General features: G+C 36.9%; 1 protein-coding gene and 1 long non-coding RNA gene across 2 annotated transcripts; one reads left to right on the top strand and one right to left on the bottom strand.

Moving 5' to 3' along the window:
- Positions 1-17,362: 17,362 nt before the first annotated feature.
- Positions 17,363-38,318, bottom strand: LOC307191197. The gene is made up of 3 exons (XR_013829633.1): positions 37,466-38,318; positions 34,305-34,345; positions 17,363-17,451 (listed from the first exon to the last, which is right to left on the bottom strand). It is a non-coding gene; the product is annotated as an uncharacterized lncRNA (long non-coding RNA).
- Positions 38,319-41,937: 3,619 nt separating this feature from the next.
- On the top strand, positions 41,938-43,371 carry LOC307191769 (uncharacterized protein; the record flags this gene model as incomplete). Its single annotated transcript, XM_079931961.1, has 3 exons — positions 41,938-41,970; positions 42,290-42,865; positions 42,985-43,371. The coding sequence occupies 3 exons, from the start codon at positions 41,938-41,940 to the stop codon at positions 43,369-43,371; spliced, it is 996 nt and encodes a 331-aa protein (XP_079788087.1).
- Positions 43,372-72,089: the final 28,718 nt, after the last annotated feature.

Below are 72,089 nucleotides of genomic sequence, written 5' to 3' on the forward strand. Positions count from 1 at the left end.
TAAACATCTTAATTTGCCTTTTCTCAGAAGCCTGACTCTGTGAAGACTAGAAGAAATGGTCCCTAATTTGAAGGAAGATTACGATGACGATACGAATTAGAAGAGACCAAATAAAAAAATGAATGGTATAGAAAGTAAGAATTATTGGGATTTAGAGGAAAGAATGAGGCCTCAGGGTGTTCTCTGACTTAAGCTGAACCTCAATGAAAGGGTGAACCTGGTTCAATGGTTATCAAGCTGTGAGGCAACACTTCTGGGCTTTCTTGACATGTTTTGGTCAATAAGTCAACTTGTCTTTGCAATAATTAGAGAGATATATGGTTGTAATCTGGAGGGCAAAAGAAAACAATTGAACAGATAGGAGCAAATCGTGTAACAAAGGAGAGAAGAAAACACATATCACCGCCCGTGGAGGGAGAAGGCCCAGTCTTCACTTGTTAAGAGAAGGTTACAAATATTTGTCTTCACAAGAAGAAAATAGCAGTTAATTCCCAGGATTCCTCCAAAAAGGGATATTCCGGTAAGGCTGTTTGGAATAAGGCTTTTTCTCAGGACTGAGTGAGCACTAAAGGCAGTGAACGGCCCTCCTCCCACTGCATCATGGAGCACCCCAACAAGTGCAGGATTACAGATCTCTGAACAAGATCTTACACTTTTTAGAAGATCAAGGAGTCAGGAGGTAAAAGAGAGATCCTAATCGATTATAAATGTAAATAATTATGATTATAAATACCCTATATGTCAGTTAAGTTACGAGAAACTCCTCAGCCAAAGATAATGGATCAGATCCTTATTTCACAAGAAGATCTTAACAAATAATAAAAGATTATGAATTTTTTTTTTCTTTTTTTCGGTACGCGGGCCTCTCACTGTTGTGACCTCTCCCATTGCGGAGCACAGGCTCCGGACGCGCAGGCTCAGCGGCCATGGCTCACGGGCCCAGCCCCTCCGCGGCATGTGGGATCTTCCCGGATCAGGGCACGAACCCGCGTCCCCTGTATCGGCAGGTGGACTCTCAACCACTGCGCCACCAGGGAAGCCCATGAATGTTTATTTTTAAGTTGTGTGTTTGATCTATATACAAGGACTATAATAGAACTTTTTTGCCTCACAAGGATAAAGTAAGCACGAAGATCTAGACCTCTAGTCCCAAAAGGTGTAATTGTAGCAAAAGCAAGGTGATGACAAATAGGGACGGCTGATATCAGTGGATTTTAACCCATCCTAAGAAAACAGTGGGGAGGTTGGAGGCAGCAGGGAGAAAATTTGAAAGTAAGCTGAAGATCTTAGATATACAAAACCAGAGCCAAAGAGAGCATATCATTGATGTTCTGACTGCAATAACTATATATGTATATTACCTGGACAGTAAGGGGTGGTATTAATAAATCCACCCGTGCATTCTGGATTTCTTGGAAGCCCCCGAATCTTTTCATCTTTTTCCTTTTCTCTGACAACCAGCTGATTCTTACATTCCAGACAAGAGAGGATGAAGTTTTGCCTGACAATGGTCATGGTGGATAGTAAAATACAAAAACTTTACCTGGGAATCTGGGAGTGTTTGCCTGGTCCCCCTCTTCTCACTAATCCACCATATCCTAGTAAATTTTTTGTGTGTGCGGTACGCGGGCCTCTCACTGTTGTGGCCTCTCCCGCTGTGGAGCACAGGCTCTGGACGCGCAGGCTCAGCGGCCATGGCTCACGGGCCCAGCCCCTCCGCGGCACGTGGGATCTTCCCGGATCAGGGCACGAACCCGCGTCCCCTGTATCGGCAGGTGGACTCTCAACCACTGTGCCACCAGGGAAGCCCATCCTAGTTAATTTGTTTGTATTATCTGTTACAGTTGCAGTTACATTTGGGACAGCTATTTGACTAATGTCTTTTTATCATTTCAATCTATATGATACTTGAGTGTAGGAAACATGATGATTTTGTTTACCACCACACATAAAACCCAACACAGTACAAGGTATATAGTATATACTCAATACATATTTTTGAACAAAAACGAATGAGGAACTGAAATTCCATGAGAAGTGTTTGCGTTTGGTTTGTGAAAACTGTGTGAACTTTTCAAATGATAAAGTCATTCATAAAACTAGACATATAAACTCACAATCAGGATGGAAGTTGAGAGTATGGTCAGAGATGTCTGATATGCAGATTACTATTATCTTATTTTAAAAGTGTGTTTTTGAAATGTGGTTTTAGCCTTATTTCAATAAAAGTGATATTTCAAATCATGGATATGGTTTCAAAATAAAATACTTACCATACATGTAGGACTCTCAAAATACGAATGTAGAATGAGAAAAGAAAAAGGTTAAGAACATAATTTGAAAAGTGAATATACCGATTTAGGGTAACGGAGAAGGAAGAGGACATTAGCAAAGGAGATGGGAAAGAAGTATTCATACAGCTGAGATAAGAGCAAGGAAAATGGGCAACATTACTGATCAGAGAGGAAAACTCTGAGATCTGATTAACTTCACAGAAAGGCAAATAATACAAGTGTTTTCTGAGCCCGTTACATGTTGAGCACTTTCTTAGCACTTTCTGTATACCTATGTCTCATGACCCACACAAGAACACTAAACTCTATCACCATTTTGATTTTCATCACATGAGGAAACCACTTCCCAGAAAATATAAATAATGCCTTCTGCTGTAAAGCAAGTAGACTGTGAAATTTAAAGTCAAATCCAGGTTCAACTGGAACTTAATATCATGTTCATTGCACTATATCTCTTTTTAAAGATTTTACAGTTTGATAAATTTTCAAAATTTTTGATAAAATTCATATCAACTCCTATAAGAACAGTATTTCCAAAAAATGGTATAATGCTGCTATCTATATGGGAATTCACAGAAAAATGGATACATCAACATACGGAAATTAACTGTGTGGGAACATAAAAAGGAAAAGGCCTAAGACTAGTTTCTTTCCTATTGGGAGAGTTCAGGGAAATGAACAGCCTCACCCAGATCTCCTTGTAAATATGCTGAGTCTCCTTGACTCAGTCTCCCTTATGAAGCCCCCATCTCTTAAATGGTTATATCAGGATATAACTAAACCATATAGATTGCAATATTGTCAATTTACCTGGCATTGTTGACTTATGCTGCAGGGCTGCCTAGAGAATTAGGGTTAGTAAGTTATATAATTAACAGTGTATACAAAAGAGATTTCCCCCCCAAATTAAAGTCAGTCTCTTTGTGAATAAAGATGTCCTAAGAAAGAAGAAAGAGAACACTTTTGGATGTTGTCTGATGGTTTCAGCCTCTTTCTGGGAAAGACTGTTTTATCTGTACTTGCTGTTTGCTGGTATCTGAATCATTAGTAAAGATTGGTGCCAGGTAAATAGCTTGATTCCTGTGAATCTGCTCTGACAATTTAATCTATTGTGCTATCATAGAAATCAGGAGGAACGTGGATAGAGAATATTGGCAAGAGAGGTAACGGCAGGAGAAATATCCTAGCAGTCCTGCTTTCCCATCATCACCTAGGTACATAAAAGAGAAGCTCTCATGAAACATTTAATGTATTTAAAGAAAATTAATTTGGCTGACCTTTATGTAATTTAGGACATCGGGCATGTACTACTTGGCAGTATTAACCTCCGTCTATAAGTATAAGCCTCTTAAATTGGACTAATTCACTTGATTGACAATGAAGTCATTATCTTAAAATTAATTGTTGAATGTGCTTCTGATGACTTCCAGAAATAACTCATTATCAATCTGTAATTCTGGCACTGAAAATGATTTTTAGAGATAATATCTTCACATAAGTCAGATCATCCTAATATGTCCTTGAAAGTACAACTTTTAGAAACTTCAGGGTCAATTCCACTTCTGGGTATGTATCTGAAGAAAATAAAAACAATAACTCAAAAAGATATATGCACCTCAATGCTCATAGCAGCATTATTCACAATAGCCATGATATGGAAGCAACCTAAATGTCCATCCACAGATGAATGGGTAAAGAAGATGTGGTAGATAGATAGATAGATAGATAGATAGATAGATAGATAGATAATGGAATATTACTCAGCCATAAAAAAATGGAAATTTGCCATTTCCAACAATATGGATGCAAATGGAGAGCGATATGCTTAGTGAAGTAAGTCAGACAGAGAAAGAAAAATACTATATGTTTTCACTTATGTGTGGAATCTAAAAAATAAAACGAATGAATACAACAAAACAGAAACAGACTCATAGATACAGAGAACAAACTAGTGGTTACCAGTGGGAAGAGGGTGAGGGAAGGGCAAGATAGGGGAAGGAAATTAAGAGGTACAAACTATTAGGTATAAAATAAATAAGATACAAGGATGTAATGTACAGCACAGGAAATATAACCAATATTTCGTAATAACTTTAATGGAGTACAATCTATAAAAATATCAAATCACTATGTTGTATACTTGAAACTAACATAATTTTGTAAATCAACTATATTTCAATTAAAAATATATCTTTAAAAGTTTTCCCCAATGATTAAAGAACTAACCTTTCTATGAGAACAAAATTGCATTCCAGCAGTGTAAAACAGATGTACTTCCAAATATCCTACAGAGTAAACAAGCATACAAATGGGCCAATTCCGGCCACAGCAATATAATCCTTGACTTTTAAATGGTTTATAGAAAAGTGAACTCCATTTACTCTCTACTAAATAACCTCATCATCATTGTTTAGAATCATTAACCAATTTTAAATGTAAAAATCCCTATATGGCTATTCCTCATCTCCCTACTACTCCTAGCTGTGCCGGATGCATAAATGTTGTCATCGAAAAACACCTCAATGGCAAAACACTGTTCACAATTCAGAGCATCTGCCTTTGTGGTGTATTATTTGGGGTTACTATTTAAAACAACAGTTATGGGCTTCCCTGGTGGCGCAGTGGTTGAGAGTCCGCCTGCCCATGCAGGGGACGCGGGTTGTGCCCCGGTCCGGGAAAATCCCACATGCCGCGGAGCGGCTGGGCCCGTGAGCCATGGCCACTGAGCCTGCACGTCCAGAGCCTGTGCTCCGCAGAGGGAGAGGCCACAACGGTGAGAGGCCCGCGAACCGCAAAAAAAAATAAATAAATAAATAAAATAATAAAACAACAGTTATTTTGTATAGTACCTTAACACACAAATATCTCTCCTGATGGGCAGCTAAATGGACAATGTTCTGTTTCTCTACTTTAACTGCTGCAGAGGCTGACTCCAGGGTCCCCAGAAGTGAACTTAGCACATGGCACAGAGCCTGTATTTCACAGGAGATTATTTTCAATGGCCTCTCTACATTCAGTGAAAAATCCACCCGGAAAATTTGTATGGTAACAATAATAAACAGAAAGAAATATTTGATGTATATCTGACATATACAAATATTTGTATATATCTGATGTATATCCATTGGTACTTTAAACTATTTATTATGGCTGATGATTTTATAGCATTTTAACTTCTAACTACAAAAGGTCTAAAAAATATATATCTTTGCTATTAAGTTTTAAAATAAGATTAAAGTGCAGATAGATAAACACACTCTTTATAATGAAGATCACTTGTCAGATGGATTCATACTAGTTCAGAACATCTTTCCTGGCAAACATACATCATGAGGTTTAACGCATTCCAATTTGTGTTTTTATAGGAAATGTAAGAGACTTTGGTCTGTGATAGCTTATCCTCGGGTCAGTTGTCATTTTTAGCTCAGAGTATAGTTCACCCTATCAACTAGATCTTCATTACAAGGCAGCTAAAACTTTTATGAGCCTGAGATGGATTCTGCTTGTATAACATTTGTGATCACAGCAAACTGATTATAATGTCTTCACATATTCCTGGACTCATTACTCTCAGAATTTGAGAGATTTGAGGGACTAGAGTCTAACCTCGCATCTATGGCAAGAATTCTTTTTGTAATAACCCAAACAAATGTCACTCACCTTCTAATTTAACTTTTATATCAAAAAAAACCACTTAGTCCCAAGGAAAGGTATTATTTTGTGGCACAATTCTAACTAGTAAAGAGCACTGGCTCTCGTTAGTGTTAAGGAATTTGTACACTAGTAATTTTGTAGTTTGAATAGTTCTTTGTTATTGAATAACAGCACCTGAATCTAACTTCCTCATTCCTGACAGACCCAGTGTATCCCAATTGCCTTTCTCTCTCTCCCTTTCTCCCCCTCCCCCCGCCTTCCCTCCCTCTTTGCCTCCCTCCCTTACTCTTTCCCTCTGTTACTTCTAACCATTAAAACATTTAATACAGTTAAATGCTCTCAGTGCTCACAGCAGACCCAATTCACAGGCTCCAAAAACCACAACTAAACTGACTCCTAAGTTTGTAAATGATGCTTTAAAAACCGGCCGTTGATGGCTACACATATCTTTACAAAGCCATGCATTTCAATCTTGCTTGTGTTTTTACTTTAACAATAAAATATGTTGATTAAATATTTATATTATTATTTTAGTAAAGGGTATTGCGACTTCAGAACAAAAAGCTTATGGGTGGCTCAATGTCCTGGATGATTTGATGCTCTGACAATCACAGTTGGGGTATTTGTGATAAGTCTATTGTTCTATGAATAAGCAAATATTATTTGTGAAAGTATTAAACTCTTAATAGTTAACAAATTATTTATTGAGTACCCACTATATTTCAGGCATTTTTTTTAGGTGGCGGGGATAGAAAAGTGCTCAAGAAAGCCTATGGTCCAGCAGGGGTAGTTAAAATTGAACAAGCGATTAAAATTGAACATTACAGCATATAAATGAGAAGTGAGAGGTGAGAGGTACTAGAGGAAGATGTGGCAGGGCCATTCAACCAGAGTTTATGGAAGATAGTGGACCCTTCCAAGAGAAATATTTAGTCAAGGAAACATAAAGGAAGGATGTATTGACAAATTGAATTGAAAGAGAAAATGTTTTTGGCAGGAGAAAAAAAAACCTATGTGAAGACTGATGATAATATATCTTCTTAGGTAAAAGCAACAAAGGTCATTGTGGCTGGTGCATAGCAGAGAATGCTGGAAACACACTGATGGGACAGGAAGGGTCCAGGTCAGAGAGACTTATGAACCAAGCTAAAGAATGCAGACTTCATGGTTTATGATAATATACTCCATGCTCTTAACGTATTAGGGATTGTTAAACATTTAATCTTTACCAATTTCACATGTAAAATAAAAAATCTATCCCCTTTAATTTAAATATAATTAAATAGTGAACAGAATAACATTAAGTGATAGCATCACTGATCATTATATGTCTTGGCTGTGTTCATGTTTTTGTCCATTCAGCTATTGCATTGTTTATCTTGTTCTCATTGATTTTTAATAGCATCATTGATCATTATATGTCTTGGCTGTGTTCATGTTTTTGTCCAATTAGCTATTGCATTGTTTATCTTTTTCTCATTGATTTTTAAGAGAGAGATTAGGGGATATCAATTGTTCTTAAGAGGTTTTTTTCCCCAGGTATTTCTTTTTTAATTTTGTTAATTTTTTTTAAATGGTGACTAGAAATTTTGTAATTACTTAAATACATTGATGGCTTAATAAATTTTTATCATGCATATATCTTATTGTGTATGAGTAATAAAAATCTGTTAAGCCATCAACGTTAAGCCATCAACGTATTTATATAATTATACACATATAATTATACCATACATATATATAATCACTTTAGCTATCACGTGGAGAATTAAGTGGAGGAGAGCAAACTTTAGAGCAGGAAGACGTGTTGAGGGTTTGCTGTGGTTACGTGTACGTTGATGAAAGGGCTCGTCTATAATAGGAAGTGGAATCATTATTAAGGATGGTAGGTAAACTAAAACTAAGATCTCTGCTAAGTCGTGTTTTGGGGAGAAAGCACTTGAACAACAACTAGTACTCTGTTTTTCAATGGGTGTATTTATCAAAAGTCAGCAAAGGCAATAGCCTCATAAGAAAGGAGAAGAAAACAAAACTTTCCTGAGCCACTAGGTGACAAGAATTGTGTATCTTCATGCATTTACTTGGTACAACAAGCATGTGGGATTAGATTATGTACCATATTTTACCAATGAAGAAACTGAAGTTTACAAAGGCTAAATAACTTCTACAAAGCCACCAGAGGCCAGGACATAACAAAGGTGTACTCGGTTCCTATTCCAAAATTGATTCTAACACATAATGAGGGAAAAGAAAGAAAGAAAGAAAATGGAAGGAATTGGAAGTGTGAACGAAGTGGCTTGACAAAGTGCCTTGATCGCTTTGAATTATCATTGGTTGGGAAAATTAAGATTTAGACATTAAAGATGGAGAGCTCAACTGTCAAAACCATTATTTAAACATAAACTTTCAAGAAGACATTCTTAGGGGGTTAGGAAATCAAAGCACTAACAAGCAGTGCAGGGAATTGGTGCCTTGGGCTTTGTAATCCAGAAACCCAGCAGGATCAGAACCCTCAATGTCCCCCGCCTCTTGTTTGTAGAAAAGCTGTAGCCTCCTAGGCCTTCCCTGAGTTCCAAAGAGCAAACTTAATCAAGAAATGCAGAAACAAAGGAAAACTGTCAGACAAGATAATAATAGTTTAGCCATAAACAAAGTCAAGGACTTTTAGTTCCTCCTCGAGAGCTATAGATAATATTCTGAGTCATATTCTTGAGTTGTTTTGCAGACATTAAAACTCCCATCAGGTGGAAGAAGTTAACTGCATGCTGACCACAAGCACTTGGACCCCAGACCATTTGGAGCCAGAAAACTGATAATTGAAATTCCCAAAACATTGTCCTGTCACCTTAGCAACAACCAATCAGAAGAATGTCCGTGAGCTGATCAGGCACCCTGCAACCCTCCCTCCTAATGTTACCTTTAAAAACCCTTCCTGAAAGCCATAGGGGAGTTTGGTAATTTTGAGGATGAGCTGCCAATTCCCCTTGCTTGACCCCATGTTGGGTACCTTGCAACATACACTGTAATTTCTTTCACCACAACCCGGTGTGGTTTCATCTTTGTTTCATGTCGGGTGAGTAGACCCAAGTTTGGTTTGGTAACAATTCCTCTTAGGTGTAAATCAAAACAGGACAAAAGAACAATGACCATTTTTATAAATGAGAGCAATGGGACTCAGAGATGTAGAAATGAAACCATAAGCAAAAGGAGTGATATAAATCTACAATGATATAAGAAGACTTGATAATTTGAGAAATTAAAAATGTCTAGTTAAAGCCAACCAAAGAATCAAAAAGAGCAGCGCAGGTTCGATGCGATGTAAAATCTTTGATGGGCGTAAAAATGCTGACTCATCTAAAAGTACCCCACTTGTCAACTTAAAATCTTCTCTGCCAGAATCACTTCTTTGGGTTATAGCATGGCTAACTTGAAAATAAATCATCTTGGAGAAATAGTATATTAACCTACTCCTATCCACTGGCACAGTTTAGTTTGTCAAACTAGGAGGCAGTAACACAACCAGAACAAAGCTCTAAGGATTTGGATCTTAGGGTAGATGATGTGTAATTTGAGGAAGAAAAGAAAAGCATTTCCTGAGAGACACTTTCAAATTTATATGGGAAACGTCTTCAAGAAGAATGAGGACCAGAGACTGTCCTTAAGCCTATGTCCCAAGAACAGGTTCCTTGCATATAATCTTCAGCAATTCCTAGAGAATGTGTCAGTTATTTATAACACATGACAGTCAACTGAACAGGTCAGGGAATTTTCCCTGTATATATTTCCTTGTAATTAAGAGAGTGATTCTTCCTTAACAAAGATCCTGGCTCATATATAGTTCATTACATTTCATATTTCAAATTGTCTATTCACCGATAATTAACCGAATAACATTGTTGGGCTACAAAAACAAATAAGGTAGAAAGAGGACACACAAACAAGTGAGAAACCCAAGATCACTGTCTGATTCAAATTAATAACTAATTTATTTGTTCCAAACTATTAGGGTATTTATAGGTCTATGAAAAAAGAAAGGCTTTTCAAGTTGATTAGGGTTATTCAATAGATGACGCTACAGAGCAATGGTTCTTGGATGTGATATACTCTAGTTCATAGTTTTATCACTGTATTACCAAGGAACAAATATTTACTAATTCTTGCATAGTCTTCAAATTAGCATACTGGCCCAGGGCCTGTGATTAATGAGACTGGATCTGAAAACCCATGCCACGGATAATTAACATTGAAAAGTACAATCCACTGAATTAATAATGCATTTATGCCAGCCACTAATAATCATTTATACCAGATGTAGCTTCTCTGTAATAATAAACTGCTGAAATGTTTCAAGCTTCTAAAGGAGTTTGTTTGCCAGAACTTAAAAAAAAAGGTACCATTTAAATAACTATAGATTAACCTCATAGCTCTGAATAACCGACCAGCAACTTTATATTTGTTCTTTATAAAATAGTCTAGATTCCAAGAAAATAATGCTATACAAGAACATAATCAATTATATATCAAAGTTACTATCTCTTCTGGGTGGGAGACTTTGAGTTGACTTCATAATAGCAGATTATCAAGTAATAGGAAGAAGCTCTTTAGAAGAATAATTGAACAACACCAAAAGGTTATCAATAATTTCAACTAAAATGTATGCTGTTAAAAGATACATATGACATATTAATAAGGTTAAAATAGATCTTGAAAGCAGCTCTTTAAATCACTGATGCTTCTACTTCTTAAACATATCTACTTTATTTTTTCAAATTGACTTCGAGATCCTGTCCATAGTCATGCATGATGTTATCATCATACGTTTACCTACAAAAAATGGCAGTTTCATATGGCTTAAGCCACCTTCTCTACCATTTCAAATTAACATATATTCTTATTTGTTCAGATCTACTTGTGAAGCAGCATATTTTCTCAAAGTCACAGTTTAACCATAGAAGAAAATTGTCTCAGAAAGTAATTTGGTAAAAATGCTGAAATGTTTACTCCAGAAGTCTTAAAAAATGAAGTAACTTTCAAACTTTCCAAAACTAGTGTGAATGAGAAAACATGAAAATATGCACCAAAAAAATCCATGTTTTTACTGAGTTCTTCAGTACATTATTTCCTCGTGGTCTACAAATCGTTCCTATCTGCAATATATCCAAAATTTCTTCAGTGTTATTTTCCCTTTTTTTGTTTTTAATGGTTCCTCCACTTTGTTTCCAAAAATATTAGCTACATCTACTAGGTGAAAATGAATTTCTCTCTCTTATCCAGGAAGCATTAAAAAATATTATTTAATGATAATTCTGATTTTTGTTCCTATTCTGTAACAATCAGTGTGATCAATAAAATCATCTTTCATTTAAGAGGTTACCTTAAGCATTAGCCCTTCATAAATCTTTATTTATTCTGATATGGATTTAATAAAAGCTTCCACAGAAAGATTTGAAACAACTGATATTCTTGGGTTAGTTTGATTTTTATTCACTAAACAATGAATTCTACCATAGTCTCTTGTAGTGCATAATTACTTGAGAAAAAAGAGGGAGTTATATCTTTATAATTTTGACGTCTAAGAAAATTTATTTTCAGTACTTCAGTCATATTGTAGCATCATTTTAAAAGGAGTTTGACATATCATGAGCTTAGTAAAGTATGCTTTTATAGAGTTTATTTTAGGGATGTTATGTACTTCTAATGCCACAATGTATTCCTAAGAAATATTACTTGCTTATATACATATGCATGAGACAAACTTTAAGTTAGCTAAAGCAAAAATAGGGAAATATGCTATTGGAATATACTGAGTATTCATGGAATCAAAGGGAAAAGGAAATACATGAGCTTCAGGAAGACTGGAAATAAGACTGTGAAAGCTGTAAGAAATGGAAGCTTTTCTTTCTTGGCCCTTTGTCTCTCCTTTACTCTTTTCCCTTAGCACCCTGGCTTTTGCTTCTTATCTTTGCATATGAGCCAAACATCACTGTCCAAGAATCATATCATATAATCTCACATTGTACTGACTATGTGTGTATATGGGTGCATTTCTATAAAGGCCAAAGTTTTTTATTATGGCTATCAGCCTTTCATTTGGTTTGCATTTGCTAGAGTCAGATAGATACACATCTAGGTTACAGCAGATACATATAATTTGTCATGGAGATCACATGACATAGGATACTCATATCACTAGGGAGAAACAGAGAGAAGCAAATGTTTAAATAGAGCCTAGACAAATAAAGTAGATAGAGAAGCCAGTGGATCAGACATACAAATTGAAGTTTTTTATTTTTAATTCTGAACATATATACCAGATAATGTTTCTTTGTAATAATCACCAATTTTCCGATAAAAAATACAAAGTTCAATAAGCCAAGTTACAATTGTATGGATATTTGAACATGTTTTTAAGCATGTTTCCATAATAATTTGTGATTTTTTTCAAAAGTGAAATTTTATTAAAGTATGAAAATATCACTGAAAAAGCTTTAAAAACAAAATATGACAATTAAGTAGCATTCATTTTTTTAAAATAAATTTATTTATTTGATTTATTTATTTTTGGCTGTGTTTGGTCTTCATTGCTGTGCACGGGCTTTCTCTAGTTGCGGAGCAAGCAGGGGCTACTCTTCGTTGCGGCGTGCATGCTTCTTATTGCAGTGGCTTCCCTTGTTGCAGAGCACAGGCTCTAGCCGTGCGGGCTTCAGTAGTTGTGGCACTTGGGCTCCGTAGTTGTGGCGCACGGGCTTAGTTGCTCCACAGCACATGAGATCTTCCCAGACAAGGGATTGAACCTGTGTGCCCTGCATTGGCAGGTGGATTCTTAACCACTGTGCCACCAGGGAAGTCCTAAGAAGCATTCATTAAGGAGACTGTTGCGAAGTCCTGGGAAAGCAAATCTGAATAAATCTCAGGTGTCTTAAAATTTATAGTCATTTAATGCATTTACATTAGATAATGAACTTCATGATGACCTTATTGACTAACAACAATTTTTTTTTCTCTAGAATGTGTTTCTAGATGTGTGTTTTACCCTCTAATAAATATTACTAGTAAAATAATAAAGCTTTTACAATATCTATTATTAAAACATAAAGTCTGTTTTCAACAATATATTCAATGTTATTATTATAATTTCTCGGAAAAGCTTTTAGAAAGTTATTTTATCTTATACAATACTAACATTTTCTATGTTTTTCAAAGATAATGTTAAACTATATCATATATATTTTAAACATATTCAATTAATATTTAAATTATATTTTATTCATATTGCTTTTGATATATTTAGAGAAGCCTTAAATGACTTAAGAGGTGGGGTGGGTAATATTGAGAAAATGAACATGTCTAAATGAGATCTAAAGGCAGTCTTTAAATATCGAGTGGCTTGATGACAAGCTTTTCTGCTCATTTGAAATGAAACTATCACAGAAATTGTGTACATTGCCAAATAAGTGATTTAAAAATACAGTTTTAAAAGTGTTTTAAATGTATTTTCCTTGAAAATTTGATAAACAAATCCCAATGGTAATAAACCTGCCTCTTAGTATTTTATCTGATCCATCTTCCATCACAGCAGCAAAAATGAATCATGCAACTATGGCTTCAGAATTTATTCTGTACCAAGCAAAGTATTAAGTACATGTATTATCTCATTTAAAACCCCATCGTATGTATCCTATATGATCCTATGTATTAGTCATTATTATTTCCCACTCCAGCACTGTCTTTTAATAGAGTAGTAGGCAGACGTTCAGAGAGATTAACGATCTTGTGCAAAATCACCCAACTGATAAGTGGTGGCACCAAGATTCTAACTGGTCGACTTTCTCTTCACCACACTGGTCTAAGCCTCCTACTGTGGAGAAAATCTGAAGCGCGTGAATCTGGGCTCACTGGAATGCCAAGACTGATGAAGCTGGGATGTGAAAGAATATTCTAATTATTGTCAAAGTCACTATCCTTGAAAAATCGTTTGGGGGGCTAAGGTGTTTCTTTATTCTTAAGTTAATCTTCTTGAGGAAAATAATACGAGTTTATGAGTAATTAATAAGAATGTAGATTATCACATTACTTCTAACTGACAGAATCTATCAATATCCTTGTGACAGTGAAGATGTTGTCAAAGGAGAAAAGGCCAGTGAATCAGAGCCAATTACAAGGACGAATTGGCATTTAGGGGAACTGATTTAAGAGTAAAAATTATTTCAGGCTTCCCTGGTGGCGCAGTGGTTCAGAATCTGCCTGCCAATGCAGTGGACACGGGTTCGAGCCCTGGTCCGGGAAGATCCCACATGCCGCGGAGCAACTAAGCCCGTGCGCCACAACTACGGAGCCCACATGCCACAACTACTGAAGCCCGCTCGCCTAGAGCCTGTGTTCCACGGCAAGAGAAGCGCTCACCGCAACGAAGTGTAGCCCCCACTCTCCACACCTAGAGAAAGCCTGTGCGCAGCGACAAAGACCCAACACAGCCAAAAATAAATTAAATAAATAAATTTATTTAAAAAAGAGTAAAAATTATTTTTATCTATCCATGGTTCATGTAATTTATGCAGACATAATTTTAAGTTAATAGTTGATTTACATAAGTTTGTAGATATTTTTCTACCTTGATTTTCCAAATGATCTTTTTCTTTAATGATCTTTTCTGTAATGCTTTATACAAGTTAAAGTCGTCAGAAATCACAATATGCAAAATCTTAATGAACTTAAGGAAGGGATATATGAATAACTTGATTCAAGATTAATATTATAGCTGAAACATTTGAAAAAAGACTTCAGCACTACTAGATGAGAATTATGATATTTTTGTAATTTTTCTATAATGAAACAGTAAAATCAGAGGTAAAAAATAAAGGATGTAAGATTCATTTTTAGAGTTCATCCTAAGATAGGAAGAAAATATTTCTTGTTAAGTAAGTCAAACTGGAAGAAAATGCACTTTAGAAAGCCTAAAGATGACTATTAAAATGTGCGTAATTGGTTCATCCACTTAATATAAATTACTCCCCCCCCCCCCCCGGCAAGAAAAAGGGTTCATAAGCGAGAAGTTTTCTAAGCTAGAAGCCTCACTGTATAGTAACCTTGGCTATGCACTTGCCCCAATCAGCTCACCTTATCTTCCAACCCTGCAATTATTAATCCTCAGTGTGTAGTGCTTAAAATGTGGTCCTTCACAGAAGAGACTGTGAAGAGAGGACTTGTAAAATGCCCGAGGAAGAAGATCTCAGGTCTATTTGGTCGATTAACGATGCTTAATACACAGAAAATTATGGGGAAGAAACTGCAGCCCAGGAAAGAGCTCTTAACTCTAGATTTCATGGTATTAGGAGAGTAACTGGAACAGAGAATTCAGATAAAAATCATCATAGCAGTGAGCAGTGGTATTAAAACACATACGCTCTAATAAGTAGCCCCTTCGTGCTGCTTAGTGCTTGGGGAAGACATTTAATTCACAAAGCGAGTTACTCTCTAATGATTGGAAACTCTTATCTGGCTTCTAAAATCTACTTCAGACATTTGTTTGGCCCCCAAACAGTCTGATCGGATCCCTTGATGTGCAAGATGAAACAGCTCCACCTTAACTAGGGGATCTGAACACTATATAGCACACTCGCCACCTAGTGGACATTCATTGTAATTTTTAAATTAATCTGTGCTACAGAGCATGTACATCACCCGTTACATTTCATAATATAAAGTGTGCATTGTATGTGTTCCTTGATACTGCAGTCAAGAAGTTTCTAAATGTGTTTTGCCATCTGAATATTTTGGGAGACACACAAAAGAACTCCTCTAAACAAATTTATATAAAATCTCTTTGGAGATACCAAATTAATGAAGCCCTGTAGAGGACCAGTCCTTTGTAAAAGTTTACATTGCCAGTCCTTCTTCTTTCCCCTATGACCATTACCTATCCCTGGAGCCACTTAGAGTGCATGTTCCACGCTGGACCATTTATTGGGTTTCTACCCAGCATCCCACATAGGCTGGGGCGGTAAGAGGTTTGCTCTGTTTGATCTCTCTGGTTTGGAGAGAAAGTTGAACTCTGCTATTAGTTGAGAATAACTAACGCAATTGTCTCTTTTCCTTTTCTACCCCTCTTCCTACTCTCTGCTGCATCTTTATTAGGATAGTCTTTCAAGGCCCAAAGAAATAAATCTCTAATGTTGGGCACTTAAGCTTGATAGCAGACCAAGAGCAGCTGTTAGGACTTCCAGGCGTTGCCGACACCTAAGGGATCCCAGGAAAGCAGTCCATCTGCATTTTCATAATGTGAGTCATGGGTGTGGGGTTTCATTGTACCGTCTGGCCCATCGGGACTTCCTCCCCAGATAATAAGCATCATCCCAACATCCATATAGTGAAATCAGAGCTAGAGAATTATAACAGATTCTAAAAGGTTTAGTGTGTTCGCTACCGAGTTTCAAGAATGCTTGATATTGTTATTGAGGGTCTCCTCAATAACCCCCTATTTGATGACTAACTCAGTCATCTCTACTTTGCTCTGTTTTGCTCATGAAGCAGCCATGTTCATGATATAGACTTACACATAGTTCTCCAGTGCCCAACTGTTCCGTACCATGCAGAGAGTGAGGTACTAGAAGTATCGACATGCATGTTAACACTGCTGCCACACCCTTGCATAAAAGTCCTTTCTATGTACCTGTATTGGAGGCCTGTTATTAATGGGTGGCTTGTGTTGTGACTATCATTCTAAGGGCCTCTTTCCATCACTTCAAATCTCTTTTCCGCTTTGGTAGCAATATTGGATGCTTGTATCCAATCCCCTCCACCATTATCAGCTTAGCTACTATGAATTTTTAACCACATAAATCAAACATCAGCCCATATAATAACTGTTTTCACTCAGCACAGAATGGTCACAACAAAATAGAATTTGGAAAAGTAATGTAGTTCATAACATGAACTAGCATTAATATGTAACTAATACTATGACAATATGGTTACAGATTTTGCTATTACACATAATCAGGTTTTCTTGTACATGCTAGCAGGGCAAGAATTCGTTGGTACAAGTATTATATTTAATTGATAAAAGTTTTTCACATGAAAAATCTAGGGTTGAATCTTAGCAAAAGTTTATCTGGACTAAACAGTCAGAGAGCCAGGAAGAAGGAGCATGAAATGGATATACAGTATTTATTTTTTTAAACACATGGATTTAAAAATGTTAAGAAAATGATTAACTATTTTGCAGAAACTTTCTGCAATGATATACAATTTAAACATTTACAATCTTGCAGTTTATGCCATCACTTGTCTCAGACTTGATACTGGTATGGAACAATTTCATGACATATCACTATCACACACACACACACACACACACAAAAGAACAATGAGAGGAGACACATTGAAAACACTTTCAACCAACCAAACTGACTTACCATATGTTTTTGGTGATCCAGTGTTGTGTTAGAAACTTCCTGTCCCAGCTTGTAAGAGCCAATTGTTAAATATTCAGGGATTCAGTAAGCTAGTTGTTAAACAAAGCCACTATTAGTATTTAATTATATAAAATTATATAAATTTTATAAACTGTATATGCAATTATATTAGTTAAATAAACTGTATTGAAAACAAAGACAATAAACACTCATCAATTCCCAGTTATGCTAATATACTGTTATTTCTGCTCTTCAAGTTATTTAAATCTATTTTATCTGTATTTTGTCATACACACCAAAAATATGAATACAAATTCATGTTTTGGTGCCGGGGACCAGCCCCAGCTGAACAGGATTCACCCAAAGGGGAAGACGGAGTCGGCGTGGACAGAACTCAGTACACCTCTTCTTGGATGCAAGGATCTGACAAATTTATTTTCAAGATTCCATAAGCTTTTATACTATAAAATGATCTCATTTTCAAATTTAACATTTTCATTTCCACGCCGAAAACTCCCCCACATAGGCCACAAAACAAAGGTGATTTACATCAGCAGATTGATCAAAACAGGTTAGGTAATTTTCCCATCGCCCAGAGTCTCTTTCTTCTCCTGTGGTTAGTCACATGTTGGTCACATCTACGTCAGGAACACAGTCTGTGGTTTCATCGTCTTCTTTAGAAAATTAGATGTTCTTGTACCTATATGTTCTTGTTCAATCACCCAACTATTCAAAGCACAAACTCAAGCACATTATTCTTTTAACAATTGTAAATATTTATAGACTATTTTCTTCTACCTTTATAATCAAAACAAGGCACTAAATTATACAAAAAACAATTCTATTTATAAAAAGCTACCAAGTAGCCTACTCTATCTAATTTATTATGTACCCACTGTAGCATAAAACCTTCCCACCACCATACCCAAAAATTTCCTAACCTACAATAGTAATCAAAACAATCAAAACAATACACATCATTTTTTATACTTCTAAAAAACTATGGGAGCGGACATTGTACCGTAAACTCATTGATTAAACCCACTGTTGCATAAAACCTTGCCACCATACCCAGGTAATTCCCAGCATCTTTTAAAGTACAAAGCTGCTGCAGAAATGTTCCCACCATTATATTTCCCCAACAAATATAATCATTAAAGGAGCCAAAGTAGCTATAATCCTTCTCTTGGTTTTTACCCTAAATTGGGGTCTTTCCTAAACCCCTGCATTAAAACTATACATTTTTCCCAACACCAATAGCAATCCTATAAAAATCACCTTAGGCAAAGGCAGGGGAAAACAAGGGGAGCCACACAGAGGAAAGCTTTGCTTCCACACAGAGAAAAGCTGTGGTTCACGGAGGAAATGGGAAACAAAGCCCTGCTGCGGTGGAAGAGCAGTTGCCATTGGCCAGGTCTCTGGTCTGCTACCTGGATTCTCATCTGAGCTGGGCGTGGGAAGCGAAGCAGCCATGGGGACAAGAGACCTCTCTCAAAAGGGGTGAGGGTTCAGGCACCTGCAAAGTTGGGGGGGGTGAGGGTCTATGCCCCACCTCTGTTGGCCCCCAAGTTCTCTCCTGATGGCCCCTCTGCGACTGTGCCTGTCTTAGGTTGTTCCTTCCCTGAGGAATCTTACCCGTCTCTGGCTAACCAGCCATCCTCCGGGGCCAAGCAGGGAGATGTGAGGTGTGCGAGTGAGCGAGGTGCAGCGCCCCCAGAGAAGGTCAGTTTTCTGTCACCTTGGTAGCCTATGCCCCCGTGGCCTCCACGCCCAGCACCTGCCCTGGGATTCCCTCACCAACTGGCGGGGCCCCGGCTCTGATCACATGTCTTCGGGAACCCAGGTTTCTCCTCCAGAGAGGGCCCAGCTTACAGCACTGGGCAAGAGAGGCCAATTGCACGGCACCAGCCACCAGGAGGCAGGAAGCTTTGCAAACAAGAACTTTACTTTTCCATATTTACACCTGACAGCACCAGCTTTGCAGAGGAGAGCTTTGCTTCTCCATATTTATACCCGATAGCATCAACTTTGCTTGATACTATGGGTCTCGTCTGTGCTGTGACTCAAAGGCACTTCCTATATGGCTCCCAACATTTTGGAAATAACGTAGAGCAGTGAGCTACTGCACATCTCTGTAGCTCATTCAGTGACATCATGTTGGTGTCCTGAAATCAGCCATGGTGAGAGTTATGCACACCCTGGAAATTAGCACCTGCTACAATTCAATGCTTTTTTCTCCAGGGAGCTGTTTATCAACCAACTGGTAGAATATCAATGGATGAAACCATAACATCAGACTACGAGACCCAGCCCTGGCTTAGTGCTGTGATATCGGCCAGTTTGTTAAACTTTTAAGTCTCATTATACTCATCTACAAAATGAAGTGTTGGGAATGGTGGTCTTTATAAAAACACCAAGTTTTAAAATCAAGTCCAACTTGGCTGCCTAATGAGCAGAAATGTAGCATAAAGCAGTGACATCGATTTAGCACTCAAACCAACAGAAAGACATAACTTATTTTAAAATGACATACAATTTATCTCAATAATACATCAACTTAATTGCCAGGAGTTTTATGAGAAAGGGATGTTCAGGAAAAAATCCAGTAACTTGATCAACAGATTATATTTTGTAAAATACGTAACAACTAACTGTGTCTGATTAATTTTATACTATAATGAAAATTGACTTATTCTGTGGCATTTAAATTTTTAGAAAAGTTGAAACCCAAAATACATATCTGTAAATTATGTTTTTCCTACCAGTAGTTCAAAAGTATTAAACATAATGGAAATATATTTTTTAAATTGACCATTGAAATGCATTCATTTCTGTCTGTTACAGACAAGAGCATGTTTGCTTTCATTTCTGTCTGTTACAGACAAGAGCAACTTTGTTTTACAATATAAAGATCTTTCTATTCTAAAACCTCTTACATCTTAATTGTGACATGAAAACATTGCTTAAGAGAATCTTTTTTAAACACTGAAATTGCTCTCTTTTTGAAGTGAACAGTAGCCCCATTCTTATGTCATGGAAAGGAGAAAGAAAAGAGAAAAAACATTTAACAATATGTCGATATTCCAGTTCTATCACTTATTAGCTCTTTGAAGAAAAAAAAATCATATATTTTCAGTAGAATGAATTTTCAGGAAAAACATGCATCATTAGTAGAATGAATTTAGTTTTTAAATAGCTACTTCCTCTCTTAATTTATTATTAATAAAATCTTCTAAATGTCATAGAATCTAGCAGCAAATGTTAATTACTATTAACTTGAATGTACCTATCTTGGTAATACATTAGAGCACTTGACCCTGCAAAAATATAGTGGTTGTCTTGCAGAAATGGGGTCAACTGGGCCTCTCCAGTGCCCACCAAAGCCACTGGCACATAGTAGCTACTCAATAAAAACAATGAGTGAATGAATGCTTGGGTGGATGTGAAGCATTTTTTCCTATTGAGATTCAACTCACAGGCTCTTTGAAAAAAAAAATGTGAGAAGGGCTTTAGAGTTGAAAGGATAATGTAACACTCATTTCAAAATGCAAAAGTTGTTCTTTCTGCTTCTATTCAGTTCATTCTTCACTGGTTGGAAGTGTTCTCAGGCAGCCAGCCAACTGGACTTAATTGAGGGCACTACTGTTGCGAATTACCATGCAGAAAGAAGGATGAGGCCAGGTCCCGGTCTGGAGAAATCCATAATCTCATACTCATAAGAGAACTGCTATAGGATTTTTAAAAATATAGCATACATCCAACCCACCATTAGGAGGTAATTTCTTAAAGTTGGTCTCTGATTGACTAAATGGTTTTACTCTTCCCTTTGGGTCAGCTCCTGTTCGCTAAGCCCCGCGTTTACAAGACAGCTGTCTGTGCTTAAGGGTATGAGCTATTTGTATGTGGCTTTCCAAATGGAGTGGTCTCTGCCGCCCTGGCCTCGGTCAGCTCCATGACCAGTGAGCCCCGACGTGCCTCTGGATGATTGTGGTGAGAGTCCCAGGGTTTTACGGTCGTCTGTCCCACAGGAGAAGAGCCTAAGCGTTCTCAGTGCCCGGCCTTTCCCCAAAGAGGTATGTGCTCAGTGGTGGTGACAGAGAGCTAAAGGACTTGGGAACATTATTCAGAGTTCCAATTATTAGCAAAAATGCAAGCAGATGGAGCAGGGAAATAATATCTTTTGCTAATTATCCAAATGGATGAGCTGACAGAACTTTACACTCTCCCACGAGAGCCAAAGGGTCATGGAGCCCTGGCCATTTCTGGCCAAGCTGGCCAGCTGCCCTCAAGCGCAGGGCCTGCGGTCTTCCCTTCCGCTCACCTGAGTCCTCTGGGGGAGAGCCTTTACACTCTTCTGTGGGGAGGGTAGGAGAGGGCTTTTGCTGTTATTGTTTCAATGATACTTTGCTTGAATGCCAGATTTTCTGTTAAGTGTTAGAGAAAAATGTTTAAAAATCTAGTTTACTAAACATAGAAGCCCAAATGTGTTTTTAAACATCTACATGTCCTTTTGAGATCTGCTATGATATTCTTGTACATTCTTTTTTCTTGCAAAGAGTGCATAGAAATAGCATTAGTAAATATCCCATCCACTCAATTATCCATTCATCTCTCCAAATCACCTCGCTAGAGACTTCTCTCTTTCTTCCTCAGCAATGGTTGCTCAGCATTTCAGCAGAGCATGGATGGCTCCACACTTACAAGTTGAATTTATGCACGAGCCTGTTCGTTCCGTTCTGTTCAACAACTTTTGCTGCCCTCCTAACCCTACACAGATGTCTCACAAACCCAGGCTGCGCTCACGGAGGATGGGCAGAAGAAGCAGGGCAAATCCATGGCCCACACAACTCAAAGCACAAGACCCACTGAAGGTGAGTCAATAACATCAAACCCAAATGCAAAGCAAGTACGTCACACCCTGTATGTTCTTCGCAACCTTCATCCTTGCACTGCAAATTTTAGACATTTGCAAAAAATATTGTAAGCTCTCTCTCCACTTTTTCCGCTCCATTGAAACTCTCAGAGGCTCTGCGTTACCTTTCTCTCACACCATTACCCCCAGGACAAACGACCTGCTTCTGGGGTTCATGCTGCTCGTGTTCCAAGAAATATTCCATTCCTTCCATGTGCCTCGAGACCCCTAGCCTTTTTAAATTCCTAGGAAGTTCCCTCTGCTAAGAGAAATAATGTGATCTATAGCAATAGATTAAGTGACGTATTTAATTTCAGATAGCGTTTCTAGCCTTTTCTGGATAACTTATGGATAACAAAAATGAAATTTGCTAACCAAGGAGTTCAGAAAAAGCAATAAATAAGTAAACGTGACTTGATAGAGATGCGGGATTCCATTTCTCTTATTAGCATGGCTACTTTTGGTTAATGGGATCTGACTTTTAAATGGGTTAATGGGATCTGACACAGTAAAATGTTAAGTCTACCTCATGTGGCGTTGTTTAAAAAAATCATCATATTTATCAGTCTTTGGAGAAAATAAAATGAAAAACAAAGCTGCCATACAAATGCGTCAGTAACTTAACACATGAAGTGTAGTTCGCTGTATCAGTCATGCATTATCAAACTAGGCAGGGTCTCTTTCTGTCTTGTTACTGCTGGAGAAGTAAGATCACAGGCTTAAGGTTGGAGGGGACCACAGACCTCACATCCAATCACTTTACTTCGAACACTATCGTTATCGCTATCACATATATGATAAAAAGAAAAAGAAGGCTTACGGATGTTTTAAAAGAAGAGGGGGTCTTGCCTCAATCCACATAGCTAATGTGTGCTTGAGCTGAAATGTGAACACTAGTCCATAGATGGTGCTTTTTCGACAGTCTGCTAGCTAGTATTTGATCTGTAAACACACACACACACGCACACACACATACACACACGCTTAACATTTATCCTCATTAGTAATCAACGGATGCCGTGTACTATGCTGTGCATAGGCAGACAACAGATGACTCACCCAAAGGATAGAAATGAGGAGAGATGAATGAATGTGCTATTTACAGAGGTGTGGCCAGGTAAGAGAACCAAGGCGTGGTGAAGCATTCAGAGACTGGGAACACGGGGAGGCCATTCTCACCTCTCAGACAAGAGGGCAAATCAATAACTGATGAGACCCAAGTGTGAAGGAAAAAGGGAGAAGATTAAACCACAGGACTCAGTCCCTGTCAGACCAGAGGCCAGTGATTAGATGGTGGGGGCAGTGTAGAATTAATACCCCAAACTGCTCTCTTCTCCCACCAGCTAATCTGCCAGTGTCTTCCACTGGACAAGGGAAACCAATGGAAAGCCAAGAGCCCCATGATAAGGCTTATGGGCCCCAAGCCCAACAGAGAAGGGCAGGAGACACTCAAGAGGAATAGAGAATGGCCAGCACACTCACCAAGCCATTGCTGAAGAAGTTAGCCGAACTTTGTGCAAAAGTGTGTGCACACGATGTTCAGTGCAGTATTACTTATAGATGTAAGGCATCGAAAATAATACAAATAATCAACAGTAAATGACTGAAGAAGTCAATTCTAGATGTGACCCATAACTTTTCAGTTGAAAATTATGAAATGATTAAAAAGCATACTATAAAGAATACTTATTGAAATGGGCATATTTATGCTACATTAAGTTAAATCAGAAGACTTATAAAGCACGTACATGTGTTTTACATGTACACACATCTGTGTGCCTGTGAATATATATGTATAACTATGTATTTATATGAATGTTTATATCAAAGCTACCTTGATTTGAAAGATCTCAAATGAAGAGTTTAAATTATATTGAAATTAGGATGTACTAACCTATAAGAGAATGACAGGCTTCTTAAGAAATTTTAAATAGTGTTTGTTTTCTTTTAAGTTCAACTAGCATCATGGAGCGGCGTGAGGGGCAGGGTCTTTCCACTGAAATTGATGTGACATGATGATTTCACAAACACTAAATACATTTTTTTCAAATAGAACAAATTTAAAGCCATTGATATTAAGATAAAGAGTAGAGATTTCCTCTAGGTAAAGGTCAGTATTTGCAATGTACCATTGAGCGTAGAACTACAAGATATTTCATAAAAACGTTGTTGACTATTGTCAGATAAAATCAGTGAAGGCCAGTGGACATCTTGCAATCCAGATTTATGATTACTCATCATTATAATACATTGGTTCCTACAGCTTCTGATTTCTATCGGCCCTGTCTTTCCTCTTCATTTGTATGAATTTTAATTGAAAAACATATTGCAACTGTTTTCTACTGATAGGATGACTAAATTAGGAGGATACTAAGTGATCATGCCCTGGAAAAAAAAATTATAATCTCTACAGTGAAATGCATCTGGAGTGTCTCATTCCCCAGATACTCAGATCTCTTCAGAACCCAGGTAGAGATAGACATTTATTCTGCAGGGCTCAATTTCTTTATTGTAAACTTTCCGTTGAATTTAACCATCAGAAATGTGAGACGTGTATTGCTTTGACCAGCCTAAGAGAGGAGATAATTTATATTCTCCTGATTGCTAAGACATGTGACTGCTTCAGTCCAGGACTATTGATAACTTTACTTAGTTAAAAAAAAGTAAAAGGACTATTGTTGAAAAGAAATTAAACAACAAGAAATAGGAATACTATAACAATATAGTATTATATATTATATTATTTTTCCTATATTATTATATATAGGAAAAAATATGAGACGCAGATCCCAAATTCTAAGCGCTCAGAGAAATCAAACAGAACTATGTGGCTGTCCTATTCAAAGAGGATTCTTGTTCAGGGAGAGAAAATAACATCAAAATGTAAATATTGACCAAATGGTGATATTTGGAAGTCCTCAAAGGATCGCAGGCTAAGGAAATGCTAAACATTTGAGAATTTTTTTTAAATAAAAATAAATAAAGGAGACTTAGAAGGAACTGCAAAATCAGTAACAACAGCAGCAATAATAACGATGTTTCCATCCGATGGAATTTTTTTTTTTATTCGCCTTCCACTATTTCTGCTTCACCAGAATTTTCTCACAATAATTTGAATTGATTGATATATAAGTAGCTTGGCTTCCCTAGCAACAACTTCCATTTATAAAATGTCATCAATACACAGATCCTGGATGGTTTTCTTCAATGTTTGCATAATGTTCTAATTACTTCAAAGACTAAAATGTTCTGGGCACATTTAGAAAATAGGAACCATGTGAACAAAGCTCTAACTGTATTATACAGTCAAATGGAGGAAGCCACAGAAAGACAGCACATGTCCAAGTATAAACCAGGAAGCGCGTCCATCCAGAAAGGGAGAAAATCAGGACTGTTTCAGCTTTCCCAGGAAAAACAATCCTGGAAATAGGGGAGGTTTGAGCTGGCTTCAAAAAAGGATACCATTTTTAATAAATCTTTGGATGAGGAAAGCAAAGAATGTCAAATGCTGGAAATTTGCCATGAGCAGATGGACAAAAAATGCTCACGTTTCCCTTTCATCAATCATTGGTCTCCTCCCAATTTTTCCTCTGCTTTTTACCCTAAATTCTCTCTCTCCCTCTCTCTCTTTCTTTCTCTCTCTCTCTTCCCCGACCCCTCCCTTCTTCCCTCTCTCCCTTTCTCTCTTCCCTCCTTGTTTCAAAATGTCATAATATGTATAATATTGTGTCTTTTATTTCCTCCTCTTCTATTACAGGGAAATTGCAGTTGCAACTTTCATGTAATTGCCTATGTATTAAAAATGATTAAAATGATCTTTACCTGAATATAATCTTCAATTGATTATTCATACCTGATATAGGATGATCGATTTAATTTAACGTAAGTGGAAACTGAAAGATCTCTTTATTGAAACCAAGCAATGTAGCCTAATTCCGTTTGCTCATCACATTTTTTATTGCAAAATTCTTTCTCATTTGCTGAATGGCAAATTTAGAAGGCACTGAAGCACAGGCAAGTGCATAGCCTCTAGGGCCAGATTGGCTGGATTGATACCCAGGCTCTGTGACTTACTGAATATCACTGACCTTGAGCAGGTTAACTTGTCAGTGCCTCAGTCTGTTCTTCTGTGTAATGGGGATAATACGGTAGCTGTTGTAAAGATTAAAATGAGCTAATGTTTGCAAAGGTTTAGAATGGTTCCTGGCACTTAGGAAGTGCTATATATATCTGCTAAGTGATACATCAAAAACCTGGTTAGCTTCATGGAATTTAGCTAGGTAGCAAACCAGCTTCTGAACCGCCAAGGTAGATATGATTAATTATGCTGAATTTCGGGTCTAAGGTGGAAACAGTGAAAAAATATGCTTGCTAATGAGAGCATATCGAGAGTCACATCACTGAAATGACGACCTTCATTCTGTCCTTCAAAATCTGTTGAAGTGGTGGCACATCTGAATAAAAAGAGTCACTTGGACAGCCATCTAATAAATGTTTTCTTCCTTTCCAATCACTTTAAATTAGAAAATTATTTAGAGATTAAAATAGGCAGAGAATCTGTTTTGGGGTTCTCATGTTTTAGAAAGGCATAACTGCAAGGAGAACACTTGAATGAAAACCCGCTATCATGATGATGAGAAAGCAGCCAACCCCAGCAGGCATAACGCTACATTAAACAAATATTTTATAACATTTTTTTGAATCAAAGGTCGTAGATAATATAACCTACTAAAACACACAATTTCCAGAAAAAAATCAATACAATGCTTTAACTCTAATATAAATGGAAACTATAAGAAAAATAATTTATAGTAAATTATATGCTATCTAATTACTATATATAAACTATATTAATACTCAAGCACAATGAGACTGGGAAACACCATGCAGTTTGCAGAACTCACTCCATTCAGTGTCCCCGTGGTTTTGTGACCCACACACGCAGGTGAGACAGGGATCCTATTAGTGGTGATGTATTAGTCCCCAAAGTTCCATTTTAAAAAGGTGTTTTTCTATTTAGAAATATACAGAAGAAATAGTTGATTGTTGAAGCTCTGAGAATGGTAAAACTTTTTGAAGGAAGAAACTTGATATTGACCTGTCTTGACAGATGACTCCCATGCAGTAAAGGGATACTAGACAGAACCAGGGTTCTACAATATACTCTAGACACTGCAGATGGGTTAACTTCATTTCCATATTTCTACATTAGCAATCTCATGTAATGTATAATAATGGGCAGCTTCACTGAACACTTAACCAAATATGACATACTGCCGGAAAGGGAACGGAGCTACTGCCCGTGGCTACCATGCCTGACTACTCAACTAAGTGACATAGCTTAGCTCTTGTTTCATTCAATTCTCATTCTTATACATCAAGAGAAATACGAAAGGTGGAAAAGAGGATTCAGACAAACTGTCTTTAGGACTCAGGATTGAACATTTGTAATTCTCCACCTTAACTGTGTCAGGTAGAAAACTGTTTCTCCCTGTGTTAGTTTGCTAGGGCTGCCATAACAAAGCACCACAGACTGGACAGCATGAACAAGAGAAATTCATCCTCTCACAGTCCTGAAGGCTAGAAGTCTGAGCTCAAGGAGTCCCTTTCTTGGATTGTAGATGGCCATCTTCTCCCTGTGTCATCCTCCTGTGATCTTTTCTCCAGATCTTTCTGTGTCCAAATTTCCTCTCCTTACAAGGAAACCAGTCATTATTGGATGAAGGCCCATCCTAAAGGTCTCATTTTAAGTTAATTATGTCTTTAAAAACCCTATCCCCAAATACAGTCACATTTTAAGGTACTGGTGGTTAGGGCTTCAATGTATGAATTTTCAGGGGACACAATTCAGCCCATAACACTATCTACTTATGGTAGCTATAAATTATCATTAAGGACCATGATAAAATCTATCTAAGACACTGAATTAAAGTGCAAGTCTACAGCAATACTCCTGCGCTGCCTAGAAAAGTCAAAGGCACTGTGCTGAGATAGGTGTGGTTCTATGCCTCTTCTTCCTCTGCAACCTGAATCCTGGCTCCCCAGCCCAGGAGTTACTTTCCTCTGGCATCAGTAGGCTGAGTCTGAAGGGATATATGTGTGTACCAGAGCATTCAGGGGGCCATCTCCCCTCCCCCTGGAGGCACACCCCCTATGTTTAAATTCATGCTAATGTCCACGTGGCATATAGGTAACACCCTTAACAGGCACTCAGGGAGACAGCTCCCCTCCAGCCCCAAGTGTGCACGAGGAGAGCACAAATTAGAAAACGCAGCTTCTATGTTCACTCCTGAAACAAGGAAACATTAGCAGGTAGTAAAGAATGGTGGGAGTAAAAGCACATGAAAGTTAACTAAAAAGGGCTCATGAATGTTGCCCAGAAAAAATTTAATTCATTCTATCTCAATATTCAAAACTCTTGCTTTTCTTAATTTTTTTTAACACAAAAGCTTTTAGTTTTCTTCCTAGCCACTGGCCTCTCTGTCTCAGTCACTTCTGCTTTTTTCCTCCTGCACAGCTGAATTTCTAAATATTGGAGGGCTCAGAGACAATCCTTACTTTCCTTCCCTTCTCAATCTTCACATTCTTTTCAGGCACTTTTATATAATTTATTTCCACCCCTGATTTCTATCTTAAACTCCAGACCAGACATCTACCCACATACCGGACATCTACACTTGAATTTCTCAGAGGCATTACAAATTTTAATTATCTGAAAGAGAATAATTCATTTCATGCCAAATCTTCTTCTGCCCCAGTCCTCCTCGTTTTGGTAAATGGTATCGTTATGCATCCAGTTACTTAATAAAAAATTTAAAATATTAAACACATAAATGCATAAAAATAGCAGGCATACTTGATTTCCTTTTCTATTCATATATAATCCATTAATAGGTCCTATTGACCTTACTTCAAAATTGTACCCAAAATATCCATTTCTCTCCATCTCCATTAGAATTATAGCAGTTTAAACTACCATTATCTGGCCTGACTATGCTAATTGACGTCTCTCCTTCCTGTCCTGTCACCCTGTCTAGCTGGTCTATTTTGAAGACCTCATCAGCTACGCCTTTCCTTTTTGCTCAGTGGCCTCTAATCCAACTAAGCTACCACATCACAATGGTACTAAATGCATTGTCACTTTACAGTCTTGCAAAACTATTCCCTTTGTGGGAGAAGAAGAAGAAGAAGGAGAAGGAGAAGGAGAAGGAGAAGGAAAGGGAGAGGGAGAGGGAGAGGGAGAGGGAGAGGGAGAGGGAGAGGGAGAGGGAGAGGGAGAGGGAGAGGGAGAGGGAGAGGGAGAGGGAGAGGGAGAGGGAGAGGGAGAGGGAGAGGGAGAGGGAGAAGGAGAAGGAGAAGGAGAAGGAGAAGGAGAGGGAGAAGGAGAAGAAGAAGAAGAAGAAGGAGAAGGAGAAGGAGAAGGAGGAGAAGAAGAAGAAGGAGGAGAAGAAATTCTTTTCCTTTACATTTTCATATGATTGATTTGTTCTTTGGGTCTCAGCAAGAAAAAGACTTCACTTCCATAAGAAGTCCTTGTTAATCATTCAATCTATGGTAGCCTACCAGGCTCTGAATTACATTAATTTTAACTTTAACCTATCATTTATCACTGCATAATATTTCATCCCACCCTATTATCATGTAAGACCTAGAAGATCAGGCATCTTAATGATCTTGTCCATTGCTCTATACTTAAAACCTAGAACAATGCCTAACTCATGGAAGGAAGTCACGAAATTTGTGGAATGAAATGAATGAATGAGCAAAAGTTTGTATGATGTATGTTTGCATCACTAATTTTATTTGATATTCCTTTCTGATATTCTTTTCCCCAAACAGTAGAATGAAAATGGTTTCAAGGATGAAATGAGAATGATTTCAATGTATTATGTGGACTTTGAAGTGCTAGGCAAACGTGCTTGTTGAAAAAAGAAAACAGCCTCCATGTTGCCAGTTCTTAAAATGCCCAGATATGAACATTTAGTGGTTAAAAAAAGTGTCAGTTTTCTTAGTGACATTCTTCTAGTCAATTAATCTTATCTAAATTATAAAATTATTTTCTTGACATTAATTAAATTTATTTTTATTTTGAATGTAAATAGAGCAACTTATAAATATTTCTATTTTTCCTGGAGTAGGGGGTAATTAGAGTAGAGATTATTTTCTGGTGAAACAGAGGAAACAAAATTTGTGTGAACAGTAGGCTGATGATGCCTTTTATTTTTTCATTAAAAAATTTTTTTTAATATCTTTATTGGAGTATAATTGCTTTACAATCTTGCATTACTTTCTGTTGTATAACAAGGTGAATCAGCTGTATGTATACCTATATCCCCATATCCCCTACCTCTTGTGCCTCCCTCCCACTCACCCTATCCCACCCCTCTAGGTCGTCACAAAGCATCGAGTTGATTTCCCTGTGATGTGCAGCAGCTTCCCACTAGCTATCTATTTTACATTTGGCTGTGTATATATGTCAGTGCTATTCTGTCACTTCATCCCAACTTACGCTTCCCCCCAACCTCCATGTCCTCAAGCCCGTTCTCTACATCTGCGTCTTTATTCCTACCCTGCCACTAGGTTGGAAGACGAATGGATAAAGAAGATATGGCACATGTATACAATGGAATATTACTCAGCCATTAAAAGGAATGAAACTGAGTTATTTGTAATGAGGTGGATGGACCTAGAGTCTGTCATGCACAGTGAAGTAAATCAGAAAGAGAAAAACAAATACCGTATGCTAACGCATGTATATGGAATCTAAAAAAACGGTACTAATGATGCCTTTTAGATTAATCAGGAATTCTCTTTCCTTGGTGTATGGAAACACCCATTTTCTTTAGCAGTCTTTCCAGTTAGAGCAAAAGAGGAAGTACTTCTACTCTTTTTTTATCTAAAAAACATCATATCATGTTACTCTTAATCTCATACTCTGCCTGCTATAGGACTGTAGACCATAAATTACAGTTTTGTTTTGTTTTTAGTTTTAATTTCTTTTCTCTTCTTCCTTTGACTCCTTCTCCAGGATTTTTAAAAAATAATTATAAGTACTATTCAAAACTACAATTTGGGGATTAATTTAAATATTAAGATCTTTGAAACCTTTCCTCTAATGTTTTAATAACTGTTCAATCAAAATTAACATATCACTCTGTATTTTAAGAACTAAGAGAAAAAGAAAATAGTACAAAAGTTGAGTTAATATTTGGATTTGACATATTTCTGATTGTGTTTTAAATTGATATTGTTATTTTGGGGAATCCAAAGTAACCGGTTGTAGAGTACTTTTTCCTTCACCCAGTTTTAGTCCCTTGATTTTACTGTTACAGACACTGTAGAATATGAGCTAATGGTCTCAATTCAGGAATAGATGTTTCAAGACTTAGACCTTTGCAAACTGTTTCATGCTCTGATGGTATTTTGTTTACTTGGTTTTGATTTCTGTTTTAATTATTGTTATTTATTCTAAAGTGAGAGTGGAATATGGCCATCTTTAAATTTCTTTGTACACTATAAGCAATTTCTGTACAATGGAGGAAGGTATTTTCCAATAACACTCTTCAACAGGGATAAGTAAACAAAAAGTGCTTGACGGCTGTAATTATCTGGACAATTTCCCTCTTTACTTTGCTTAGAGAAACTAAAATATCTATGTTTTGTTTCTCTCTCTCTCCCTCTTTCACACACACACACACACGCATGCGCACACACACACACGTGCACGCACGCACACACACACACACGCACACAGTTTCTTATCTCTGAAAATAAGAAGCATAGGCTATGTGGTCTTTGAAGTTAAATAAGGGGGAGAAGTTATTTAATTTCTCTGTATATATTCTTTCCAGAGTAGTCTGAAGTAGATAATTAGTTTGTTAATTATTACAAGGCAATTTTTTCCGTTTTTAATAATCCTCAAATGTAGCGACGAGAGAAGGGGAATTCATTTGAGAAACTTAAATTTGAGAAATGTGTTAATGAGAATGCTTTACCCAGAGAATTCCAAATCTATGTGGTATCTGCTTTAACTAAATATTTATTTAAAAAGTCCTCCCCAAAGCATAAGGGGAATACAACTGCATTACTGATTTCCACCACTGAAGGCAGTAAAGTTTGATTCAGTTTTGAAATTTTGAGTTTAGTTTTATGCAATCCCATTCTACTTTCAAAAGGGCATCCTGGGAATATTCTGGCTAGTTTGTGTGTGTGTGTGTGTGTGTGTGTGTGTGTGTGTGTGTGTGACTATTATAATAGCATGGACTTTTGTAACTCTATTAAACTATAAGGTTCAAATCTCAATTCACAGTTTAGGTGAAACTTACTCAAGTGCGAACAGCACCAATGCCATTTCCCCAGGACAAACCTCATTTAGCTATATTTTTACCCACTCCTCTGTGTGTCATTTAGCTATATTTTTACCCACTCCTCTGCTTGTCCTTATTGTATCTTTCTGTGAGTCATAAACCGCACACAAATTCCCCTATAGGGTGTCAAATTGGATGAGGAGGAAAGGATGGAACAAATTGTGCTGTTTGTTTGAGGCAGTGATGGTGACTTGGGAGGGAAGATTGAGAGAGCAAGCCTGGGGTCACAGATTGATTTCATACAATAGCTTTGGGTCTTCCCAAGCACATCTGTGAAGTCACCAGATGTTGTGTTACTACTTTAATTTTTGTGTTTGTTCATCCTCCTTTCTAAGGAGTCAGTGGGCAATCATCAGAGTTGACGATCTTAGCCAAGTTGATCCTTTTGGGGTGACGTTGATTATCTTCTGTTGAAGCTACCCTATGACTTTTCCTATCAGAATACCAACATCAAGAAGGAGGGCGAACATCAGAAAAGTCCTTACAGTTCCTTCATCAATAAAACTGAGAGAATTCTTATTAAGATTCTTTGATCACACATGTAAACCAATAATTCGAATGACCCTGAACAAGAGACACATTTTAATCAATCGAGAATAATGTACTGAGTGTCTATGAAACGTTAAGCGTAAGCCATTCCCAACCCAATTCATCCTTTCCTGCATCTGGTAGAATTCAACTAATGGACTCTGACAGAAGAAAGAACAGAAAAGTCTCCCTTGAGCCCATCCTTCTGGTAACTCACCCCAGTGTGAATGTAAACACCTCCACAGCACATGAATTTTAAAAGCAATATGATGAAAGCCCTTCTCACTAACTCTAGACATTATACATTGTAAAAATGAACACTGTCACCTTTCAAATCTTTTAAAAGTAGATGCTAGTGATTTTTACTCTTAAATTACATAACTATGAAGTATGCTACACACTGGAGAGTGCTTGAGTGTTGGCATATGATATTACTCATGATTTATTAAATGCAAAGTGCATTTATCAAGATTATACCTAAACTGAGAATAATAAGTATAGCCTTATAAGAATTTGGTACGTGTGCATTTTGCCCTTCTCTTCCCCACACACACAATTTAAATTACCTCACGAAATGAAAGTTTTAGCTAATTTATTTCAGTAACTCCCAATATGGAAGTCTGAAAATGACTTTTAATCTCCACTGGGAATTTCTGGATGAGGGACAAAAGGATGCAGAACCTTCTGAGGAATGAAAATGCCAACAGGTCAGTCCATAACCTTTATAGTAACAACCAATTATTAGCCTAAAGTCAGTAACTGGAACTCACAATAAACCAGCATTGTCTTCTGTATTGGGCATTTATGAAGATGGCATAAACTGAATATATGAGAACTGGCGTATATAAGATATGAGTTGAAGTTACTTATGAAAGAGATAGAATCTCTTCTTCCAGAAAGCTATAACCACAGTCCCAAAGTGATATAATCAGAGACAACCATCAAATAATTGTTTACTACCATCTAGTACTACTTCTTTGCCCCAGGAAATGTGTCACCATGCCCAAAACAAAACAACACAACACAGAATGATAAACCACATTAAAACGAAAAGCTCAGCCTGTCTTAACGTTCATCCACTTCTGTGCATCTTGACCCTCATTCCCATCAGGTCTTTGAGAGCGTGCAGAATTACCTGCCATGTGGTAAGTTCAGTCCCAACTTGCTGCACGGGCCCTTAGGGATTTAAGAAGATGAAGAGAAGATCAGAAAAAAGCAAATTTGAAAGACACCACACTAATTCTGAAATTAGAAAAAACCCGATCTCACACCATCAATTATAGTATATGCAGTTAAAATGAAAGATTGGATTACCAAATTTATGGATTATTAAAGAAAGTTTCAATTACGTCCGTCTACTCAACATACTAAAGCAGGTATATATGACCTAATTACACATGAGAAATACCGTTAAATAAGACATAAATGGAAAAACCTTCTTCCTTCTCTCCTCCCTGTTCCTGGCTAAATGCTTACCAAGCAGAAAGTTCAATAGACCAAGAGATCGTTAATTATTATATTATCACATAAACTACCTTAAGTGTCATTAAATTATAATACCAAAGGTATTTAGGTGTTAGTAGCATTGCTATACTAGGAGAACTTTAACATTTATATATTCAAATGGAAAACATTTTTAAAAAGAAGAATTAACCATGTTTATACTGAAGCATGTAGTTAAAGGCATCTCTGAAAGTCATTTTACAAATATCACGCAGATCCCAGTGAAACTGAATTTATTCTTGGTTTTATGTAGGTGATATAAAACACAGCTATAGGTTCTGTAATTTTCTTCAACTCTGCGTAAGTAAAAGAGGCCTTATCATTTCCTATTGCCTGACGAGGCACTGCATCCTCCCAGGAGTTAAGAACACTAGGAACTATGGAATCTAGCTTTAAATGTTTTGGCAGTAACTCTGCAAATTAGCTTAAAACGTTTAGGCAGTAATTATCACCTCCAAGCCTGTTCCACTCAATATCTTCACCACTGCAAACTGAGGACATAATAAATTGTACAGAGATTTAAGTCAAAGCAGTTTCTTGGATGGAGTAAAAAGAATGTTCTTAGCAATCTGGAGTTTCAAATTAGTGATGGTAACTCTTACAGTGAGAACACTCATTATTCTTTTTTTTTTTTTTTTTTCGGTACACGGGCCTCTCACTGTTGCGGCCTCTCCCGTTGCGGAGCACAGGCTCCGGACGCGCAGGCTCAGCGGCCATGGCTCACGGGCCCAGTCGCTCCGCGGCACGTGGGATCTTCCCGGACCAGGACACGAACACGTGTCCCCTGCATCGGCAGGCGGACTCTCAACCACTGCGCCACCAGGGAAGCCCTCTCATTATTCTTTTGTTTGTTTATTTGTTTTGTTCTTAAAACGCCCAGATTCCCCAGAAGAATATGCACTATTTGCTTTATTATGTTCCCTGGTCTAACCTGACTACTCGTTTAATCTAATACTTATATTGGGTTTTGAAAGTTCCTGATGCCATTCAGCTGTGTCAGTTGGCCTGGCGTTATCAAAAACTGATGAGAGGAAAATGGAAGATGGAAGTCCAAGAAATATTTAAGGTAAACTTGGAGGATCTTAGATGTTTGGGCATTCAACAGGTAGGCATCACACAGTACCGCATGTAAAGATGTAATTTAACATGGAAAGCATTTTCTAAATTGGGTTAAGTGTTAATAATTTATATACTAGATGGTGAGTTTTCCTAACTTCAGTTTATTGTTGATGTTGTTATTGTTGCCGAAAAGTTGCTTTTTGTGTATCCCATGATCCCCACCATAACTGTATGCTCTCCCATCTGCTAGGTATCTAGAAAAATATTAGCAATGAAGAAAATGGGACCATTCAAGACAATTCTAGACTCTCTGCCTCAGAAATGAGTTCATTCGTATCTAGACTGTGTGTGAAGCATTAGGATTAATATCCAACCTAGCTTGAAACTGTGGTTCTACCTTCACTGACACTAAAACTTCTGAGTGCAAAGGGTTTCTGTCCTTAAGTCAGCTGGAGATTCTATAGTAGATCTTGGTCCAGAAATATCTCGAGGATGAACAGACTGAAAAAATTTGAACAACCCAGAGGGGGAAATACACAGCTTGCAACTTCTTTTAGATGAACTTTCTTCTTCCAGATTTCCTTTGCCCATCGCCAATCTAATTGAATTTTCCTTGTTATTTCATTCCTCTCAGGGCCCCGTCTATAGTTTTGAAAATTTCTTTTGTCACCTCCTTCTCCTTAAAATATTGCTTTAGAAAATGGGTGTCCATTGTTGCTGAGGAAAATCTATACCTCTCTACCAGTCTCAGTAGGATACCCTCACCTTAATGCTTAGAATAATTGAAAACAACTGTGTTTCACTCTTTTAATTGAAATAATGATAATTTTCTAAACCTGAAGAAGGTCTCGGAAGGTCCCGACGTTTTGCCTTACACTCTACAGCTCTCTTTCTCACAGTCCTCTCAAATTCCAAACACATTTCTAAAATTTTATTTCAGTATGCATTTTGTTCTGTGGGAAAGATGGTAATATTTAGCATCAATTAATAAACTGCTTGCCTTTATGTCCAGAGAATTTGAAATCATTTTTTTCTGATGGAAGCCTTATTTTTTATCCAAAATTTTTTTTAATTCACCAATTTTAAAAAATTAATTTATTTTAAAATACTTATTTATTTTATTTATTCTTCTGGCTGTGTTGGGTCTTAGTTGCAGCAGACAGAATCTTCACTGTGGCGCAGGGCTTCTCTCTAGTTGTGGCACATGGGCTCTGTAGTTTGCGGCACATGGGCTCTCTAGTTGAGGCACGTGAGCTCAATAATTGTGGCATGGGGGCTTAGTTGCCCCGTGGCATGTGGGATCTTAGTTCCCTGACCAGGGATCGAACCAGTGTCGCCTGCATTGGAAGGCAGATTCTTTACCTCTGGACCACCAGGGAAGTCCCTATCCAAAATTTTTTGAATGAATTTGCAACATAAATATATTGAGGCATGAACTGGAATTCAGAGTAGAATTTTGGTACAATTCGTTTATGTCATAGTATAAATAAGCACTTTATATAAGCCAGATATATAAATTATTTTTAATCCTCGAAATAATTTAATTCCTTAGATGTAAATATAATCTAATCTTATAAATGAGGAAATTAAGGCGTACATTGTGTATGTCACAGAGAGTTGTAGAGCCGAAACAAAGACCCAGAGACCAGACTCAACACCCACCCTATAAATGGTTTCTTGTATGATCACCTGATTCTCCTTTCTATGCGATTATAACATTCAAAAGTAATCTACCTGGGCTTCCCTGGTGGCGCGGTGGTTGGCAGTCCGCCTGTCGATGTAGGGGACACGGGTTCGTGCTCCAGTCTGGGAAGATCCCGCATGCCACGGAGCGGCTGGGCCGGTGAGCCATGGCCGCTGAGCCTGCGCGTCCGGAGCCTATGCTTCGCAACGGGAGGGGCCGCAACAGTGAGAGGCCTGCGTACTGAAAAAAAAAAAAAAAAAGTAATCTACTTAATATTATTGTGTTTTGGGTGGAGTGGGTTTTTTTGGGGGGGAAATTCTTTTGTTCCTTGAATATAACTTTTATTTCTTGAGGGTTTTTTTGGGCAACCCATTTCTAGCTAGTTTTAATCTCGCATCTAAATAAAATTCTATTTTAAAATCAAACTGAGACTTTAGAAATATTGAACTTGCTTAAAAAGTTTTTGAATTTTCAGAAACCTAAAAATCACATTCACCGCTAAATAATTACTGTTTAGCCATCATTCCTTTACGTAATTAGGTATTTTCATAAGCGTTTACAACAAGGAAGTGATTGGTATAGGCTAACTCTATCTCTCTTCATTCACTTTTCTCTTCGACCCTTCCCTTTCTTCTCTATAGTTATGATTTGATTTGACGTCACAAGACTTTAAAGAGAAATGATAAGGCAATAAAAAGATAAGTCAATTTTAGGGCTTCCCTGGTGGCGCAGTGGTTGAGAGTCCGCCTGCCGATGCAGGGGACACGGATTCGTGCCTCGGTCCGGGAGGATCCTACCTGCCGCGGAGTGGCTAGGCCCGTGAGCCATGGCCGCCGAGCCTGCGCGTTCGGAGCCTGTGCTCTGCAATGGGAGGGGCCACAACAGTGAGAGGCCCGTGTACCGCAAAAAAAAAAAAAAGTCAATTCTAAGAGCTTTCTCTTTCCCTCTTTACATCCATAATATTAGTATGAAATTACCATACAATTTGATATTCAAAGCATGTGTATTTTTCTTTATATCCTTTATTCAGTAATTCCTTGTCTGAAAGGTAAATATTATATTTTACTTTTCAAAGTTATGGCATTTTTCTGGGGACACTAATTTGAAATTATATTTTCCTTAATCTGTGAGATCATCAAATAATGGGAGATTTCTGAAAGTAATCACTACATAAATTGTGGGTTAGGTTTGTTGGCGCTAAAGCACTAAAATGCTATAGAAAAAAGTAACTCTTAATTGCAATTCTGGAAGAACAATTATTCTGAGTTATGTGATTCTTATGTACTCACATTAGACTATAATCAAAAGAAAGCTGGTGTACAGAAAGTGAAGAATGCAATAAAAGTTAAGATCAGATTCTATATTCCAAATATTACATATTGATTCAGCCAGCTTCCTCCCAGTTTCCTAACCTTGATCATTGATTTCAAAGATGTTTTATACATGCATTCAGACCACCTTTCCCCAACTGTACTCTTTCTATTAATATTAAAACAATAAATCATTAAACATGAATTGTTTCTAAACAAATATCTTCAGAGAGTGTAATCTAGATAGCAGTAGTTGTCATGCATTTCTCTGAGACCTTTAAAATAGACCGGGGTTTTGGAAGCTACTTTTAGTTTATGCCACTTTCCTCAAACAGGCTTTCTCACAATTAATATTTGATTATAATGGGAAGTATCTCACTGTGCCCAGGGCCAATTAGCATTGCCAAAGGCCCAGACTGCAGGTGACTTTCTGTATACCAGGAGCTTTCCTGTAAGACTTGATCTCATTATGTTCATCCTTACTAGAGAATGCATCCCAGACAGATCCTGTACATCCAGCTACTCAATTCTTCTTGGAGTATACAGTCAGAGTGGCAAGAGTTTCTATCCTCATTAGACTCATTTTCCTGGGGGAATTCACTGATTTCTGGGCATAGCTGAACATCTTGATTTCCAGAAGCAAATTCCACTCTAAGGACCACACCTGGAGATATACTAATTGTTTCTTTACTTATTGGAAAGTCCTGAATTTTTTCAGTGCTTCATTAATAGAGTTAGTCACTTCAAAGTGTTATTAAAACCAAAATATTGTGATTCTTTTCATCAGTGAAGTTCCAGAATTTGGGGACGACTTTTGAGATAATTTACCAGGTGGCAGAATACTTACAGGTCTCTGGAATGCTTATGATGATGATTGTGATAAGAAAGTTTTTTGATGATCTTCATTTTTTAAAGAAAATATGAAGATACTAGATTACCCAGTCAATATTTACCTGAATAGATGTCAGTATAAACGTTATGCATATTTATCTTGATCTCTTTATTCAATCATTAGCCACCAACTCTGAGGTCAAGAGGGTTATTGATTACTCAGAGGTATAATCCCAGTGTCTAGCACAACGTCCAGCTCAATAATAGTAGAAACTCAACAAATATTGGAGATATAAATGAATGATGCATATGTTGTTTGTGATGCAATAACTTGTTCCAATTATGGGGTCATGTTAATATAAAAAAATAAGCCCAATAATTTCTGTAGAAGAAGAAAAGAGGACATGAGTGGTGGGAAACAGGAATTGTCTATCCTTTCTTATTTTATATTACTTCACTTCCAAAATAATACCACTTGCCCATCTTCTTTCCTCATCATGTTTTTGTTTTCTCTTTGTGTGCCTTTGGTCCACTTAGTTTTACTATTCTCAAACTTTGATTGACCTTATATTCTTACATTGAACTAAAGAAACATTTCACTTCATCATATGCTGTCTTCGATTCTTTTCAAATACAGTGTAATGCACATATCCATGATGAATTCACTCTCTGGAATAAGACAGTCCATATTTACTGTATCTAATAGGCTTCTGATAGAAGTATCCTGAATCTATTGTTTGGCTTCTCACTTTTACAGGTTCTTAAATGTTGACTAGGCCAAATGGGCTTGGTACTTCCTACCTTCTCATTAAGAGTTATAATTGAAGTCAAAAAGAATCTTCTTAATATCTAATGATGAAAAGGGTGAACTGGATATGGAGAATGTAGCATTGGAATCTAAGGAATGTCTGATCCTGAAACTACTGAAGTCTTATTTCTTTAAGTATAATTGTAAATTCCAATGTCCGTATCTAGTTAACACGAATTTCAAGCAAAGGTAGTTGCACTACAAAGAATGTGACATTGTTAACTTTCAAACATGGCAAAGTACATTGAAAATTGATAAAGGCAGGGTCTTAGCTCACACTGGCATGAAGTAAGACCATATTATATAGCACAGTGGTGACGCAGGGTGGTTACACGCGTCATTAAAACAAAGTTTTGTTTTGTTTGTTTTTACTCCTTAAGAGAAATGATTACAAACTGGTCAGAATGTTTTTGTAGGAAAGCAACACCCTCAGGTATGTCATTTTCTGTTACAAAACAATTAAATAGAAATCTTCTGCCAGCTTTTTAAACTCAGTACCCTAATAGATGGATTCAGTTCAAACCTGCCTGGAGTAGATACCCACTGAATAGCATCCACTGAGATACTGAAATGGTAATACTTTCAATTGCTCCCACTTTTATTCTTCTATTAAACAACTTGAGCCCTACTTTAGTGGCATTTACTGCAATGGTTAAAATAGACAGACATAGTTTAAAAACTGACTTCTGAAAAGTTGTGCTCCTGCACAGTATTTTTCTCCTATGACTGGTTTCTTTGAGTTCTTACAGATGGTTGAGGACAGTTCTCTACCACAGTGTTTTCGCAAGCGCTCATTGACTTCTGACAGTCTGTGGGAATTAAAATAGAAAAAGGGCATTTTATATTCCATAAGAATGCATCTACTGTATCATTTTATAGGTGGCGAGTTTTACAGCACAAGGATGCAGTTTCCCCCGTTAGTCATCTCTGTGTGTCTTCATTTTCCAGATTGTACCCAATCTGTAGTTCTTACTAGGACAAAACATCCCTTTAAATTAATAGGAAACAAAGCTCTAATAAAGAATGCTGAATCAGGCCCATTACCACCATACAAATTATGCAGTGAACACACAGCACTGTTTACAGTGGACCTTTCTGAGAAATAACCATAATATTAAACTCAGAGTATATTCCAGGAGTAGGCAAGTCTCCATAAAAATTTTATTTATCTTGAAAGGCGAATGCTTATTCATGGCATAACATTGAAAGACATGGTTCCTCCCCCTTAGCCCTCCGTAAACATCGTTAGATAGTTAGATGACCAGTAATTCTTAACTGTGTCAGTAGAGTCAGTAAAAGGATTGGTTCTGCAGAGATATAAGAATCCCCAGTACTATATGTAGACTGGCTGGAAGGAAACTATATGGAGGATGGTGTCCGGAGAGGTGTGAGCGGGGGAGAAGAGCCTGAGATTTATTATTGAAATGATCTGAATGAGAAAAGAAAATCTGGGTCTCCCTAGATATTCGTAATTCTTCGTACTTGCAACGCATCAGATACCTTGAAGTAGTTACCTGTATGCCTGCTGATTTCAGTTTTGTGTTTGTATCTGTTTGTGTGCGCGTTTGCCTGAATGGAGTTTTCCCGGCAGCAGCGAGTGCTGGGTGTACGTGTGCACTGAGTATGAATTAATTACATATTGAAAACATCTGCATTAGCGGCGTCTGCAGTCCTTGCCGCTCCAGTCGGGATGTTCAGCTCCGTCACTTGGTGTTAGGACCACTCGGAAGACCTGCCAGTCGGACGCCTGATTCTAGTTCCCGGGGGGCCGGAGCTCCCGGGGCCTGTACCATCTCTATCTGAAGGGGAGGAGAGACAGGAGAAGAAGGCATCCGAGCGAAGGGGTTCTGTTTCCTGCAGCTGGGTAGGGGGCAGTCAGGGTTGGAGCCGGGTTCCAAGATCACACTGCGAATTCCCAACTTCAGCACCGCCTCCCACCCGGGGAGAGGCGCGCGCCTCCCTCCTCGGCCCGCGCCCCAGCTGAGGGACCCGGGCCCCTGGGTTCCTCCTCTCTCCTGTTTCCCAGCGAGGCGAGGGCACGGCGGAAGGTTTGTGACAGCCAGAGGGGTAAGGTAAGGAGAAGCAGGCGGCGGCGAAGGAGGAGCCAGGGAGGGGCCTGGAGAGGGGGGAGAGGAGGGAGGGTTTTCCCCCCGCCTCGTCCGCCGCCCGGCTTCGCAGGCGCTGCTGGCGACGGCGTTTCCAGCCCTCCGGCCGCAGCCGCCGCTGCTCGCGCTGCACCGCCTGGGAGATGCTGCCCCGCGCCGCGCCGCGCTGAGGCCGTGCGTGCGCCCGCCCCTCCGCCGGCCCGGCTGCGTGCTCCGCTCCGCGCAAACACAGTCGCTCCATGTGAGCTGGTGGGCGACTGGAAACCCCTCCGAGTCACGCTGCCCAGCGGCCGGGGGAGCGCTCGCCCGCAGTGGCGACCTCAGCACCGCCGTCTCCGGCGTGCTCCCTGCTCCTTCTGCGTCCTCCGCTCTTCTGGTTTTCCGCCTCGTCCCCTGGTGATTTTTTTTCTTTTTTTTTTCCCCGAGAGGGAGAGGGCGGGGTAGGTGTCCCCTCCTCTGCTCCCCCCTCCCTTTCTTTCTCGGTTTGAATTCTTCCCCCTGGCGTTGGTTCGCAGGAGCAAGAGGCAAGACCCGCGCGGAGGGAAGACGAAGGCTGCGACCGCCCTGCAGCTCCCAGCCCCGCCGGACTGGAGCCCGGCGCGGGTGAGGGGAGAAAAGAGGAAGTAGGAGGGGCTTGGCTTTCGGTCGTGCCTGAGGACGGCCCATCTCCCTTCGAGAACCCCTCAGAGAGCCTGACGGCATCTCTCTGCAGCGAGCCTTTGGAGTACCGCGAGCCAGGAGGCGAAGGATGCCGGTGGCTCGGGGAGCCGGCTGCGGGGCAGCGCTTTCCTTCTGGCTGGTCGGCAGCATCCTCTGCAGAGCCTGGACGGCTCCCGCCACGTCCCGTAAGTAGCCCTCCCGCGAGCTCGCTCTGCGCTGGAGCAGTTTCAGTGCCGCATTGATGTTCCACCCCAGGGTACCAACTCGGAGGTGCCTTCTGAGGTGTCGCAGCCTGATGTGTGTGTGTGGCTTCTCTGTCACGCACTTGCGGCCACTGCAGCAGGGGACACTCCAAACCCCGCGCTCCGGGTTGCGGGGAGAGGGTTTTTGAAGCTGGTGATGTTTCTAGAAAGTTGTTTCTGGTCGTGGAGATTGGTTGGCAACTGCTGGGTTAGAGTCATTAGTGTCGGGGACAGCGTCTTAGGACTTATTCTTCCACTTTGGTGTGTTTGTGTAGAGGAAGTTCATTGCCTTTTGCTTAGGTAGGTCAGTGAATGAAAAGTGAAAACATGGCAAAAATAAGTTTCTTCGTTTTATTTATGGTTTTAACTTAAATAAGCATGGCTATGGGAGTGAAAAAGGAGCGTCTTTTGGGCTCCTATGGACTTCTATTCGCCCCCCCTCACCCCAGCCCCAAGTTAATGAGCGTTTAGTATTTGCTTATTAAAATGGAAGACAGTGAATCCAATATTGTAGCTGAAATTGCTTTAATTCTCTGGCAGCTAAGTGCAATGCAGTCTAGGACTTGGGACAGTCGGTGCAAAATAGCATTAATGCAGTAATGAACAGATTTCTTAAAAGAGTTCTCAGAAAAAATGATGCTGTGAAATATGTTTATCTCTGTGTTTTGGCTAGTTTTTCTAGAAAAGATTGTTCATTTGTTCACGAGGTTAGAAAGAGTAGAAAGAAATGGAAGATTCCAGCCCATCGTCTGCATTGCTTTAGAAGTGCGTATTGTGCATCTAGAGAGGAAATGCATGAGCGCTCCTTTGGTTCAGAAAGAGTTAAATACTAGAAAGATAGCCTGTAGGAATCTTAGGGTAATATTCATAAGACATACTTGTTTCTGAGAATGGACGACTTGTTAAAGAATCATCATGGAGATTTTAGAGTTTCAAAATAACCGTTTTCCATGCAGGAAAAAAAGTTTCGTGTTTTCCAGTATTCATATATGAAGTAGTACTATTTCTGTCTATCATATCCTGGGATTCATTAATGCATCTTTGTCCATATGTTAATATGAATGCTCTTATCCCAGTGTGTAAATATTGATAAGAATAAACGTTGAAAAAGGACTTCATAAGTTGTGCTAAAGGATCTACTAAATAATATTATCATATGATGAACCAGTATTACTGTTTGACATATTCTCCGAAATAGAGTACTTGGTTCTCTTTCCTTGCATTTAAAGATAGAGAAGCCACTAACTGGTAATCTGAGTTTGTAATGAACTTGAAACGAACTTTTATAGTTTTTTCCAAAGTAGATTAAACCTCAAAAACATGATGTGTTATTAATATTTAATGTCAGTTTTATAGATTTAAATATAAATTGTGCAGCTATTAATGCTCGGTATTCATATTTACATAAACATGTTACTAGATTCTGAGAAAACTATTCTGATGAAATTTCAGTTTCCATGTCAAGGTCTGGTTATATAGAACTAATTGACACTTTTCTCAGAAAATAAGCTCATTATACATTCAATTTACTGTGTTCACGGATTGAAGGGCCTCACAGCCAGAGTTTTTCCTGATCTTTCTGTAGACTTTAATTATAATGAATCAATCTGAAAAATTCACCGTGTGTCAAGAATGGCTTACCTTCAGTCATTGGGTTAGTATATTTTAAGAATGGGAAGGTTGTTATCTCTGAAATATATTCTTAGTTCTTACAACTTAGAATTTGGCCACAGGGGAAGAGGGAAGAGCAGAGACCATTACTTTTAAGATAGTTAATGGTTATGTTCAATTATTCAGATTATTTATTTAGCTCCTATTCCTCATTGTTGAAAACGTGTAATGGCTTAATTAATATGACTTTTTGTTTCATTTGAATCTAAATTGTGACCAAAACTCAAAGTTGCCCCCATCCTAGAGATGAATTAAATAAATAAGAATGATATTGATTTTACTGATTAGAATGAGCTTCACGTACTCAGTACTTTAAATTTATACTTCTACCCTTAATGAAAAATTGAATTTATAGTATATGCAGCTCTGAAGAAGTTTGATAGCTAAATTCTTAATATTAAAAACATCCAAAGGAGAGAAAAAATGGTAACTACACGAAAGTAAGATAATGAACAACTCAACCAGGAGAGGTCATCACAAGATAAAAAGTAGCCTAAAAGTCTAAAAGTAATGTTTTTATTTGGTACCCATTTTTAAAATATGATGACTATGCTAAGACTTTCAGTCCCCAAATAACTTTTTAATATGATGGGCATTTTTTGAAGAGGCAGGTAGTATTTTTAAATTTGATAACAATACCATTTCAGATATACATTGGTTTCTGGCTTATTTCTTCTCCTCTGTTATTGAACTATATATGCATATGCTGTTCCTGTTGATACTATCTATTTTGTAACTAAACTAAAATAAACTTTAAAGAAGCTTATCTCTAGGATGAAGTAGAAGTGGAATTTAATTTCTTGCCAGATAGTGGAAATGAGCTGCTGCTGAGCCCATGGAATCGTAGAGCCTCCCTTCTTGTAAATGTATCTGTACAGGGCACATATGTAAAGTTTAAGTGGAATATTTTACTCTTAGGGAGTTGCATTTATTTGAACATATTTGAAAGACCCTGACAGTACAGTTCTAAATGATGAGCTTGAGCTGACATTTAGTGAATTTAATTTGTTCTCAAAGTTTACTAAATTTTGGCTTAAACAGTGCTTTCTGATAAAAGTCACTTTACATTATTTTAAATAGCCATTAAACTATAATTTCACTGACTGTCACATTTGAGAAGTGTGCTCCAATACTTTGTAACAAATATGTTTTTACATATATAAGTACAAATGTGTATAAATATATACATATACATACATATGGTAAAATCCTTTAAATATATATTATGTAAATATAGAGATATAATATTATTTAATATAGATATATATTTATTATATGTAAAATATGTGTATATTTATATATTTGCTAACAAGTCTTTCAAGGGGTTTAAGTTGCTTACAAGTTCATAGATAGGTCTTTTTGTGCAAGTATTCCAAGTAAATAAACCAACAATATCAAAACAATAGTATATTTTTCTATTTTCTCTCTTTTATTCATATACCACCCTTAAAATGGTATCTTTCAAATAGTTGAATTAAATATAAAATATATAAGTAAATATAAAAGCAAATACTATTAGTTTATACTGAGCTTGTACATAGTAATGAGTTTGTTTTAATAAAATGAATTTAACTTAAAAAGTGCTTTAGGCTAGCAAAATTTATTGATTGATAAGAGGCAGTATATTATTTACCTAATGCAAACTAATGAAAAGTATTATTTACTCACTAGAGAGAAATATATAATCCCGATTTCATTGTAGGCACTGATATTCAGGAAACAGGGATCTTTGTCTAAGTTTTCTCCTGTAACATCAATACATGGAAAAAGTAGGTAAAAAAATGAATCCACAAGTTCAAAATAGTTTTTATTAACTTTTATACAGGTATAAACACATAGCGTATCATCTTTAGATAAATAACATCAAAGTTGTTTGATGTGCATCATATATATTTAAAAATCACACTTCTAATATTTTTTTCTATTCTAATTGGCAGGACATTTTAAGGTCTGTAACTTCTTTGAGATTTTAAATCACTTCCCTTAATTATAAATTCTTCCAGAGAAAATCTTAATACGTATTTAAAAGTGAACTAGTAAGTCTTCTTGTTTGATGTATCCTTTTCATGATTGAAACATAAAAAGAATTTGATGTACCTCCCCTTGGCTTGCTTCTCTTTTTTAAAGTAGATTTTATTTCTTGTAAATGTTGTACAGAATAGGGAGAGATTCTTACTTCAAATCCAGTGGGTGATTTCCTTAAAAGTATTAAACATATAGAGAACCAACTTCTGCATGTTGTCTCTCTGTAGTGATTGATATTGATGGGATAAAGAAATAAATGTGTAATTTCAAAGTTTTCCCATATCTAATGGATTTGAGAAGTGCTTTATTTTATCATTCATCACTGTGTACTAAGTTAAACAACAGAGCACATAATAATTTAAGCCTCACAAATACAGTGTTATGGAAATAAAGTGAGTGCTATATTTATATCTATATCTGAAATTGGATGTTATCAGTTTTCTAGAGAAATACATATTTTAAGATAAGTAGCTTGTAGAAAAATAAATTATATTTCTATATTCATCCCATATTTGGCTGCTGGAAGAAATTATGTGTTTATTTTTGCCATTTTACTATGTAAGAATAATGATGAAATGATCTTTAGGCTTTAACTTTTCAAATGAGAAACTTAAAAGAGACTACTTCTTAACAGGGTGCTCAGTTAAAACATTGCATCTTCCCATCTCCTGGGATCTAGAGAACCTGTCTGTTGTAGTTCTGACCAACTAAAGATGTTGGGATTTTGAGGCGCAACCTCCTTCTCCATCTTACTGTTTTCTGTTATGTGGAGAAAACTGCACTTGTAACATTCTTAGCTTCTATCTCTACTGTTCCAGTGAATGGTAATCCGTTCGAATTCCACCCCAGGTTAGGTAGAGTGATTTACCTGTTAGGTGACTTTGGGAGAAGGACCTAGTTGAGCTGAGCGCTTCCTCCTTCTTCCCTCCAGGCTGCCTGCAGAAGGTATAGATTCTACTAAAAGACATACAAGAGTAGGCTGTGCTTCTGCAATAACTTCCGTGATAATATGAAGAGCCTTATGATGTTCAACTCTTCCTATGGCTAGAAGGTCTGTTTAATTTCAGAATTAAGGTTGATGCATCCCATGGTTGCCACGCATTGAAGTACTTTTCCTCCGTATTAGCAATTACTATGTAAAGGGTGATATTTGCTCTCCATCTGTGGCTTCTTTTCTAATTGAGAACTCAGGGAGAGAAAAGAGGGCCGTTTATTTTCCCCTATCAAACCCCCAAATATTAAAATTGCCAGTAATAAGCTTATTTAGTATTGAACTAGATGAATGTGGTTAAAAACCAGCAGTGAAATAAGACTCGTTTTTTCCCCTTTGAGGTTGAGTTGGAGAATTTACTTAAACTATGCCCATCAAGCCCTTCTCTTCATTCATTCGTTATTCATATCTGCATGGTCCTATTAGTGATATTAATTTTAGAGAGACATTTAAAAAAGCATTTCTTTATCTATGGTTAATAACATTACCATTATAAACACATCTTGGTTATGGATGTTAGTGGCTACACATTCAATTCCATGTTGTCCATTTAAGTATCAGGTGAATTTGACATGCCTTGAGTTGGTAGTTACTTGCTGTTCGTGTTCCTACTGCACAATTATGAAGGGTTGGGTCAATTATTCAAAAAAAAAAAGGCGTTTGCATTTTGAAGACCAAGTTGATAATTTTCTTAATTGTAAATTTTGAAAAAGAGCTTGTTAAACTCTTACTTAGTTCATTTTGGGGGTAGACTATTCATAATAATAGCTTGAAGTAACTGATTATTTTTTTTTAATAGCATCCAGATTTTAAAACCTCCCCTGATAGTAGGAAATCGGGAAATAAAGATGTATTTGTTGGCTCTGAGCTTGCTTGCTGAAGAGATCCCATTTGTGGTATACTGTAAAAGTGCTGAAAAGTACGGCAAGCTCCCGAGGGCCATAGTCTAAGTTATCCTTATGATTTACATGTGTTTGAAATGCTTTCATAAACATACACAGTGATATATTCTTTAATGTTTTGATATTTAGGAAAGAGGTAAAATTAGTTCCAGAGAATATTTTTTACCAGGAAAAATTATCCCCAAAGATATGTAAGGTTCTTCTTCCCTTTTCCAGTACTTTCACCCCGGCTTTGTTGCCATGGGTTGGTGGTCTTAGTGATCAATGCATATCGTAGAAAATGGCGATAAAGGTTAACCTTCAAAGTCGGGCTCCCTGCTGCTGTCTTGTGTGGTGCATCTACGTTGGAATCAAGTTACATAAAGCTTAATGAAATTCAACAAGGATTTGCTCACTTCTATGCAGTTAGAGTCATGTTGAAAAAGGACATAAAAAGACACCTTTTGCCTTGACCCCTAATTTTCTACCAGCCACTGTAACAATTGTCAGCTAAGTCATTCAATTATATTGGGTTGGCCAAAAAGTTCGTTCGGGTTTTTCTGTAAGCTATGGTATTGCTTACAAGGAATACATGGGCAAAGTAAATACCTATACTCTGAATTAACAAAACAGTTTATTATGTGGTGAAATACCATGCTTTGCCAAAGAATACATTTATCTGTAAGAATATTCTCTTAAAATGGAAGGTGCTTATTATTACTTGTAAATCATACAGACTCAAATGCTTATTGAGAACCAACATAAATTGTATATTGATTAAAATACATCACTCAACTCATTTTTCTAGGCATTCATCTCTTACTTAATGGGAACCACGTTATTAAACAACCTTATAAGTAAATATTTGCCTTCATATAGTCTATAGATACTTTTCGGATATTGGACAAAATATATGAACGGAAGAACTACATGAAAAAAATCAGCCTAATTATCTAATGTGGCCACATTTTAGCATATTTTAGGGGTATCACTTGTTTAAAATTTGTTAATTACACATGAACAATGACCTGTTCTTCATTAAATTACTTGTTAATAAATTTAAGCTTGAAATTTATAGAATGTATGTAGTTATTTGAAAAATTTTTGATTCAAACAAAAATAATATCTGGAAAATCATATATGAATATCAGTTTTTTCAGGTGATTAAATGAATATGCTATTAGTTTAATGTTTTTAATGTCAACTGATCTAAGAAAACGTGCTCCAGACTTTTTGTTTCTCCCTACATGCCTGTAGTCACAATAACACATGAGTTGGATGCCACCATCAAGGCACATGTTGCTAATCTATCATTTTTTTCTCAGTGAGTCTAAATATGGCCACAGAATCAAATCCTTCTGGACACAATCTACCAGACAACCGCATATAATCTCATGAGACTTGATCTCTAAAATAAAACTTTATTTTTTACTTATGCCATGTATGGTATCATCACCGGAGGTTTTTCAGCTGACTTTTGTTAGTGAGAAAATACACTCATTGTTAGTTAAATCACATGATTAATATTAAATGTTATCATGTGAAAAGAATATTTAGAAGAATTTATGTCTGCCTTACAGTAGAAGAGGTTTTTACTGGTAGTGATGAAATCTCCAAGAATACAATTTCATCTTACCTCATGCACATCTGGAGTATATGTGAGGTTTACTCAGATATCTTGACAGGAGCAGGTAAGTTCCTCACGGCTAGTTTAAAGCAGATGCTAGTATTGTTTGCTATGCTTTTTGGCTGTCTGGAGTATGGAATTAAGAATAACCATTTTATTATGTCAGTTGACAAAGATAATACTGTGTCAAAGATATCAGTGTGTCATAATTGGGTATTTACATTGCTTCTACTATTAAGAATGCAAAAATAAGCAGCCTCTGTCAGATATTTACATACTGATGGGTTTATTTGTGTGGAATTGACGTCCAAGACTGGGGTGCTTGATCAAAAAGTACGTATCTTTTCTTGGACTTCCCTGATGGTACGGTGGTTAAGAATCCGCTGGCCAGCTCAGGGGACGTGGGTTCTATCCCTGGTTGGGGAAGATCCCACATGCTGCAGAGCAACTAAGCCTGTGCGCCACACTACTGAGCCTTCACTCTAGAGCCCATGAGCCCCAGCTTCTGAGCCCGCATGCCACAACTACTGAAGCGTGTGTGCCTAGAGCCCGTGCTCGGCAACAAGAGAAGCCACCGCAATGAGAAGCCTGCGCACCACAATGAAGAGTAGCCCCCACTCGCTGCAACTAGAGAAAGCCCGTGCGCAGCAACGAAGACCCAATGCAGCAAAAAAAAAAAAAAAAAAAAAAAAAAAATTTAAAAATATATATCTTTTCTTTAATAAATGTTTCCTGATTGAGTTCTAGAAATCTGTAATAACATTACATTTTCAGCACCAATCAGTTAGTGCCCTTTTCCAGAACTTCAGGCATCAATAGACTTTATTATGCTTTGAAATTGTTGCCAGTTGATATGAATATCCATATTTGTGGATTGCAGACTTCAGGTCAGGCACTACTCTTTAGATGTATTCACTCATTTAGTCCTTACAACAGTGCTTCAGTCTGCAGGTAAGAAAACTGAGGCAGACAGAAAAATGAAGTACCTTGCCCAGGCTACCCATATGGTCTATCCCTACAGCCGGTGCTCTTAACCATAGTGCCGCTGGATGGGTGAAATAGTACGTCATTGATTTCCAGTTCTCAAATACTGACGTTCAGCTTGCATCTAGGCAATATTTTAAGGGTTAATTACCTTCTTGTATAGAGTTATAGGGGAAAGAAACCTGTTATCATAATGTTTACATTTCAATGACAACATTAAATAATAATGCAGACAATGTTGTTTATGTTCTACCTCTTCATAATAAAGTGATTTTACAATGCAATTCTATCTTTTGGGTACTATTAGCATAATTATAATAATGATGTGGTGAAAATATTTACTTAAATCTATGGAAAATATTTGTTAAAATGCTTTGTCAGATAGGAATAAAAGCTGTTTTAAACTGGTTCTCAGGAAATTTTGCAGTCTGTATCCAGAACTGTAAATATTATTGCCATGACTAAAGGTTAAAAGATGATACCTGTGTAATCTATAACCATTGTTTTGAGTATCAATTTCACGTGATGTCTAAACCGTAAAACTTTTCTTGAGAGTCTTGTCAAGAGGAAAACTTATTTTACTTTAATGGCAGTGGGAAAATATTTGTCTCAAAAACAGTTGTCAGTTCTACTGCTAAAATATCCCTAGTATCTATTCCCTTCTCTCCATCCCCGTCACCACAGCTGTGGTTAAGATTTTCAGCATTTCCCTCCGGCATTAATTTAGTAGCCTCCTAGTATGCCTCCTTGCTCTTCATGTTTCTCCTCTAGTTTATCATGGATATCTATGCCAGAAATCCTTTTGTAAATCACAGATCTTGGCACCGTGCTCCACTTCTCTGGTTCTTGTCTGTCCCTTTAATATAATCTCCCCCTAACCCAACATTTGCACCCCATAACCTTGCCATACTGAAATCCTTGCAACTTCTCTAATACAACATGCTGTTTCTAATCACATTTCTCTTATGCCTTCTCACATTCCGTTCCCTCCCGAAATGCCTTTTCCTATTATATATATGCTGATTTAGAAAAATCTAATATATGGCCCAAACCTCAGAACTTTGGAGCAGATTAGAGGTACCATCACCTCCCTGTGGTGATTTGGTCTAATTGCAGGCAAGATATCAAGCTGGTAATAAGCAGTTTCTCTGCTATTTGAACTTAAAAGGGATGGAGTGATGAAAAATAATGCAAGTTACCTTCAATTATCTGATACTGGAGTGAGAAATGACCCAAATTGCTGACACTAAAGGAAGGCAAGAAAAGTTATTTTCAATGATAAAACACAGATACTTGTTTGTCATTGTTTATAGATGAATATTAATCTGCCATCTCAAGGGAAATAATGAAACCATGCTGTGAAAGCTCTACAACTTCTCCAACCCTTTTCCTACATGGCTCTATTTTGTAGCATTTTCTGTACTTCACTTAAGCCGTAAGGTTGATCAGACTCGTTAAAAGCCAAGCATGATGCCCTTTTCAAAACACGTTTTTTCAAAGAAATACCTGTAATCTGCATGCAAATTGAAGACAGATGTCAACAAAATAATTACTGTGCCTAACAGGTACTTTAAATAGAGTGCTTAAATTGTCAAAAAATCTTGTAAATGATAGAGGTAGTTGCAGAGAAACTCGATAATTACATATATTTAGTGTGTATTAATCCAGCATATTAGTTGATATTGTCAAAGTTGCTATAGAATGTCAGTGAATTTCATTTTGATTTTTAATATAACAAAAATATCCTTTGATGAATACAAAATGTAGGCGCTTATATTCCATGTGTTCATATTTTGAATTAACTCTTTTCATCCCTACATTTGAAACTTTGTACATGATGCACCACATCCTTAAAAATATCCTCCAACCTTGCCTTTTCAAAGTTGACCATCCAGCAAAATCTGTTTCGAAATTTATATCCTTTACAGTGATACCCTAGCACTGCCTACTCATAACACAAGTTACTCCCATTTCTTTTTTAAAAAAATAAATTTTTAGTTAGTTTTGGCTGCATTGGGTCTTCATTGCTGCGTGTGGGCTTTCTCTAGTTGCGGCGAGCGGGGACTACTCTTCGCAGCGGTGTGCGGGCTTCTCATGGCGGTGGCTTCTCTTGTTGCGGAGCACAGGCTGTAGGCGCTGGGGCTTCATGGGCTCTAAGCACTATGGCTCATGGGCTCTAGAGCTCAGGCTCAGTAGTTGTGGCCCACGGGCTTAGTTGCTCTGCGGCATGTGGGATCTTCCCGGACCAGGGATTGAACATGTGTCCCTTGCATTCCCAGGCTGATTCTTAACCACTGTGCCACCAGGGAAGTCCAGGTTACTCCCATTTCTCTTAGCCCACAGTTTGCACAGACACAGCCTACATTTTGTTCTTAGATGAATAGATTTAAGGGTGTAGTTGTATCAAAAGAACTAGATTTCAATAAGCATCTTTTACTATATTAGGTAGTGTACTAGTTGTGTTGAATTATCATATAAAATTAGTCCATTACCTCCCTTTTAGAATACTCAAAGCAGAAGGATGCTCAAAAAATTTAAAGCTTACTGATTTCACATTTATACAGTTCTTTTATCAAGTTATCCCATATACTAACACAAAATTCTACATTTTCATAAACTCCTGACATTAGTTCTAGCTGGGCTTTAAGGTAATAAAAGCTTAATATCTACCCCATATTCTACTGCCATAAAGTATTTGAAGACAGATATCATAAAGTCTGATTAAATACAATTTTAATAGTCACTATTTTTGTAGATAGCTAATTAATATATCAATTAAAAGAAAATACTATGATATATATTTATTTATATCCCCCAGATTACCTATAACATTTCTAGGTATATAAGCATTGTTAAATATAATGGAATTGAATTGATGGGTTAGTTCTGTGTATAAATTGTGCAAATAGCTAGGATGTAGCAACAAGTAAGGATTTCTTTCCTTAGTTGTATTCTTATAGCTAAAAGCATTGTAATCAGAAGTAATATAATTTTAACATAATAGTAGTTACAATAAAGTTCTCTGTAAGGAGTAATCCTCGTATTATAAAAATACTGCCTTGAAACTGACCAGTCTGTATGAATCAAAAAAAGAAAAAAAGAGAAACAGATAAGTATTTCAGAGGACTGTCGTTCAAAAGTAACAGGGCTTTTGACATTACTTTAAAGGCTAATTTACATCTATTTGCTCAAAGTGAAAGACAACATAGTCTTGAATTTCAGTTTATTATCTGTTCTTTGCCCAAAGTATATTAGGAAAATATTACTGCAATTTGAGTAGTCTTCATATCATGGAAACATGGTTTAATGTTATATAATTATTGTATACAATGATCTGAAGTATTTCAGTTTTACAGAGATTATATCATCACCCAAAACATAAGTTTTGGAATTTAAAATGTATTGTAACTGCACATTTTTATTTATTTTATTTTATTATTTTTGTAACATCTTTTAATTGGAGCCTAAAGAATGGGAAGAAACTACGCAAGAAAAGAAGAGAGGAAGAATGTTCCAAGCAGAAGAGGACAACTATGCAATTCCCACATTGGCCAAGTTTGGACCTCCCCCTGATGGGGAGGTATCTAGTGATTTTGGAACAAGTCTTTTGTAAAACATGACAAAAATTAAGCTTTGAAAGAGTAAATGACACTGTTTAATAGTTTATCAGCAAGTAGAGAGAAAATAAATCTTTGCTGGACAAAATATAGAGAATAAGCATTTATTATCTTTAATAAGAGAATAATATATATTTTACCAGTTTTGTTAAACATAAGCATTAAGGGGCTTCCCTGGTGGTGCAGTGGTTGAGAGTCCGCCTGCCGATGGAGGGGACACGGGTTCGTGCCCCGGTCTGGGAAGAACCCACGTGCCGTGGAGCGGCTGGGCCCGTGAGCCATGGCCGCTGAGCCTGTGCGTCCGGAGCCTGTGCTCCACAACGGGAGAGGCCACAACAGTGAGAGGCCCGTGTACTGCAAAAAAAAAAAAAAAAAAAAGCATTAAGAAAACCTTACCCTCTGTGAATGAACTTGACTATCAGCCAGGTCAATTAATTTATGACAAAGGAGCCAAGAACATATGATGGGGAAAGTACAGTCTTTTCAATAAATAGTGTTTGGGAAACTGCACAGCCATATGCAAAAGGATGAAACTGGACCACTGTCTTACACCATATGCCAAAATCAACTCAAAATGGATTAAAGAGTTGAATGTGCAACGTGAAACTATAAAACTCCTAGAAGAAAACATAGGTAGTAAGCTCCTTGACATTGATCTTGGTGATGCTTTTTTAGATCTGACACCAAAAGCAAAGGTAACAAAAGCAAAATAAGTACGTGGGACGACAAAAAAGATTCCTCACAACAAAGAAAGCCATCAACAAAGTGAAAAGGCAACCTACAGAATGGGAGAAGATATATGAAAACCATATGCAGTAGTCCCTCCTTATCCACGGTTTCACTTTCCAAGGTTTCAGTGAACCAAGGTCAACTGCAGTCTGAAAATACTAAATGGAAAATTCCACAAATAAGCAATTGGTAACTTTCACATAGGGCACCATTCTGAGTAGCTTGATGAAATTTTGTGCCATCCTGCTCTGTCCTGCCCAGGCCATGAATCATCCCTTTGTCCAGCGTATCCTGCTCCTTAATCACTTAGTAGCCAACCTGGTTATCGGATTGACTGTCCCGGTTTTCAGTTCACTGTATTGACTGTGGCAGTGCTTGCGTTCAAGTAGCCCTTATTTTACTTAATAATGGCCCCAAAGTGCAACAGTAGCAATGCTGGTAGTTCGGATATGCCTGAGATAAGCCATCATGTGCTTCCTTTAAGTCAAAAGGTGAATGTTTTCAACTTATTGAGGAAAGAAAATATGCCGAGGTTGCTAAAACCTACAGTAATAATGAGTCTTCTATCCGTGAAATTGTGAAGAAGGAAAAAGAAATTCATTCTAATTTTTATGTTGCACCTCAAATTGCAAAAGTTATGGACCCTTTATTACAGTATATTGTTATAATTGTTTTATTATTAGTTACTGTTAATCTTTTACTATGCCTGATTTATAAATTAAACCTTAGGTATATATGTATATATAGGAAAAATACATAGTATATATAGGGTTCGGTACTATCGATGGTTTTAGGCATCCACTGGGGGTCTTAGAATGTATACCCTGTGGTTAAGGGGCGGGACTCCTGTATCCAATAAGGGGTTAATATTCAAAATATATAAAGAACTTATACAACTCAATAGCAAAAAAAACCAAACCGTCTGATTAAAAATGGGCAAAAGATCTGAATAAATACTTTCCTGAAGAGGACAAACAGCCAACAAGTACATGAAAAGATGCTCAGCAACACTAATCATCAGGGAAATGCAAATCAAAAGGGCAATGAGACATCACCTCACACCTGTTAGGATGGCTATTATCAAAAGGACAGGAACTAACAAGTGTTGGTGAGGATGTGAAGAAAAGGGAACTTTTGTTCACTATTGGTAGGAATGTAGATCTGTGCAGTTACTATGGAAACCTATATGGATGTTCCTCAAAAAATTAAAAATTGAATTACCAGGGCTTCCCTGGTGGCGCAGTGGTTGAGTGTCCACCTGCCGAGGCAGGGGACGCGGGTTCGTGCCCCGGTCCGGGAAGATCCCACATGCCGTGGAGAGGCTGGGCCCGTGAGCCATGGCCGCTGAGCCTGTGCGTCCGGAGCCTGTGCTCCGCAACGGGAGAGACCACAACAGTGAGATGCCCGTGTACCGCAAAAAAAAAAAAAAATTGAATTACCATATGATTTAGTAATTCCACTTCTGGGTATTTACCTGAAGAAAATGAAAAGACTAATTTGAAAAGATATATGCCCTGCAGTATTATTTACAATAGCCAAGTTATGGAATCAACTTAAGTGTCCATTGAATGGTGAATGGATAAAGAAGATGTGCTATATATATCAAAGATATATTGGAATATTATTTAGCCATAAAAAGATTGAGATCTTGCCATTTATGACACATGGGTGGACCTAAAGGACATAATGCTAAGTGAGATAAGTCAGAGGAAGAGAAACACCATAATCTCACTTATATGTGAAACCTAAAAAACAATATATTAATAAATCAAGCACGTGGTTACAGAGAATTGACTGGTGGTGGCCAGAGGTGGGGAGTTGAGGACAAAGGCAAAATGGGTGAAGGGGGTCAAAAGGTACAAACTTCCAGTTATAGAATACATAAGTCCTGGGGATGTGATGCGCAGCGTGGTGACCCTAGTTAATAACACCGTGTCGGATATTTGAAAGTTGCTAAGAGAGTAGCTCTTAAAAGTTCTCATCACAAGAAAACAAGTTCTGTACCTGTGCGGTGATGGATGTGAACGAGATTTGGTGTGGTGAGAGTTTCATACTATATACAACTATCTCATCAGTATGTTGTATGCCGGAAACTAATATGGTGTTATATGTGAGTTATATATAATTTTTTTAAAAAAAGAAAATCTTACACTCTAGGAATGAACTTCACTATCTGCCAATAACACATACATATGGAATCCAAAAAAAAGGTTCTGAAGAAGCTAGGGGCAGGGCAGGAATAAAGACGCAGACGTAGAGAATGGACTTGAGGACACGGAGAGGGGGAAGGGTAAGCTGGGACGAAGTGAGAGAGTGGCATGGACATTATACACTACCAAATGTGAAATAGATAGCTAGTGGGAAGCAGCTGCATAGCACAGGGAGATCAGCTCGGTGCTTTGTGACCACCTAGAGGGGTGGGATAGAGAGGGTGGGAGGGAGACGCAAGAGGGAGGAGATATGGGGATATATGTATATGCATAGCTGATTCACTTTGTTATAAAGCAGAAACTAACACACCATTGTAAAGCAATAAAGATGTTAAAAAAAAAGTATATACATTACTACACATAGAGTGCTCAGCATAGTTTTGGATGTAGGGTGTGTGGGGATAAGGTTTTTCTTAATTGCCATTTTAAAGTATATTCAGTCTTTAAATATTATGGAAAATTTTATCTGTTTCTGTTTTGCTGTTTTGTTTTTCTAAGTCGTTAATTGATTATATGAACTAGAAGTAGTTGGAATCTACCTCGATTTAATGTAAAACGGCAGATTTGGCTAGGCAGACGTCACTGAAGCAAATAAAAATCAGAATACTATATGTGGGTGTTGTATGTATGTATGTGTTTATTTATTTATATATTTATGTATGTATTCACCGCCCATGAGTTTCAGATACTATGGGTCTTCTCTATGACAGGGTTCCTGACTCTGTTTATTATCTATGGTAAGAGGTCTCTATTGTCAAAGCTAATCTCCTTAAATATGTGAAATAAATAGTCCTTTACTAGGAAAGGGTATCTTCATCCTAGAAGCTCCTAAAATAAAGATCACTGTCATAAAATGTTCTGTAGTCATTGCTGAAAATTATTTTTCTACTGGATACCTGCTGAAATGTGTTGACATGGATTTGGTAACAGTGTGAATGTTTCTTTAAAAGAATCTACGTATTCTTTTGGAAAATATCTTATAGTGGTTATTAGCACAGACTTTCATGTCAGAAAGACTGGGTTTGGTTGTTGGCTTTAGTTCTTCAGTGACCATGGACAAATTATCTAAATTTTTGACCCTCAGGTTTCTAATATTTAAAATGATGAAATAGCAGTACCTTCATGAAAGTCTTGCTAGAAGGATTAAATACAGGATATGGAGTGACGGGCACATGATGGTAGATTAATCTTAGTAATTTTGTTATTTTTTAATGCATTCAATATTTATTATATAGCTTCTATAATACTAGATTAGACTATGTAGATATTGCAAAATTATGTGTAATTGCCTCAGACATTTATTTCATAATTTACTTGGGAAGCTGACACATTTGGAATAATTAGCAAAGGTATCTTATTTAATTTTCACATAACACCACATGTAAATGGTCAAAAAGTGAGATAACGATATGGTTCAAATATATTAAGGAAGACTTAATTGAAAGAAGTAATGCATATATCATTTATATTAATTGGATTTATCATTTGTTATATAACAACATAAGTACAGCTATACTCTACACACAGCGATGTTAGTACGCGAGTCATTTATTTTAAAAGTATGCTCATGTTAAAAAGTAAGGGAGAAATTATTCAAGCAGTGTAAAATAATTAATCTATTTAGGAGAGCCTGTTTTACAATGTAGTAGGTATTCAATTACCTTACAAATGTTTCTGAAAAACCACAACATTTGCAAATTAGAGAGCTTGTGGGCACGAGGAACATATCCAAAAGCATAAACATTTTTACTGTAACTTGTCAGCCATATGGGCAGATGGTATAAAGCTTGTTTTCTGAAATGTGATGGAAAGTATAAAAAGAAATTTGACAGTTTTTTTTTTTTTCATTTTTGAATGTGACTATCCAAATAGCTAGAAAGCTGGGAAATCAAACAGTGATATTATTTTAAGACCCTGAAAATCAGTGCTCAGGATTTTGGGAGGTTCAGCTGAAATTGTTTATAGACATTTTTTTTTCATTGTCAATGGAAACATTTGAGGGTCTTTTGAAAATAGATCACTGTGGTAAGCCCTGGAGTAAAGACTTTGGAGACAGGGGCTCTGTCCTGAAGGGTTTTATAATCTCTCTGAAGGTAGAAAACACTTATAAGTAAACATTTTTAGAAAGCAACTTTATTTATACTAAAGCATTTTCCCAGGAAAACATGTGCATGTGCAGAAAAAGAAGCACATATCATGATGGTGATTGGAGCTGCTCTGTACGGAGTGACATCCATTCGTTAAGTCATTATTAAGAGAAAAGTACTATTTACGAAGTTATAGGTACAGCATACTGTTTTATGCTTAGAAACATGGGAACTCGTATGGTCTGTGTCTGTGGGTACATCCATGTGTCTGCAAACACAGAAAGGGTTTAGAAGAGTCCTTCCCATGCTGGTGAGCTTATGAAGAACTAATAATTCAGGTATTTTTAAAAAATAAATTTGTTTATTTAAAAAAAAAAAAAAGCTATGTACTTGCCTTGCAAAGGCCCAGGCAAAATTAACATTTATGTTTTGCTACGTGAAGGTAGGAATTGGAAATGATAGGATCGTAAAAATGACGGAGAAAGTTGGCTACTGGAAAATTATATTCTGAGACATATTCTAAGGCCCTGTCAATAGTTCCTAGTGAATTCTTGTCATTCTTTTCCCTGGGGCTCAGGAGAGCCCTTGGGCCATGTCCAGGCCCTGCCTTGTAGTCAGCCTGAATCAGGCCAGGTGACTTTATTCATCACTTTCTGTCTGACATTGGTAGAATATATGTATTAGATATTTATTTTCACAGTTTGGAATTTCCAAATCCCTGGCTGTAGAGACTTAAGGACTTAGGATATAATCTTTTCAACCAACTTGGAAAATATTTGTTTCTTCCTCTCCTCAAATTTTGAATATTCTTTTTCAGTAAAGGGAGGAGGACTTCCAATTTCATTTACAGAAAAAGGACAAAGGAGAGAGTGAAAAAGCTCAACATTCTGTTTTTACCAATGGGAAATTTAAAACAAGTCCAGAGTTCCTCTCATGGTTTTTTATCATCTGTGTGCCTCTTCTTCTTCTGCCTGTTCCCATCAAACAGGAAGATAGAAGGTGAGGTCGAAGGAAAGTGGGTTACACTAGTGAGAGAAAAATCACTGGTCCCCATCTCTTCAAATAATAAAAATTAGCAATAAGAGAAAATATTCATGACTGTTTTATATCAAACGACTTGTTCTTTCTTACCAGACCCTGAGATATTAGGCTTAAAGAAGTTAAATTCTGCTTTCCCTTTGAAAATTAAATTCATTGTTTAATACATTGACACAAAACACATTTAAATCCAAAAGAAATCAAGAACAGCTGAACAATAGTAAATCCAAAACATTTTTTAATAAAGTCTGATTTTGAACTGTTGAGGAAGTGGTAGAAATGTTAAGCAAACTAAGTGCTTTAACATATAGTTATACGTATATGATTTTCAGAAATTTATCTCCATTTTTATAATTGCACTGTAGTCAATATGTGTTGCCTAACTAATTTTAATATCAAAAAGGAACACTTGTTTCATTATGTAAAAATATTATTTTGTTCCTGGACAGTATTGTGTACATGAGCAATCATTCCACTCATTTAGAAACATCAGTACTAATATTCTAATAATTCAATGGTATTTAGCTTAGAGAATTTTGCTAAGGAGAGAAATAACTTTGATCGTTTAACACATATATATGCTATTGAAATAGCAGTCATTTATAAGAGGAAGTTTCCTAAATAACATACATTTCAAAGTGTATTGTTTATAGCAGACTTTAAAGAAGTATATAATATTGAATGTAATTATAACATACTTTCACAAAATTGTCATATTGGTATTTTAACTCAATAGTTACAGGATATCTGTAGTTATTTTTAATGTGATTAATGGTAATATGCATCATATTCTTAAAGTACTAACCTTTGGCATTGCTGTACTCTATACTTCAGAGATTTTCTCATCTTAGTAAGATTTCAGTTAGTTGGATTGCTGTATACTTTGGGGTGGATAGTGGTTTTATTAAAGATGTGTGCATTTATAAACGCTACAAGTCCAAGGATTGTTAGAAAATGTACCTTGTTTTCTTATTACAATTAATTCCATACTGATTGTGTTTTTAAGGAATATAATATTAAAATAAGGTTATTTCAGAATTTGAGTTATGTGCCAATTTAAACAGAGAGCAGGATAGAGCTTGATATATATGTTTTTATACTTTCAGTATCTTTGCAGCTTAACTTTTCAACATTGACCATACGTCAAAGGCTTAGCCTTCACATTTGACATAAAATAAAGCACAGCCTGCAAGTGCTAGATGACTGTGTGTCTGTAACAAACCCAAGCAGTGTCTGTATCTCAAATTATAATCTTTATCTCAGATTCTAGTCTATGCAAAAGTATGCTTTTAAGCAGATGATCGGTATACTTAAAACACTGGCCAACAAGAGGTTATACATGGATGTTTGTTGGTTCTTGAGTACTAGTCAACGGTGGCCATTACTGGGGCTGATATTGAGGAAGTTGATGCAAAAGATGTAAGAACTGCAGAAAGCAGCACTTCACACCTGTTATTATGCACATGAACCACCTGGAAGATTCTGATTCAGTAGGTCTGGGGTAGGACCTAAGATGTGGCATTTCTAACAAGCTCCCATCTGATGCTGACATTGAGAGAGGTCCATGACCGCACATTGAGTAGCAAGGTTTTAAACTTGGAATCTGTAATGAAGGATGCCATAACAAACTTCTTGTTTATTTTAAAATTAAGAAGCACACTCTAAATGGGGAAAATGGGAAAAAAAAATAGAATCATTATACCACACTATTAAATATTTTATGTGTAAAGAGAAGGTACAGTAGTGTCGTCTGTGATATAGTTTGGGGAAAAACATGCAAAAAGTATAGATAAATGGGTTAGTTGTGTAGTCTTGTCAATTTCTGTAATCTCTCTAAATTTTAGTTTTGCATTTAAAATTTTAGAGAATTGAACTAGATTATCTCTAAAGCCCGTTACAATTAAAAAACAATTCTATGATTCTAGTTTCCTAGACTTTCCAGTCTTAGAACAGAATGGAGTCTCTTCCAAACCTCAGTCTTGCTTTTACCTCTAACAGGAGTTTGGGGTAGAACCTCAAGGTGCTAACGAAGTTTAAATAATACTATGCATTTAAAATGCTTAACAAATTGCTTTACCAAGAGCAAATTCTCAACTAATGTTATGTGTTAGCAATATTATTATAAAGATTAGGAAGATCAAGCCCTAGAAGGTGAAGTAACTTGTTCCAGGTTGTAGAGATTTCTAGAGGTATGCTAAACGAAACTATAATAACAAGATATCTATGCTGTTGATAGTATACTAGAAATAATGCTTTCTAAGTAAAGCTAGTCATTATTATAGATTATCACAAAGGAAGAAAGAATTCTTACCTTTCTCTGTTAAGACTGGTAGAATCCTACCAAAATCCATCTAATGAATCTCAGTTACCAGAATACTCTTCTCATGTTCGATAAAGTGTGTGTATGCACTTTTTTTGTTCCAGTAGCATAATAAAAATATTGTTTACTGATATGCAGATAACTCCGTGTTGATGTCATGCTTGTAAAGCACGTATTCATTTACTGACATAAAATTATTTATTATTTATTATTGATTTATATTATTTCAACTTATAAATAGAAAAACATTTCGCTATGTGAGTAGATGTATAGAAAAAGATCTGATAAGGTGAACGAGATTGATCAGCGTGTCTGTGCCGTTCTTAATACTAATTGAGTGTGATTTTTACATCGTAGACGACCAGAAATTACTATATAGGGCATGATGGACGCCTACCAATAGTCTGGTAATCCTCCCATAAATTACGTGGCATTTATGCCAATATCGTGAGTTTTTCCATTTAAAAAAGACAATCAAGATCAGTCTTTCCTATATAATCAACTCCCAAGGGGACCACAAAGCATTACTATTAATATATTTTATATCTTAAATTATCCTCAAGAGGATAACTGATTGCAGTGGGAAAGTTAGACTCAATGACACTGTTGCTCTAAGTCTTGCATTTCAGCGTTTAGGGGACTTTAGTGTGGTTCAGAGGGGTTCCGAGGAAGGGGTGTTCAGGAGGTTCATGCTGTACTCTCCCAAGGGATTTCGTTTCACAAAAACTGTGAGTAGGTTGGTTTGTTGCTTCCTTTGGTCTGGTTTGGTTGCGTTCTTGAGCAGGCGGGGTCTCCTGACAAATGTTAATAATGTCCACATGGGCTCATTCTCTAAACTTGGGGGCAGGTGGAGGCTGTTGAGAGCCTTACACTCGCTTATTCCCTCGGCCAGCACTCACCTTCAATATCCAGCGATTTGGTTTCCGCTGTTGGGTGTATGTTGGTTTACATGGCAGTGGTTTGCTTGAAATGTCAAAATAGGGTCATTGTTCATGGTGAATTGACATGAATCTCAGAGCAATGAGCAGGTGAAACACTTTGGCACCGTGTTGTGTGATTTAAGAAAAAAATACACGGCTACTTCTCATGATGGGACTTATGAGTGATTACTATAGAAAAACAAACTTTCAAACCTTAAGTGGAGAAAATGTTAGATGCAAGCCGAGTGACCTATAACAAGTACCTGGTTATTCCCCTGTTAGTTATTTCCTAATTTTTCTTTGGACTTCTTTGGACCGTGGACATCCTCTGTCAAGTCTCACCAAAGCAGAACTAATGCACTTCTACAATCTGCAGTCTGAGTATTGCATTTTGATTTGCCTGGAAACTTTATTCATTCTTAGGACTAACTCGTAAATAATTGAGTGAATATTTTTTAATCATGAAATTGCTCTAAAAGTATAACTTTAAGCATCCTATTAGACCATAATATATACTTCTGGAAAAGGTAATATGTTCTTTAAATACCCACTTACCTGACACATGGAAGATAGGGATGTTTCATCCATTTTTAAGAACATAGTGGGATATTTGTTTTTTTGAAATGTTGTTGGTACTTTTTTTTTTCTTTTTCATCTTCTGCCACGCATGAAGAAATACTTAGTACTTGAAAGAGGAATGTGAGCCTCTTTTTTACTCTTAATTTTACTATTAAAATATGATTTAAAGGTCTTTTTAACATTGTTATTGAGTCAAAGATGACATATATATGTAATTTTGTTAAAACAGAGCCTCAAATTTCATAGAAACACTTGTGGAAGAGTTTTTGACTAAAAATAAAAAAGACCAATAATAATTTTTTTGTACCACAAACTTAGTGGTTTGCCAAAAGGTAGGACCAAGGATGCTTTTCGTTGGTAGCATGTAATTCCAATTTAAATTAAAGAACTATAAATAAAATTGAAATTGAAAAGTAAATTATAAAAATTAAGGGAGAAAAAACCACATTCTTCCTAAATATATAATTCTTTAAAATATTACTGAAGGATTATGTCACTATTTCTTCAAGAATACCATAATTATCTATAATAGTGAGAATTTTTGTTGCAAATTATGCTGACATTTTTTTTCAGTTGAATTTTGTTTTTATAAAGTACCTTTCTTGTATATTACGAAACTAAAGCCAGATGTGTGGCAGAATATAAGAAAAGCATCCTAAGAGAATAAACATTCTCAAGTTCTAAAACTGTAAAGCATCAGCTGTAAATTGATGACAAATGTCACATTGTCATTTTCACATTTTTCTTCTGGGAATTCTATGAAGAAATAGGTGTGAAATGATATATTCCAACTTTCTTTACTCTCTGAAAAATATAATGTGTTTTGTGCATTGAATTTTGAAATGGTATGAAAGGTCTGAAGAATATAGAATTGTTGGTAGTCCACCATAGTTTTATTAGGTATATTCATGTTTTTATCTCAAAATTTTTTAAGCACTTGACCTTTGCTATTGAATGTTTTGTTGCTGTTAATACTGAGTGAGAGCTTAATGTGTTACTATGTAGTTTTCATACAAGTGATCTTTTAATATTGCTATTAAATTTGTAAATAAGGAAATAATGGAAATGTCCATGAAATGAGCTTGGATACTGTACAGTACAGACAATATCGTTCAAGGGAAATTGCAGTATACGAGTAAGAAATATAACTTTCGAACACCCAGATCTTGGAGTCCATTGAAATAACATGTCCATGAAAATAACATGTCTAATTCTCAGTATCTCTAAGATACACATTTGTGTGTATGTCTGTGTGTGTGTGTGATGGGGGTGTCAATGTTTATTTAGTGTACATTATGAGGAAATTTGTTGGTCATGTAGTTGAAGTTTCTTTGTAAATGAAACTCACCTCATTGAAGTGACATAATTAAAAAAATCTTTAAAAACATACTTGTAAGTAACTTACATATATCATGTCTTCTTGACCCAAAGACCATGTAAAATTATGCTGATACTGAAATGGCTATAAATGTTTATTAAATATACTATTTTGATTATTATTTCAGTGACCAATCAGGTCTTTGGAACTGCGTTTTCCACCCCTAAATGGCTTAAGATCACTGTGCTTTGCTATTTCATCTTACTGCTGTCAAAATTCTCTTTTGACTACTGGCTTTTAAATTAAAAAGGATTTCTGAAATCATTAAGAAAGATTATGATTGATCTATTCATATTAGAAGATGCGTTAAACTCCCATTGCAGCAGACCTCTGCACACCTCCATTTCTTTTGTGCTTATGATTAATTTTCTTTAAAATTCTGTGTGTGGTATTTGAGTTTTTTCATTCATTTTTATCAACACACTAATTCCTTCATCTAGTCTGTCAGTTATTTTTAAAATATTGATTTGCTGTCTGAATGTGATAGATTTTGTATTAGACACCCCAGATTCAACTAAGGGACTCTGTTAAAGAAGTCTGTGAAAAGAGATGTGTTTTATTATCTACAAACATTAGTTTTCTCATTTGTAAATTAATTGGAATAATAATACCTATTGAGTTGACTGTGAGATGACATATATTAAAGTGCATAGTATAGCGAATGGCACAATGTAGGTATTTCATAAATGTCAGTTCTCTTTTCATTATCTTTGTGTAAAATTAACATGTAATTCATACATGATTTTAGGGACTTAGCATTCCTAGTCACTCTATTCCTATTAGCTCATTGTTGTAACATCTGGGTAGCTGTAAGAGTCTCACTTCCCCAAGTGTAACACTTTCATGCCTATCTCTCTACCATCTCTAATTTGGTGGAATGCCTGCTTTGTCTCAAAGTTTGCCTAAATAGATTTAGCTTCCCTTGCTGAAGGAAATCCCATTTCAAAAACTCAGGTGGTAGATAACTCACTTTAGCAGATGAACTAGAAAAGAGAAAATGAGACATTCTCTGTGATATTGAAGGATAGATAAAGAAGTAGAGGGTTCTTGTACAGATCCAGGATGGATGGTGGGGACTACTTCCTGTTCAATGACTCAAGATCCTGACATGAACTTCTTCCGTACTGCGTGGAAAAGGGAAAAAAATATCAAGATGGGGATTGTCAAAGAAAAAGTGACAACAGTATTGAATCCCTTGACAAAATGCACCAAAATGCTTTGACATATTGAATCCTGCCCCCTTCCTTTCCTCGTCTTTGTCTCCTTCTCAAACTTGTGTCTAAAATGATTTCCAGTGTCCTCATTCAGCCTTCTAGTACCTCCATCTAAAACCACCCCCCCACCATATTACCTCACTTTGTTGTCATATGTTTCTCTGTCTTGAAGTGTCTAATATTTGTGGTGGTATATTCAGAACCATGTCATGGAGATCTGGGAAATAATTAGGTAGATAGTAGGACCTCATTATAGGTAGGATGTAGAATGTTTGAACTATGATTCTCATTTATTAACTCTCATCATTTCTATCACTGAAAATATCCATTACTTCAGGTGTTTCAACTTGAGGTTGGGAAATCTGAAGGACCCACAGTATCTCCCATTAAGTTTCTCTTGGATGTTTAATAAGAGATGTGATTTCAGTTCTTGGCAGGGGCAAGCAATATTTTGTTGATAACGGATCTTCCCTTAAACCACCTTATATAGTTTATTGTCTATGCAGCAATAGCTGCGAGGAGAAGGAAGAATTAGTGCTCTCTTTCTCCTCCCTCTGACGGGAGAGCCTCAAAGAAAACAGAACCCAAGAGGGCATTTTGGAAATTTGCTGTGGTATTTTTCTTGCTTATAATGAAGAGGGTGGTGGCATTAACATTGAGGGTGGCGATCAGGACTGCTAGAACATCTGGCCATCCGTATGTCAGGCCTGCCCCACAAAGAATTTCCCACCACCCAATGCCTGTAAGATTCGAGCAAATGGAAAATCTGTTTAGAAATACCTGAATCTAGAACCTAACTAGAATTTGAATATAAATTCAAAGTGTATCACATAGTTTTAATATGCACTAATTTTCCAGATAAAACAACTGTGTAAGTGGAGGAAACTTGGTACTCTTTCAGATCATTAATACGAGCTTTCAGCACTTCATAGAATCACAACTAACAATGTTCCTTATAGTATCTGAGTGGCAAATACAACCCATTTGTGTCAATCTGCATATGTAACTATTATATTCACCATGATTCTAGGTGTGAGTAAAACATCTGACTACTCTGTCTTATAGTGTGATATACCTTGGATATTTCCATATTGAAATATATATTGTTTGTATAAATTCCTTTCCTTTTATTGTATTAAGATGATTGATGTTTAAATTTTGTGCTTAGATTAGAATGTAATGAATTTTATTTCAGATTTATAAAAAGGGAGTTACATGTTTATTCATACACACATGACACTGGATTTGATAAGGTTAAGAACCATTGTTTTAGAAGCTGCCATCACTTCTCTGTCTCCCTTTTGTGTACTGGCTTCTTATCTACAGGCTGAGGGACAGACTTTTCTGACATAATCTTTCTTTAAATGAAGGGGTGTGGCTCTCAGTGCCAAAGGAAATAGCAGCCTAGCCAGTTTGAAATGGAACATAGGGTTACTCTACCCAGCCTCTCCTTTCTGAGAGATGGTTCACCTAGAGATTTTAAAAGGATAGCCATCTGCCCTTTGGCTGGCCAGAGGCAGGCTAAGTTAATTGTGAAACACTGTGAGGAATGTACCTTTCATTTGCTTAGAAAGTTCACATTTGTGTGTAAGTGTTTTATATTTCAATAGCAAGTATATCATTAGAAACTTTAGATTCGTTTGTGATTGTAAACGAATTGTAAGATTCATCTACTTGTAAGATTATGCATTTCAAGAAAACGCAACTGCAGTTTTCCTTGGTCACATTACATGGTTTTCTTTCAAACATGAAAAATACAGTACTGAGTACTAACAGTGAGTTTAAATCATCTGATTTTTCCCTTTCTTTTATAATTTGTTAGTCATTATTAAAATTTCACTAATGTTGCACCTTACGAATCCATATGACATGTGTGTCATTCTCTACAGGAAAATCAAAAGTCCAAGTAAGGTAAACTCTAGGTGAAGTTACAAAAGAAGTATAGCAGGGATTATTAGGCATACACAGTCTCCATGCTACTATTCCTTAATAGTATGATTTACTGGGAAAGATGATCTCAAACAGGGATCGGCATTGATTCCCTTGTGTGTAGTTCAGAGATACTAAGTGATGCTTTGTCTCCTGCTTCTCTGTTTCTCAGTTCTACACATACTGAATTTCACCTGTCTGTCATCATTATTGACCCACACCTTACTGTGTTACAGTTGACTTTAATAGGTTCGACTCCTTTGAAAATGTTAGAAACATTTGCAGTGGGAGTAGCAACTCTGAAGACTAGGGCTGCTTCTAGGCTATAGGATACCTGTATGAATTTGAAAAGAAGTTGACCCTCACCCTTGGCAAATGTAGCCTCAAAGTTCAGGGGTTGGTGAGCAGAGGGTTCCTTTCTGCCCACCTCCTTCCCTTCCTCTGGAGAGACAATGCCTTTCACAGCTTTGTGGGCAATTTGTGAGCTCAGTTTCAATCAGAGATTTGCTCATTCAGCTGGGTACCTTTGTGCAAAGTACAAACTGTATACACGTGCATGGTGGTCCTGAACACGATTTTGGCTATGGAAGGAAAGGGAGAAATAGAAAATTCCCAAGTGTTCCGTGAAATATTAGTTATAAGAGAGTGGAAGAGGTTTTTATAAGAAAACAAGAAGGAAACAGTTGAAAGGGAGAAGTTAAAGATAGCAAAATCTGTCAATGGCCAATTGAATCTCCTTTATTAATTTTTTTAAAATTCAGGGTTGACCCACTCTACCACTTATGAACAGAAAATAAACATTGTGCCATAAATTATTATATTCTATACCAACTTTTGCTTCATATTATTTTAACTGGGGTTTCTCTTCTAATTCTATATGAAATAATAAATCTTTTGGTTTATGAGACTAGAGGACCATCCTATATGACTGTCAGTAGAGAATGATTTCACTATTGTTTATATTCTTTCAAATTTCTTCAGAATAAACGTTGAAAACTTAAGAGAATTTCTTCAAATTTTACTTCCTTTTTCTTATAGCAGTTTAAAAGTCGTTGAAAATAAAGAAGTTAAGTTCACTTTCTCCTGAAGTCACAAGTGAGAAAACAGAGATAATGGATTCTACTTTGTTAATGATATGCCTAAAATTGGATACTAAGTTATTAATTTTTTAGTTTTTTTATGAATGAGGACAAAATCCTCATTTCTAAATCTTGTCACGCTTAAATTATGCTCTTATTTGAGTCCTCAAAGGATTAAGTCCAGTCTTATGACTGTCACTCCTATAAACTTATTTTTATCCAAGTGAGATAACCTCCAGAAATACATAATTTTGAAACTCTCTTCAGACTGGTTTCCATTATTATAGCTCATAATAATAAATAAAGAACATCTGTAAGTTTCATTTTCCAATGTTTACAATGCCCAATCTCCTAAAGAACTTATGGGCTAACTGTATTGTGTTTCCTGAAAATAATTTGTTTAGTGAGTAGGAACATTTTAAAAATAAGTTTATGGTATTATTTAGAGCGCCTATTATTTAGAGATCTATATCATATGTAACGTTTAATCAATGTTACACTTTCTGTGTGTCAATATTTTCCCACACAAAGGCTTTTAAAATTATATTAAAATGTTTAAAAACTAGTTTTTATTGTACTCTTCCGGGTTCCAGGCTTTCTTTTTCGGGGGTGGGTGTGTGTTAGTGGATAAGTGTGTGTGTGTATGTGTGCGTGTGTGTGTGTTTAAGACTCTAGGTTACTTTGCTTTTGTTGAGTAGGCTGTTGTTAGAGCCATTGTTAGCCACTGGTATTTATGTACTTAGGCTGCATCCATCTAGAATTTGAGTCATACTCTCATGTAAATTTATTGTAAGGGGAATATAGTGAAGGTATTTACCTCATTTTAATTATTTTTCTGTTTCCTCCTGCTTCTCGTAATTTTTAAGAATGTTCTGTTTTAATTTTTAAGTAAAAAGTAAAATTTACTTTTAGCATCTTTCTCATTTGCGACGTTTTGACTTAGAACTGCAGTCATGTGAGTGGTGAAACTAAGTCAGGTATGACCACAGAAGAAGAGTGAAAGAATGAATGAAAGACTTTGGATGTGAAGGAAGAAAAGGTTGTAATCAAAGTCTCCAGATGACTTTTGAAAGCCTCCAGGTTTGGAGGCAGGTAGAGGCTGGAAGAGGATTAACTTGGTAGATTGATGAAGATTGATGAATTTTATCCACGTAAGTTAGAAGTTATACTGATCATATAGGACAGAAAACCCCCAAACATTAACCCTACCAAATAAGTCTACAGATAGGCAGTGCTGACATTGTTTTAGAAACTCAAACTCCCAGATGCTCTTGGTGATTGTTCATGGCTGAAAAAAATTGACTGTAACTCTTAAGTTCTATGCCCATGATCAGAGCCAGAGAAAGAATGAAGAGTGAAGGGCACAAGAGGCCCCAACTGAGTCTCCCTATGTAGCATTCCTGAAAGCCCCACACGATGACTTCTGTTTACATTCCTTT

This window comes from Stenella coeruleoalba (assembly GCF_951394435.1).
Source record: "Stenella coeruleoalba genome assembly, chromosome: 9".
NCBI classification, from domain to species: domain Eukaryota; kingdom Metazoa; phylum Chordata; class Mammalia; order Artiodactyla; family Delphinidae; genus Stenella; species Stenella coeruleoalba.